The sequence below is a fragment of the Ovis canadensis genome, chromosome 20 (genome assembly GCF_042477335.2).
Source record: "Ovis canadensis isolate MfBH-ARS-UI-01 breed Bighorn chromosome 20, ARS-UI_OviCan_v2, whole genome shotgun sequence".
Lineage (NCBI taxonomy): Eukaryota > Metazoa > Chordata > Mammalia > Artiodactyla > Bovidae > Ovis > Ovis canadensis.
Genome location: NC_091264.1, coordinates 39,435,683 through 39,507,406, shown reverse-complemented (window position 1 = coordinate 39,507,406; position 71,724 = coordinate 39,435,683). Strand labels below are relative to the sequence as shown.

Below are 71,724 nucleotides of genomic sequence, written 5' to 3'. Positions count from 1 at the left end.
CTGGGAGCTGAGAGATGGACAGGCTGAAATGCAAGCCTTTGAATGAGGTCAGGTTTGGAAAAGGAAGGTAAGAATGCAGCAATTGTCTGAGTCTGTTCGGACTGTTTCAGAACAAAGTATACAGACTGAGACTTAACAGACTGAGAATTAATCAACAGACATTTATTTCTCACAATCTAAAGACTAGGAACTCCAAGATCAAGGTGTTAGCAAAGGTGGGCTTCATTCTGAGGCAGGCTTCCTTTCTTGATTTTTGACTTGTAGGTGACCACCATCTTGCTGAGTGCTCACAGAACCTTTTCTTTGTGTGCGTGGGATGGGGGCAAGGATGAGGGAGGTGGGGAGGGCTCTTTTGTGCCTTTCCTTTTTCTTACAATGATTTTTAAAAATGTTTATTTTATTTATTTGGCTGAATTGAGTCTTGGTTGTAGCACTTCTGATCTTTGTTGTGGCATCCAGAATCTTTAGTTGCAGTATGTGGGATCAAATTCTCTGACCCAGGTTCCTTGCATTGGGAGTTTGGAATCTTAGCCGCTGGACCACCAGGGAAGTCTTCTTATAAGGGTGCTAATCTTACTGTGAAGGGCCTCACTCTCATGACTTCATCTAAACCTAAATACCTCCTGAAGGCCCATCCTCAAATACTATCATATTGGAGGTTAAAGCTTCAACATACAAATTTTGGGACGGCATCATTCAGTCCATAGCAAAAGTTATACAGAAAAGGGGGACAAGACTTGAAAAAAATAAACACTTTTTTTTAAAGTAGTGAAATAGTGTAGAAAAGAGAAAGGACTTCAGATTCAGACAGAATTGGGCTGAATCCCATTTACTAACTGTGTGACCTTGGACAAGTTACTTAACATCTCTAAGCCTCAGTTTTCACAGCTGTAAAATGAAGATAAATGGGCATTCATTACAGAAATGTAGTAAGAATTAATGAGATAGAGGTTTAAAGTACCTGGACCAAAGAAAAGGGCTTTTCCAAGTTTTGACAGAGCATAGCAGGGACAGGTATGTTGCTTATGTGCAGAAGTTGTGATGGTAATGGGTGATGGAGTTTAATGCTGAAATCTGCTGTTCCATGAACACTGGTCTCATTAAGTGGGAGGGAGGACGGGACAACTTCTCCAGGACCTTCCAATTCTGAAATCCCATGAATTCACATGTATTCACACATTGATGAGGAAGCAGATATATTCATCTCATCTGTTTTGTTGTTACTATCGATTTGTGCTCAGTTCAGTTCAGTTTAGTTGCTCAGTCGTGTCCAACTCTTTGCGACCCCATGAATCACAGCATGCCAGTCCTCCCTGTCCATCACCAACTCCCGGAGTTCACTCAGACTCACGTCCATCGAGTCCATGATGCCATCCAGCCATATCATCCTCGGTCGTCCCCTTCTCCTCCTGCCCCCAATCCCTCCCAACATCAGAGTCTTTTCCAATGAGTCAACTCTTCGAATGAGGTGGCCAAAGTACTGCAGTTTCAGCTTTAGCATCATTCCTTCCAAAGAACACCCAGGGCTGATCTCCTTCAGAATGGACTGGTTGGATCTCCTTGCAGTCCAAGGGACTCTCTAGAGTCTTCTCCAACACCACAGTTCCAAAGCATCAATTCTTCGGCACTCAGCCTTCTTCACAGTCCAACTCTCACATCCATACATGACCACTGGAAAAACCATAGCCTTGACTAGATGGACCTTTGTTGGCAAAGTAATGTCTCTGCTTTTGAATATGCTATCTAGGTTGGTCATAACTTTTCTTCCAAGGAGTAAGCGTCTTTTAATTTCATGGCTCAGCACTCTTACAAATACCATCTCATTTATTTTTCACTATTATCTTACCACCTAACAATAATGGTAGCTATACTAGTCCTATTGGTTCTATTTTGCAGATGGGCAAACTGAAGCTCAGAGAATTGGATCAATTAGCCCAAGATCATATTTCTAGAAAATCATGGGATGTGGATTTGCATTCAGGACCTCCTGGCTCCCACCTCAGAACACCTTACCTGCTCTAACTTTCATGATGTTGGATACACATCATACAAATATCAGTATGAAGATACCAAAGCACAAAATGTGTGTGGTACTATAAGGGAAGGCATGCTTGCCTTTAAATGAGCTGTGTCTCCAAGCCTGGACCAATTCCAGCTGGGATACCAATAGAATTTATATATGAGAAGGTCATTGGCAGGTTTCCAGGGACTATGGAGCCAGGGAGGGGTGCCAGAGGACTGTCGATCGGCACACACTGTTCCAACTTGGGAAAGGGGGAAGAAAGTTGATTCTTCCAATGGTAGGAGCCAGTCCTGGGCAAAGTTCTTGAAGGGCATTTCGTGAACATCAAAAAGGGGAAGGAAATCATTAGTAGGTGCCAGCATGTTTTCCCTGCAGCTGCTGCTAAGTCGCTTCAGTCGTGTCCGACTCTGTGCGACCCCATAGACGGCAGCCCATCAGGCTCCTCCGTCCCTGGGATTTTCCAGGCAAGAACACTGGAGTGGGTTGCCATTTCCTTCTCCAATGCATGAAAGTGAAAAGTGAAAGTGAAGTCGTTCAGTCGTTTCCAACTCTTTGCAACCCCATGGTTTGCAGCCCACCAGGCTCCTCCATCCCTGGGATTCTCCAGGCAAGAGTACTGGAGTGGGGTGCCATTGCCTTCTCCCTGAGAAGACATTATTCCAGATGAATCTCATTGGGATTTTTTTATAGGGCAAAAGACTTGTATGTTTTTTATTTAGACACTGTCTTTTGCTTATTATAATGAGCATTTATGGATTCAAAGCAAGTTGGAATTTTTTTCAAATTAATAAAGAATTTAAAATTTCCTTGTTTTCAGGAAAAAATGTAAATTTTTTGGTTGTTTACTTAAAATAATTGAGATACTTGTAGATTTACATGCCATTGTAAGAAATAAAACAGAGAGCTCTTCTGTACACTATCCAGTTTATCCCAGTAGTTATAGTTTGCAAAACTACAGTACTATTTTACAATCAAATTAAAGATATAACCTGCTGATCTTATTCTGATTCTCCAGTTTTACTTGTACTCATCTGTATGTGTATATTAAATTCTATACAATTTCATCACCTATGAAATATTGCTCATCTACCATTGTAGTCTACCACACCACCTTACCTGCCTCCTGAGAAAAGTGTATGCAGATCAAGAAGCAACAGTCAGAACTGGACAGGGAACAACAGACTAGTTTCAAATCAGGAAAGGAGTATGTCAAGGCTGTATATTGTCACCCTGCTGATTTAATTTATATGCCGAAGACATCATGTGAAATGCCAGGTTGGATGAAGCACAAGCTGGAATCAAGATTGCTGGGAGAAATATCAATAATATGCAGATGACACCACCCTTATGGCAGAAAGCAAAGAGGAACTAAAGAGCCTCTTGATGAAAATGAAAGAGGAGAGTGAAAGAGTTGGCTTAAAACTCAACATTCAGAAAACTAAGATCATGGCATCCAGTCCCATCAATTCATGGCAAATAGACAGGGAAACAATGGAAACAGTGAGAAACTTTATTCCTAGGCTCCAAAATCACTGCAGATGGTGACTGCAGCCATGAAATTAAAAGACTCTTGCTCCTTGGAAGAAAAGCTATGCCCAACCTAGAAAGCTTATTAAAAAGCAGAGACATTACTTTGCCAACAAAGGTCTGTCTAGTCAAAGCTACGGTTTTTCCAGTAGTCACGTATGGATGTGAGAGCTGGACCATAAAGCAAGCTGAGCACCGAATAATTAATGCTTTTGAACCATGGTGTTGGAGAAGACTCTTGAGAGTCCCCTGGACTGCAAGGACATCAAACCAGTCAATCCTAAAGGAAATCAGTCCTGAATAGTCATTGGAAGGACTGATGCTGAAGTTGAAGCTCCAATACTTTGGCCACCTGATGCAAAGAACTGATTCACTGGAAAAGACCCTGATGCTGGGAAAGATTGAAGGCAGGAGGAAAAGGGGACAATAGAAGATGAGATGGTTTGATGGCATCACTGATTGGATGTACACAAGTTTGAGCAAGTTCTGGGAGTTGATGATGGACAGGGAAGCCTGGTGTGCTGCAGTACATGGGGTCACAAAGAGTTGGACACAACTGAGCGACTGAACTGAAGTGAACTGAATCATACACAAGGAACAGTGAAGTTAGTTTCCTGATTTGAAACCATCCTGTTATTCCATGTCCAGTTCTAACTGCTTCTTGACCTGCATACAGATTTCTCAGGAGGCAGGTCAGGTGGTCTGGTATTCCCATCTCTTGAAGAATTTTCCACAGTTTGTTGTGATCCAGACAGTCAAAGGCTTTAGCATAGTCAATGAAGCAGATGTTTTCCTGGAATTCTCTTGCTTTTTCTATGATCCAATGGATGTTGGCGATTTGATATCTGGTTCCTCTGCCTTTTCTAAATCTAGCTTGAACATCTGGAAGTTCTCAGTCCACATACTGGGAAGCTTGGACAATATTGAACATTACTTTGCTATTGTGTGAGATGAGTGAAATTGTGCAGTAGTTTGAACATTCTTTGAAATTGCCTTTTTTTGGGATTAGAATAAAAACTGACCTTCTCCAGTCTTGTGGCCATTACAAAGTTTTCCAAATTTGCTGGCATATTGAGTGCAGCACTTTCACAACATTGTCTTTTAGGATTTGAAATAGGTCAGCTGGAATTCTATCACTTCCACTAGCTTGGTTCATAGTGATGCTTCCCAAAGTCCACTTGACTTTGTCTGGCTCTGGGTGAGTGATCACACCATCATGGCTATCTGGGTCATGAAGATCTTTTTTGTATAGTTCTTCTGTATATTCTTGCCACCTCTTCTTAGTATCTTTTGCTTCTGTTAGGTCCATACCGTCCCTGCCCTTTATTGTGCCCATCTTTGTATGAAATGTTACCTTGGCATCTCTAATTTTCTTGAAGAAATCTCTAGTCTTTTCCATTCTACTCTCTTCCTCTATTTCTTTGCATTGATCACTTAGGAACACAGTCTTATCCTTGCTATTCTTTGGAACTCTGAATTTACATGGGTATATCTTTCCTTTTCTCCTTTGCTTTTCACCTCTCTTCTTTTCATAGCTATTTGTAAGGCTCCTCAGACAACCATTTTGCCCTTTTGCATTTCTCTTTCTTGGGGATGGTTTTGATCATGGCCTTCTGTACAATGTTACAGACCTCCATCCACAGTTCTTCACACACTCTGTCTATCAGATCTAATCCCTTAAAACTATCTGTCACTTCCACTGTATAATCATAAGGGATTTGATTTAGGTCATACCTGAATGGTCTAGTAGTTTTTTCCATTTTCTTCCATTTAAGTCTGAATTTTGCAATAAAGAGATCATGATCTGAGCCACAGTCAGCTCCCAGTCTAGTTTTTGCTGACTGTATAGAGCTTCTCCATCTTTGGCTATAAAGAATATAATCAATCTGATTCTGGTATTGACTATCTATGATGTCCATATGTAGAGTAGTCATCTCTCACGTTGTTGGAAGAGGGTGTTTGCTATGATCAGTGCATTCTCTTGGGCACCTACCGACCTGGGGAGTTAGGGTTAGCATCTTTTGTGTATGGTAAATATTCAGTAAAGAGAACTGTTATTATTTTCAACAAACTATTAAGTCATGGGACTAGATGAGGGAAAGAATGAAGCACAGGATACCAATGTTAGTAATAACCATATCCTTTCATAGGTCTTCTAATAGTCTTTTATCAACTCCTTTTTATTTATGTTGATGAAGTAAATTTTGTTTAACTGTCATCTATGACCATATTCATTTTGTTTTCCCTTCAGTTTCCTTTGGTTTTATATCAATTGATGGCTTTAACTTGACTTCCTAAAATATTTTCTCAAGACTTGGGAGAGGCAGGGCAAGGCTCCAAAGAGTTCCTGGGAGGTATGAGAGTAAGCTAAGTGCAGAAGATGAGAGTCAGCCTTCTGGGGAGGAGAGCTCCCAGGGGGCAGAGAGCTAGGGCAGGGGCCCACACTCAAATTCCCACAGGGACTGGACAGGAAGCAACATGTGCATCTGGGGTGGTAAAGACAGCATCTAATGTATCTAATAACTGTCTTCTGCTAAAATGTGAGGAAATAAAGGTCCAGGGTTGATGGAAAGAATGAATCTTTTTTTCCCCCAAAGCTGGAAATCCAGATTTGATAACAAGTCTCCTAGTATTTTAGTATTAGCAATTAACTTTTAAAAATTAAAAGAACATAAGACCACAGACAGGTCTGACACAGGAGGGAAGGGGGCAGGGCACAACACAGCCATTGAGGATATGACATAAACTGGTTAGAACCAAATAGACTGATTAGGCCCAAGATGGTAGACTTTGAGCTTCAGTATACACTCATTGTAATTCATCAGCATACGCTAACTGACACGCCCACAGGTGCCATGACAGTTCTGAGGCTGACCATAAGAGGTCCCAAGTGGGTGGTGGCCCAATTTCTAGAAATCTCCACCTCTTTACCCCAAGATAGTTGGAATAATCCTCCCACTGTTTAGCCTGTGAAATTATCCAGCTCATAAAAGCTAACTACCTCATATTTTGGGGACCATTCTAACTTTCTAAGACAGACCTCATTCTGCCTATGGACTGTGTATCTATGCTTTCACTTTTCTATGGCTCTGCTCTTGAATTCTTTCCTACCCAAAGCTAAAGACCCTCACGTGCTAGCCTATTTCATAACTCTCCTGAGACCTGGGACATGACCATCCTCTAGAGCCCCATTTTCCTGCAACCGCTTTACAAAGGCTATTAATAAATCTACTTCTTACCTATCACTTTGCTGAGTTCTTTCTGGCCCAGACAAAAAGAACCTGGGCTTCATTAAGTCCTAAGACAGACTGTGTGGTTTCAGTTAGAAGACTGTGGGTTTGAGTTACGTCTGAATTGTGCAGTTTCAGGTTGAGCCCACTGGACCAAGAGCCTGGCCTCAGAATGTTCAATGTTTCAGGTGCAAACAGCCCCCCAGTCATCTACATGGGACTCTGGAAGCTACACAGCTGGTTGTAGATGCACGCTGACAAAGCCTGAGCAATTTCACTGTCAAGGGTGGTATTTAAGTGTAAATTTCTCTAGGTTCCTTAGCGGCCAACGTCTTACACCAAGAACTATCACTTCTGAATTTTGTTTTGTAGTTGCTCAGGAAAACCTTTACTGCAAACAGAGGAAGTGGGAAGCCAGAAAGTGTAGGTTTTGTTTTGTTTGGGGTTGTTTGTTCTTTCACTGGAGTACTTTTTTCTTTCTTCTTTCCCTTTTCTCTCTCTTTTTCATTCTAGCTCTCCCTTGGTGAGCGCCAAGTTCCCAAACTGCAGAATCCAACTCAGACGGTCCTGGACGGGGACACCCTCGCTCTGGGCCTGTCTCTGAGGACCTACTTTCCTTTGCTCTCAGCCAAGAATCTGACTGGAATAAGGCCAGTAAACTCCCTCACTTCAAGAGTGAATAGCAGTCAGGTCAGCGGCCCAGGGATTCCTTCTCCCCACCCCGCCCCGAGGTCTGAGAAGGTACTCAAGGTCGCCTGTTTCCTCCTGAGGAAGGTTTTGCAGTACTTTAACTCTTTAACATCACAGTCGGCTTCCCATCCCTGGAACTGCAGGCCCTCAGTGGGTGGCAGCGAGACCCTCGGATGGCCTGGGGAGGGAGAGAGGACCCCTCCTACTGACGGAGGGCAAATGCGGCAAAAGAAGACTGGCGACTTTAGATAAATGGCGGAAGGGGATTCCACTGACCCTTTTTTAAACTTTCTCATAAACTGGAAATTTTTTTTTTTTAAGTACTTTTAAAAAGTGACTAAGTTCTGTCTGGAGGAAGCCAGGAGGAGGAAAGGAAGAATGTAAAGTGGAAGAGCAGAGGGTCTGAGAGGGGGTCGGAGACTACGTTGGGGGCAGGAGGAGCGAGGGGCGGAGCCGAGGGCGGGGCGAGAGAGGGGGCGGGGCGGTGGGCCGTCGGGACTGCAAGGTGGGTGCTGGCTGCGAATGCACAGTTCGTGGACCACGGGCTTCCAGTGTGCTCCGGGGAAAAGGGTGCTATGGGCGGGCCGGGGACGGCGGTTCTCACCTGCCTCTGCTTGGAGCCTGAAGTTCAAATTCAGTGAACAGAAGCCCCTCTCGAAGTGAACCGGGAAGGCGGGAGAGCGAGGCTTTCGGTCTTTGTTAATCGGTGGCTTCTGCACTGCAAGGACCTGTTTTCATGTTTAACAGAACACCTTTTCCTTTAGAAACTGCGGGTGGCGCGGGTTGGGGGGCGGCTTGGAGGGAGAGAAACTTTTGGGAGAACGGAGTGATTTGAGCAATTAGTAAAGGGGACCTGGGGATCAGCTTCTGTGAGAGAAGCTTTGAACCTGAATGGGAACATAAAGTTCTTAAACCTTCCAAATGCATTTCTTTTTTTTCCCAGCTGTGGGGCGGGGCCAGGTAGGAACCTTAATTTCCCTCTCTTTTCACCAACGAATTAATAGAAAGCGGCTTATTAGCAGCAGAAGCAGTTGTTTCTTATGTAGCGGTGGGATGGGAGAAAATCAGCAGGAGACGCCCCTTCATCTCCATCTCTCTGCATTCGGTCCAGTGAGATCAGCTTAGGACTGTTCGGAGGAACTTTAAATGATTTGTGAGAAGCCCTAAGATGGTAATGAGTTAGTAGTAACTAAGGAGGAAGCCCAGAGTTGTGAAGATCTTAGGAGGAGTTATTGCTGAAGACCGGTCATGAAGAGGGCTTACGTCAAAGGAAATCATAAGGCCGAGAAAGCAGAAGAGAAACTTAACATTTCCTCTAGTTCAGCGGGGGTTGGCTACATTGCTATTTCCAAGTGAAAGATGATAAAAGTTTAGTGAGATAATTTTCCAGACAGGTGGGCAGGGAATATGCTATCGCAATGAAACTGCAGTCAGCCCCAAGATTGTGACCGTGACTAATAAACTCTACCCCGGATAGGGTTTTAGGAAATATGTTTAATTACTTCATAAAGGGAAAAATCTTAATCTTTAAAGGCTTAAGTGTCAGAAGATTCAGTCCGTCCAAGTAAAAAATCAGCCATCAATAACAAGCAGACTTTCCAGTTATTAACAACTACTTAGAAGGGGATGACCACTGTATATTCCTTCTCCAAGATGCTGGTCCAATAACCGACATGAAATTTGGTTGGTTTCTATATCTATGAGGGTTATTTCACTTTACACTCTGTGCCTATTACAATCCCTAGAACATAGTAAGGCTCAATAAATATTTGTGGAATGAACTGTTGATTTCATGTTTACCCCATTATATTTATTAAACTACCTTGGAGACAAACCCTGAGATATAGCGTTTCAGCCATCTTCTCAGCTGACATCCTGTGGGATCTGGTCTTTTAAAATAACCTGAGGATGTTAGTGGGCTTCCCAGGTGGCTCAGTGGGTGAAGAATCCCCCTGCAATGCAGAAGATGCCATTTCTATCCCTGGGTCTAGAAGATTCCCTGGAGTAGGAAATGGCAACCCACTCTAGTATTTTTACCTGGAGAATTCCATGGACAGAGGAGCCTGGTGGGCTATAGTCTATAGGGTTGCAAAGAGTTGGACATGACTGAAGTGACTGAGCACACAGGCATAACGATGTTAGTGCAGCAAGGGACTTCAGGGTTAGGCGAGCTAACCTGTTTGTTCTACAAGAAACACTTGAAAACCAGAGAGGGATGGTAACTTTTCTAAGGTCACACAGCCAATAGAGCTAGGATACAAATGAATTATCTCTGACTTCTAATTCTGTCTAGGATGGATGCTAGCTCTTAGAGAAGGAGGAACCTAAAGGACACATAATATTATTGAAGTGGATTTTCATTAGGAGGAAAAGCATCAGGAAAGGCACTGCAGTGGTGTGAGCAGAAGTCCTCTGCAGCTTCTTAGTTCCAGCTCTAGGCAGTTCGTAGGGCTTTCCACCTGAGTTGGCAACGCCAGAACTCTCATGTTAAAGTCTACTCTTCCTTGTGGTTTTCATCCTGAAAATGTTAAGGAATAACGTATCTGTCCTTTTTCTGCACTCCTGTGAAGCAGATCCTTCTTCATAATAATAAAGTCAAAATCCAGAGTTAAAATTTTAACTAAAAGCCAGAACTCTGACATTGAAAAGGATCTTGTCTTTTTTGTCCCCCCCCCGCAAAATACTATCTCTTCATGTGTTTCTTTGTGGGGGAACTGCATGATCAGGACAAGTAAAATCTGTGAAGTAGTTTGGTTTTTCAAGGCATTTTTTGATTTTAGTGCATGGGAGGGGACTTTCCACTGAATTTCACTAATATGTTAGCTTGGAGAAGATAGTCAGAAGGCCTGGAGAAATTAAAAGTCCTTTAGCAGAAATCATCTGTGAAGAAAAGAAGACAATCTTAAATCCCCACTAAGAACCTAGTCTTATTTGTTCTGGGCCATTCTATCACAAGAGTCAGACAGGATTTAGTGACTAAATCACCACCATTTTGTCCTGGCTACTGTCCTGCTGAGTCTGTAAGAAAATGGGCAGAGGAAGCCGACGTGTGGTTTACACAGATGTAATGACATTCACACCCTTAACCGGTTCATAATAGCAGGGCTGATATTCATCAGCTAATTCAACCTTGAGCTTCCTGGTGGGTGCCCACACCTACCTGGGGGAGAAACATTTCACTGACCATCATGAGGAAAAGCATACACACCCACACATCACTCTGGCCAGCTCAGCTCAGTGTTGCCCACAAGCCCCCAGGCATGCTTTGTGGATCCAGCTGGGGAAGCGCTGCATGGCTGCCATGCTGTGGCTGGGAGTGGGGAGGCTGAGCGGTGGCTGCCCTGGCCCAGGCCGTGCAGGTCCAACTGAATCAAGCCATCCTCCATCTGTGGTCATCCACTTTGCTTATAGAGACACTTTGTCCCCCCGACCTTGGAAGATGAGCCCCCAGGACCAGGGTGCTCCCCACGCTGCTTCACATTTGTTGGCAGGACCTCTGAGTGTGTAGACTAAGCCCCCACAGATGGAGGCCAGCCTTTCAGATGTCTCAGGAGACATTTTATTATATCTGCAAAAAGCTGGCCTGCATCTTCAAAGGGAGGCCACCCACTTGAAACTGCTTCTCTCTGTGCCTCAGAAAGCAGCTGTTAGACCGTATTGGCTGGCCTCCCTGCTGCCTCTGACCTTGAGTGTTGATCTAGAGCTGGGCACGCCTTTCGAGACATTGGAGATGCCATCTGTGCTATCTTTCAGGACCTCCAGAAAAGGCAGCCTGACCTACAGGAGGTCGTGGAAAGATCCCAATGTGAGGTGGGGCTACTGGAGGCATACATAGAAAACTATCTTAACAGCTGTCAGTGTCTTTCATGTCCTGCTGGTCTCGACCTTTATTTCAGCCAAGTGTTTGTCAGTTGCCTTGGATCCAGCCATAATTCACATGTGTTGGAAGCAAGTCAGCTTTGCCATAGGGGAGATGCAGCCACTCTCTTACCCGCTGTCCAGAAATAAATAGAGGGGTGTCACAGGGCTTGTCCCAGTGGGTGGTGGAACGTACCCTCTGTTTCAGTGGCGTACAGCTCAGTACCACCAATCTGTCACCCCTGAGGAGCTGTGTTTCAACAGGTGATCTGGGCTATCTGGGGTGCTGTGGAGCAGGCCTTCAGGCAGCTGACAGGCCAGCAGCAGTGTAGCCACTGGGAAGTGGAATGTATCGGTGAGGTGGTCACTGGCTGTTGCTGGCTCCATAATCTGCATTGTGGTTGTTGCTGTTCAGTTGCTCAGCTGTGTCCAACTCTTTGTGACCCCATGGGCTGCAGCACACCAGGCTTTCCTGTCCTTCACCATCTCTCAGAGCTTGCTCAAAGTCATAGCCATTGAACTGGTGATGCCATCCAACCATCTCATCCTCTGTTGTCCCCTTCTTCTCCTGCCTTCCATCTTTTCCAGCATCAGGGTCTTTTCCAGTGACTTGGCTCTTCGTATCAGGTGGCCAAAGTATTGGCGCTTCAGCATCAGTCCTTCCAATGAATATTCAGGGTTGTTTGAGGAAAGGTCTAATGCCCAGAGTTGGACCACAGCCTCCACCCTCACTACACACAGCAGAACCTCAAAGGATGAGGCACAAAGGCTGCTGAGGTTCCAGGTGCGTCAAGCCAACAGCCGGCACCTGGCATTTTTGGCCGGGCCAACCCAAGGAGATAATTATCCATCCTGCTTTTTCATTTGACTTTCCCCTTCAGGTCCTTTTCCTTCTTTCCACATTAACCCTCCTTTTTCCATTCCTGAGAATAAAGTACTGTTGCTGATGTTTGTATTAATAAGGCTCCAAGGTGTTGTATCTTCTTATAAAGTGCCGAGAGGGCATGCACGCTGGTCATCCCAGCCATAGGAGAACAAATTGTTTTCACTGTCAAAGGAGCCTATAAACACTTGGTTATAGGTGCGTGGCTGCTTTATAGCCCAAGCAGTTGATAGTGGCTGACATAAACATCTGTTGGTTCTACTTTAAATTTCTTGAGTCCCACTTTGATCACTCATAAAGGCATAAACATTTATCTACCTCCCTTTACACCAGTACACACACAAATGTGCCCTTCTCTTCACCAACTCTGTTCAAATAATAATCTCTATTAGTTTCCTACTGTTGCTGTATCAGTTCCAGGTGGCACTATTGGTAAAGAACCCGCCTGTCAATGCAGGGGACATGAGACATGGGTTTGATCCCTGGGTCAGGAAGATCCCCTAGAGGGCATGGCAACCCACTCCAGCGTCCTTGCGTGGAGAAACCTATGGATAGAGGAGCTTGGCAGGCTACAGTCCACAGGGTTGAAAAAAGTCAAACACAACTGAAGTGACTTAGCATGCAAACATGCAAAGCACATATGTTGTAACAAATTGCCACAAAATTAGCAACGTAACACAAGTGGGACTTGCCGAAGGCACAGGGGTGACACACTGTGGTCCCTTGGGAGAACTGCGGTTAGTTCTGCAGGGTGGGGTGAGGGGGAATTGTGGGGCTGCAGAGGTTCCAAGCTAAGGAGCTTGAACATTTTCCTAAGAGCCAAAGAAAAGCACTGATGGAAATCACCCAGAGACGTGACATGATCACTTTGGCCTTTAAAAAAAGATAACCCTTTAGGAGTAAAGAGGGATGAACTGGAGGGGGAAGGAGAGGGAGCTGGGGACAGGAGGACCAGCTAGGAGGTGAGCAGGAGTTATACGGGGAGGGTGGAGAGTGAACTGTACAGTTGTGTGTGTGTGTGTGTGTGTGTGTGTGGTAGTTAATTAGACTATGTGTGTGTGTGTGTAGGCTAATCAACTTGACTACATAAGAACTTCTTCGTTGTTAAGCACCTGCCTTTTTCCAGTTGTGATTGGCCATTGTAGGACTGCAGCCCAGTAGCTCATTGGATGATGGGGCTGTTCGTTCTCCGGGTTGAGTTAACCAGAGGGATTCCTGAAAGAGGTAGTTTCTGCTCCGACCCTTACAGTTTTCAGAAGGTGAGACCATTTCCTTGGTCTCTCTCAGTCCTTCTTCCAGCCTACCCTCACCCACCTAGCTGAGGCTACAACTGTCAGAGGAAAATGGTGGGCTGGAGTTGTGCAGAGCTGGAAAGGAGCCTTGGTTTCCCCATCTTTTGAAGCGGAGCCAGACAACCCCTAGATCCAGCTGCGATTTGATTTAGCTGTGTTTACCTGGTGTCCTGCCCCTTTTTAAGTTTTCTCTCCTTCCCTCACAGTGTCCTAGAAGTGAAAAAACTCACTGGTGAACGTGTTGTGTGTGGAGGGAGGGTGGGGAGGTGGGCGGGGGCTGTGGGGACGACTTCAGGGTGAAAACTACACCACAATGAGAAAGCTCTACTAGTTTAAAAAGTGTAATTTAATAAAAGTTTTTGTTACTCTTTCCCCCTCCTTTAAGGTTTACGGGTGGGGGCGGTGGCGGTGGGGTAATAGGTGGTTTTTAATGTTAATGATGAAAACAAAGTACAGGAGGAAGACTTTATTTTGCTCAGGGGACACAGTTGACATGGGACAGGAGTTTATTTGCTAATTTGGAGGTGAGACGGAGAAGGCAATGGCAACCCACTCCAGTACTCTTGCCTGGAAAACCCCAGGGACGGAGGAGCCTGGTAGGCTGCAGTCCATGGGGTCACTAAGAGTCAGACACAACTCAGCGTCTTCACTTTGGAGGTGAGAAAGAAGAGGAACGAGCCTTGTCTTGAGCTGTATCAAGCTTGAGGCAAGAGGAAGGCTGGTCCTGCGGCACCAAGGACCCTAAGCAGCTGGAATCAGTGACCATGGAGGAGTGGCACTCAGTCCTTGGATCCGGAGGGTCAAAGCACAGTCCAGGCTCATGTTTCACTTGCGCCTGCACTCTGCCAAGAGAAAACTTCTGGGGAGAGAGCTGAGGGGGTGTGTTAAGGTAAGCTTTGGGTGGATCCTAAACTTGGACAAGTTCTGAACTGGGAAGCCCATCTCCTAGGACCCCAAGGTCCTGGAATCTCTTCAGGTCTCAGCTTGTCTCTCTGTAACACGAGCAAGCCCGACTGAGACCGGGGTGCTCTAGGATCACTCGGCTTCTCGTGTGAAAACGTTGTCACTGCACTCACTCACTGTAGACCCGGCAGCATTCTCTGGGGCATCGGTCAAGTTTGGCTGCTGATCAGAGTCAGTCCCAGTTCCTGGGTGGAGCTGGGTGGCAGTGGAAAGGGAGAGGAAGGGACCCTGCTTCTCCTGTTCCTGCCATTCTCAACCTTCTGGAACCACAGAAGGAGGTCTGATTATGGCCTCAGTGAGGCCGGGCTAAGAGGGGGAAGCTGAACAATAGAACAGAGGTTGAGAAAGTCAAAAGCACCGAGGGAGAAGTCTTTCCCACAGATTTAGCATCATTTGGTGAAAGCATCACAGGTTTGAAAATATCCACTAACACACCTCCCCCTGAGGATGAGAGCTGGAGGTGATCATTATGAGTTATCTGTGTATTTACTCTCTACTGTGGGAATTCGTGCTCAGTTGTGTATGATTCTTTGAGACCCCACGGACTGTAGTCCACCAGGCTCCTCTATTCATGAGGTTTCCCAGGCAAGAATACCTGAGTGGGTTTCCATTTCCTTCTCCAGGGGATCTTCCCAACCCAGGGATTGAACCCATGTCTCTTGCATTAGCAGGTGGATTTTTTTTACCACTGCACCACCTGGGAAGCCCCCTACTCTCTACTACATGACCCTAAATAAGACACCAAGGATGCTTTGAGACCCTAAGGCCCCAAATGGGCAGTATCTATGCTTACAAAGACTAAAACCATTTGTACACAAAACACCTACCATAATACCACACAAGAATGTTCCAGTGTCAGGTCAGGCAGTCAGTTGTCACTCTCAGCCCACACTGTCCTGGAGAATGGCTCTGCCTCCTAGAGCCTGGTGTAGGAGTCTTGGACCAGGACTGCCATGTGGGAACTGTACTGGTCTCGGCGGCCCAGCAGCTGATTCCCAGGCCACTTTGCTGACCAGGTGCCTGTTCTCTACTGTATCAGAGGCAATCATGGCAGCAACAGTCAGGTGGCACCTGACACTGTGGCTCTGGGCTGGAGCTGGTGCACTTGCTCACTTGTGTTGTAGGGGGCACTGTAGACACCCTGGAAGGCGCTGGGGCTTATGGGAGGGTCAGGGTGGAGCTAAACCTAGCTTAACCTAGGCCAGCTTAACACAAAAGGCTCTGCACTCTGTTCCTACCTCTATTTCAGAGAGCGGCTGGAATGGCAGTAGGTGAAGGACGATGTTATTGAGAAAAGGACTCCCAGAGAAGCCCCACTGCTGCAGAATTTGTTGTGGCTGCTGCCTTTGGGGTTCCTTTAGCAGCTGGAGATAATTAGGGATGTGCCTGGGACAACAGATGACACTGTGGAGGGTCCAAGATAGGAGAGCTTCCCAATGTCCCAGGCCCTTAGGCTAGACCCCTGCTTCATTCCAGCTGGAGCCTGTGGAGGGAGGGACAGAACCAGAGAGCTGGTCTCCTGGCTTTCATCCATCCAGGCTGACCTAGACCTGCCCAGGACCCAACAAGGGGTTTCCTACCCACCACAGCCACCCCAATCTGTCAACAGGGAGAAGTAAGTATGGGCCTATTGTCTTGTCCCCTCTTGACGCAAACAGCAGGCTTCCTCCAAATGAGCCACTGCTCTGCCCTCGTGTGTCTGCTTCACTGTATTGTGCAGGGGGCTTCACTCGGCCCCCTGCTTACTTGCTTCCACTTCAACAGGGCCCCTGCACTGCTTATTGCTGAAGGCCAGCAGATCTTTCAGTGAGGAAGCCGGCTCAAGGCAGGGCCAGTCACCCTCCATCATACCATCTACATAAACATCTTTGTTGGAAAATCCCTGCAATGGAAACCAAACAGAACAGATCAGTTCGCACAGCACGGCTGACAGAAATATCTTGCTGGGCCAGACTGCTGTCTCTGTTAAGATACCACCCACAGCTGTAAGCACCAGCTGACTCCTCTTGAAAAGAGAGGACTGTTACAAAGACCAGGGCTGGCTTTGGAAGGCCAAGGCTGGGTGTGAGAAGGCTGTTGGGGGTTCCACACTTCAGCTGGGGACACAGGGTAGGAACAGCATGAACACTAGGTGTCAGCAACTGTCACGTCCCTCTCCACTACCCTCCTGACCACGGCTCCCTGCTGCAGCTCCCACAAGGTAAGACAAGGCAGATGTAAGATTCTGTGCTGCTTCTGGGACCCCCAGAAAGTTCCCATTTCCAGACACTGCCCCTAGTCTGTCTCCCTTGGCTTCCTGACAAAGCACCCTGGGGGAGCCCCACAAGCTGGTTTGAGTGTCCTAGCTTAGAGCTGGAGAGAGAAAAGACTTCAAGGTTTAAAATTCTAAACGTCTCAAAGAGGACGTATGAAGGTAGTGAAGCAAATGAGAAAGGCTTGGAGGACTTCAATGAGAGGCCAGGAGAGTGTTCATATAAAAGGGACTGTACGTATCTTTGGCTACCTGATTTTTTCACGTGGCAGTCTCCTGATTAAACTTCTACATTCCATTATAAGAATAACCAATTCACTCCTTATTTATTTTATAGCAGTTCTCATGCTATTCACTCAGCTTTTCTTTGATTTTTCCCTCACCTCTTTTACTGTCTTCTATGGATCAATAGTGTTTTATTTCTCTTTTCCCTTTATTGCTTTGGCAGTGATAAATTTTTTTTAGTCTTTATCCTTAAATTTTAAAAAGATGTATTTATTTATATGGCTGCACTGGGTCTTAGTTGCAGCACATGAACTTCTTAGTCACAGCATGTGGGATCTAGTTTCCCCATCAGGTACCGAACCTGGGAGTGTGGAGTCCTAGCCACTGGACTACCAGGGACGCCCCTATCCTTAAATTTCTAACATGTGTGTATGTGAAAGTAGCTCAGTCATGTCCACTTCTTTGTAACCCTAGGGACTATACAGTCCATGGAATTCTTCAGGCCAGAACACCTGAGAGGGTAGCCGTTCCCTTCTCCAGGGGATCTTCCAAACCCAAGGATTGATCCCAGGTCTCCCACACTGCAGGCAGATTCTTTACCAGCTCAGCCACCTGGGAAGCCCTAAAAAATTTTAACATAAACTTTTAACATAACTGCCTTCAAAATGTCATTCTCCTTCCATATGAATAAAGATTTTTAAAACATTTAATTTTGCCATGTTACTGTTACCTAAAGTTGTGTTATTTAAGGCAGTAACCACAAGTCACCTGTAGCTACTTAGGTTTAAACTAATTAATGTTAAGTAAATTCATTTCCTTGGTTGCATGGCCACATTTTAAGTGCTAAGGAAGACAATAGCAACCCACTCCAGTACTCTCACCTGGAGAATCCCATGGACAGAGGAGCCTGGTGGACTGCAGTCCATGGGGTCACGAAGAGTCGGACACAACTGAGCGACTTCACTTTCACGCATTGGAGAAGGAAATGGCAACCCACTCCAGTGTTCTTGCCTGGAGAATCCCAGGGACGGGGGAGCCTGGTGGGCTGCTGTCTCTGGGGTCACACAGAGTCAGACATGACTGAAGGGACTTAGCAGCAGCAGCAGCAGCAGCCACAAGTGGCTAACAGTTACCATACTGAACTAAGCAGATATAGAATACTATCATTCTGGAAGGTACTATCAGGCAACGCTAGTTATTTCCATCTAGTTTTTAACCTCATTCCAAATTAGTCATTATCAGTATTGTTTTTTAGAGTCAATACTTCTTTAGATTTACTTTTATGTTTACCAATTTCTTTGCTCACCAATGTTTTTACACCCTATTCCTTACTTTCATATTCAATTTCTTTCTTTCTGAAATGTTTCCTTTGGGAGCTGGCCGTGGGCAGAACTGTGTCCTTACAAAATTCATAAATTCTCCAAGCCAGGCTTCAGCAATATGTGAACCGTGAAATTCCATATATTCAAGCTGGTTTTAGAAGAGGCAGAGGAACCAGAGATCAAATTGCCAACATCCGCTGGATCATTGAAAAAGCAAGACAGTTCCAGAAAAACATCTATTTCTGCTTTATTGACTATGCCAAAGCCTTTGACTGTGTGGATCACAATAAACTGTGGAAAATTCTGAAAGAGATGGGAATATCAGACCACCTGACTTGCCTCTTGAGAAACCTATATGCAGGTCAGGAAACAACAGTTAGAACTGGACATGGAACAACAGACTGGTTCCAAATAGGAAAAGGAGTACGTCAAGGCTGCATATTGTCACCCTGCTTATTTAACTTATATGCAGAGTACATCATGAGACATGCTGGGCTGGAAGAAGCACAAGCTGGAATCAAGATTGCTGGGAGAAATATCAATAACCTCAGATATGCAGATGACACCACCTTTATGGCAGAAAGTGAAGAACTAAAGTGCCTCTTGATGAAAGTGAAAGAGGAGAGTGAAAAAGTTGGCTTAAAGCTCAACATTCAGAAAACTAAGATCATGGCATCCGGTCCCATCACTTCATGGCAAATAGATGGGAAAACAGTGTCAGACTTTATTTTTCTGGGCTCCAAAATCACTGCAGATGGTCATTGCAGCCATGAAATTAAAAGACACTTGCTCCTTGGAAGGAAAGTTATGACCAACCTAGATAGCATATTAAAAAGCAGAGACATTACTTTGTCAACAAACGTCCGTCTAGTCAAGGCTATGGGTTTTCCAGTGGCCACGTATGGATTGAGAGTTGGACTATAAAGAAAGCTGAGCACCAAAGAATTGATGCTTTTGAACTGTGGTTTTGGAGAAGACTCATGAGAGTCCCTTGGACTGCAAGGAGATTCAACCAGTCCATCCTAAAGGAGATCAGTCCTGGGAGTTCATTGGAAAGACTGATGCTGAAGCTGAAACTCCAATACTTTGGCCACCTGATGTGAAGAGCTGACTCATTTGAAAAGACCCTGATGCTGGGAAAGATTGAGGGCAGGAGGAGAAGGGGACAACAGAGGATGAGATGGTTGGATGGCATCACCGACTCAGTGGATATGGGTTTGGGTGTACTCCGGGAATTGGTGATGGACAGGGATGCCTGGCATGCTGTGGTTCATGGGGTTGCAAAGAGTCGGACATGACTGAGCGACTGTACTAAACTGAGGCCCTAACCCACAATTTGACTGTATTTGGAGATAGGGTCCTTAGGAGATAATTATGGTTAGATGAGATCATAAGGGTGAGGCCCTAATCCACTAGGACTGGTTGCCTTACTACAAGTGTAAGAGAGCTTTTTCATTCTGTGCACATGCTCAAAGGAAGGGCTATGTGAGGACTCCGTAAGAAGGTGGACATGTGCAAGCCAGGAAAAGAGCTCTCATCAGAAACCAAACCCTTCCAGATCTTGATCTGGGACTTCCAGCCTCCACACATGTTGTTTAAGTCATCCAGCCTATGATATTTTGTTATGGCAGCCCTAGAGACAAATATAGAGTCCATTCAACAAAGGTCCAGAGTGTTACTCTGAAAATATTTTACCCCTTTAATAAGTTTAACAAGGTATAAAATTATAGGTTGTTAGGCTTTTTGTGTTTTTTTTTGACCTTTAAACTATTATTCCATTCCTTCTGGCCTTTGATATTACATTGAGAAATCTGTTATCATTCAGGACGTTCCTCTTTTCTTTGGGATTGCTTTTAATAGTTTCCCCATATGTCTGGGCTTCATTACAGTGAGTCTAAGTGAAGGTTTAATATTCCTTGCCTAGGATTCATTGTGATTCTTTAGTCTGAGGATTCTAGGATACTTGTCTTTGATCAATGTTGGAAAATTTTCAGCTATTATTCCCTCTGTTTTTCTCCATCTAAACTTCCCACTGGATATATTTTGAACCTTTTCATTCCATCATTTAATTCTTTTAATTTCTCTTTAGTTTTCATTTTCCCCACTCTGCTGCATTATGGCAATTTCCTCAGCTCCATCTTCTAGTTTAAAATGTTTCTATTCTGCTTTTGACTACCTTAATTTATTCTTTCAATAACTATTTAACTGTAAAAGTTTGATTTGCTCAAATCTACCCTTCCTTCAGGGTCTTGTTGTCTCCTGAATATTTCTTTACCTTAAAAAAAATCTGGTTTAAATATATTGATTTCAGAATCAAATTGGACTTCAGTTGTCTAGATTATAAAATGAGGCTTTAGACTAAATGGCTTCTAAGGTGACTTCCAGTTCTGCAATTCTGATATTCATTTATTTTTAATAAACATTGTTGGCACACTTTGCATTTACATTAATGAAGGCAGAGCTGGAACATGGCAGTGAATAAAGGATAATTATTTTAAAAGCCACCTTCCCCAGACCTCTAGGGCTCCGAGCCAACACCTTCCATTTTCTCATATCCCCTTCCTGTATTAGCACAGAGAGAAACAGGTGGTTAACCAGATGAATGCAGGCCAGGAAAAATATCCCCATCTGGGTTTGGTTTCAGATCTGAGATATTTCTGGAGGCTCATCAAAGAATCCAGTGAAAGGCTGGGGAAAGAGGTGAACACTAAAACTCTCTGCTTGTCAGAGATTTTTGTTTTGGTAAATGGCAACCCACTCCAGCGTTCTTGCCTGGAGAATCCCAGGGATGGGGGAGCCTGGTGGACTGCTGTCTATGGGATCGCATAGAGTCGGACATGACTGACGCGACTTAGCAGCAGCAGCAGCAGCACTTAACACATAAAATTAGAGAGTTAAAGGTTTTTCTACACTCTTAAAAAAAAAAAAACAGAATAGTGCAGGGCTGGAAGAACGATAACAAAGGCTTGTATTAGTTTTTATCTAAAGATTTCTACAATTGAGCTAGAAGAATGTAGTAAGGTCCTAGAAGTGAACTGTGGGTATGAGATGGAGGGTGGGGCATAGAGGAGGTGATCTGAGTATATCTCTGTAAAGACAGATGAGTGATCAGTACAACCATTTTTAAAGCTTGTATACCAAGGTGCTTCACAAATATATCTTTCAAAATCTGCTCCTATGTTGTCAAATGTTTAGTGAATAGAGAATAGGAAGAGATTCAGTCTTTCCAAACCCTGGCCTCTGATCTATCAAACTGTAAATGCTATGGACTAGAACTGTAGGTTTTTAGATAAATGGCACAGTACCAACTAGAATAAATATTCAGCTTACTTCAAAGAGCACTGGCTCTTCCTCCCCATCATGGATGAGCTGACCACATAGTCCCCACTATGTGGACAAGCTGACCACACACATAGTGCTTTTATGATTTATTTTCTTAGCTTACATTTTTAGAATAAACTTGTCTGAGGCATAATTTATACATACTTCACTTTATGGAGGTATAGTTTACATATACCTTGTTTTAAAATTCAACAAAATATAAATTTCCTTCCTTTTCCATACTGCCTGAGATAAAGTTGTGAAACGCTAGAGTTGTATTCCTCTCCCAACTACTGGTGTTTTAAGAGACTTGCTTGTGTCTTAAGTTTCTTTTTCTGTGTCTTAATTGCAAAATAATTATTGATTCTAACTAAAGATCATTTACCAACTATATGCTTTTTGTAAGTCCTTGAGGCACTGTGTGTGAGAATGTATTTATTCTACATATAGGTAATTTTTATCTCCTTCTCCCCCTCATTCTCACTTCATCCAAACAGCTTTTGGATCTGCCCAATTTTTACTCTGGAATATCTCACTCTCATCCTCTTCTTTCTGTCTCTTCTTTGAGTACCTTACTCAGGTCTCCTTTCTTTTTATCTGATTAAAACAATCCATTTTGCACATGATCTGTCTATATTAGTCTTCCTGATGCACAAATTTAATATTGTCTCTCTTTTGCTCAAAAGCTATCTATGGCTCCCTCTTGCCTACTAACTGAAGCACAGTCTCCTTTCCCTGCTGGTCAGTGTCTGCTACAGTGTCTGCACCTGATTGCTGCCAGTTCTACCCTGCTCCCGCCTGTCCCAGGACCCTTCATTCCAGCCACCTCAGCCTCTCCCAGTCAATGCTGCCTTTACGTTTTGCTTAGAATGTCACTGCTGTCACATCTCCCTAGAGGAACTACTGCCCACCTTTTGATCCTCAAACCAAATACTAGCCTCCTTCTTTTGCTTCCCCTCATCACACCTTTGCAAATTTGTATCTGCAGCTTGTACTGTAAGGTGCCTCAAAAACATATGCATCAAAATCTGCCTCTTTTAATGCATATGACACCCTGCACCGTGCTAGAACACATGTGCCTTTTCTCATGGTTATTTATGCTTGTGCCTTATTTTAGATACTGGATTGTACACGTTTCATCTTACCTTTGTATCCCCCTAAATATCTTGCATATAATAAATACCAGTAGTATTATTTACAGTATGAATAAATACCAGCATTTCAAAGCTGAATTCATCTCAAAGCTGAATAAAGACAGGTATTTTAAATATTTTGCAACTTCAAATAATGATGTATGGTATACTTGAAAGATAGAATAAAAACTGATTATAAATTATATATAATTTACTGTCTCATACATAGCTTACATGCAATTGGTTAAATGAATGAATAAGCAAATGTTACAAAACACAGACAGATGCTACTCCAACTTTTTTAAAATTGAAGTATAATTGACCTATAAGGTTGTATGATGCTACTCCATCTTAAACTATCCATCATGTTCAGAGAAAGGTCCCTATATACCTTTGACAGTAAAATGGATAAGCAAAACTATAATATACTAATGTAAAAATACAATATACTGTGTTTTTAATGCAAGTATTTTAAAATACAAAATACCTGTTTGCTTAATATTTAAGTAAATTCTATTGAATTTTATGAGTTAGATTTTGTATTTGGATCTTAACATACTCATTTGTTCTTAAATGCTATTTGATAAAGTCATATAGACTGGGGCCAAATCCTACCTCTGTTCTTTACTGGTATGGGATTCTGGGATCTTTTATGCTGTCTCCTCACCTGTAAAATGAGGATTAAAAATAACCATATCACAGGACTTCCCTGGTGGTCCCATGGCTAAGACTTCTCACTCCCAATGCAGGGGGCCTGGGTTCCACCCCTGATCCCCACATGCAGTAAACTAAGAGTTCCTATACTGCACATAAAGATTCTGCATGCTGCAACTAAGTTTTGCAACTAAGACCCGGTGCAGACAAATAAATATTTTTTAAAAACCGTGTAACAAGGCATTGAAAAGATTAGATGAGATTACACAATACTTAGCAGAATGTCTGGTCTTAAGTACATGTTCAGTAAATAGTTGCTTTTATTTCAAGCTAAGGCGTGGCTGCAGAGTCATGTGCAACTCTTTGCAACCCCGTGGACTGTAGACTGCCAGGCTCCTTTGTCCATGGGATTTCCCAGGCAAGAATATTGGAGTAGGTTACCACTGCCTTCTCCAAGGGATTGTCCTGACCCAGGGATTGAACCTACGTCTCCTGTGCCTCCCATATTGCACAGCAAATAGCCCTATAGGCTATTTCAGGAGATCACTAGACAGCACAGGCTAAGGCTGTGCTGTCTAATATGGTGGCCATTAGCTACATGTGATGACTGAGCACTTGAGATGTAGTCAGTCTGAACTGGGTTGTGGGGAAGTATAAAAATCACAGCAGATTTTAAAAACTCATTATAAATAAAATGCAAAATACCTCATTAATATTTTTTAAACATTGATTACATGTTCCCTGGCGTCTCAGCGGTAAAGAATCCACCTGCAATGCAGGAGCTGCAGGAGACATGGGTTCGATCCCTGGGTTGGGAAGATCCCCTAGAAAAGGGAATGGCAACTACTCCAGTATTCTTGCCTGGAGAATCCCATGGACAGAGGAGCTACAGCCTGGTGGGCTACAGTCCATAGGGTCACAAAGAGTTGGATATGACTGAAGCAACTGAGCACACACATAGGTTAAAATGCTATTTTAGATATATTGTGTTAAATAACATATTGTCAAATTAATCTCACTTGTTTTTCTGTTAGTATTCAAAAGTTTTCCTTTTTAAAAAGCTTTTATGTTGGAGTACAGTTGATTAACAATGTTGTGTTAGTTTCAAGTGTACAGCAAAGTGATTCAGTTATACACATACAACATGTTTCTTTTTACTTTTTAAAATGTAGGTACTAGAAAATTTTTATGTATCTGTGTTCCATTCTATTTCTGTTGGGCAGTGCTGACCTAAAGTCTCTGGTCAAGAACAAAAATATATAGATGCTAAACTAATATTTGATTGGTTGATTGATACAGCTAAATCTCTTCATCATTTCATTGCATTGGCAGTTAAAAGCATAAAGGACTATTTTTTAAATGCACATAAATCTAGACACAATTTACAGAGTAGGGTTATTAATAGCAAATTTCATAGATTAGGATTATTAATAGCAAATTTCATATACTATATTCACTCAAGTTTTTTGTAATTTGTCTCTGGAAGTCTTTAAGGAATGAAGTAAAATTCTTCAAACACAGCTTCTGTGAAATCTGTGCAAATTAAGAATGGGGATGACCCTTTATTTGTCACTTTTACTACAAGAAAGCCGAAAAAAAAAAAAAACCCAAAAGAATGATTACTTTTCAGGGACTAAGAAACCTGGCTACTGAAATTAACCTTGGCAAATGACAATGAACCACAAGTGTTGGCAGGTCAACTATGTTGTCAAATCTAATGGGCGAATTAGGATCACTGAAGCTCTCTGGCTCCTGGATTTTTCTGCTCTTTGTAACACAACTAATTCAAAGGACTGCAGGAAGCAAAAGATGGAGCAGAGGCTGTGCAGCCCTCCTGTCTTTACAAGACACTCTGGCTAACTCCAAGGACCTTGTGATCTTCTTCCATAATGTTCTTTAAGCATGAAGTAAACGCCTCTGATGGCTTTCCACACTGGCAGGGCCTGAGCCAAACAATACCTCCTTTAGCCAATTTGCAGCAAAGAAGGTCTCACTCAACGAAGTGTCTGGACTGGTTCCAGACAATATTCAGACCATTCTTTGAACTAGATACCGCTTCTAATTTTGGAGGAAAGAAAACCGAGGTACAGAGTGGTTAAGTTGGCTACCACAGTCACATAGTAGAGCAGCCCCAAAGAAAAATGAGTCTGCTTGTCTTGGTGCTCTTGACCCTGTTGTTGTTTAGTCACTAAGTCATGTCTGACTCTTCTGCAACCCCCACAGACTATAGCCTGCCAGGCTCCTCTGTCCATGGATTTCCCAGGCAAGAATATTGAAGTGGGTTGCCATTTCTGTCTCCAGGGAATCTTTCTGACCCAGGGATTGGACCTGCATCTCCTTCTTGGTAGGCAGATTCTTTACCACTGAGCCCAAGGAAGCCCCCTCCTGACCCTAGACTCCAGCACTGGGAGAAGGTTCTGATACAGAAGAGAATAGATCTGCTTCATCAGGGAAAGTCTGGACTCCTAGGTTTTTCTTTAAGCTGCTCTGACACCTAGAGGTGCAGAGTTTTTGACCTCCAAAATTTTGTGGTCTTTGAGGTAATGCCAAAAAACTGTAATGGATTCTAGCACTTTCCTGAGTGCCTAAAGCTAGGGTTTTGTGTGTTCCAAATATTTCTTTTACTTTTACTTATTTATTTAAAAAATTGAAGTATAATTGACTTACAACATTAAGTTCTTGGGTACAACACAGTGATCTATTTTATAAATTACAAAATGATCCCCAGGATAAGTCTAGTTACCATTTGTCACCGTACAAAGTTATTACAGTATTATTGACTATATTCCCTGTGCTGTTAAAACTAGTTATTAATCATGAGTGTTGTTTAAAAAGTTCTGCAACTTATAATATTGTTCATCAGTTTGAACAAAGACATATATCATTTAGTATATTTACTATGAGTTTGTTTTGTGCCTACGGGTACCTTTTGTTCCTAGGAGACAAGGGAAAATTTAAGTATTACCTATACTTTGCAATCTGTTTTTCACTGGCTTCCTGCATAGTTTTGCTCTACAAGGAGCCCCCTAGTGTTTCTTCAGCTTAGGAGACTAGTTTAGGTCTACCAAGGCCTAGGGTGGAGAGAAAAAAGATGCAGAGAGAAAGCAAGAATCTGAGCAAAAATGGAAACCACAAACGCTGGGCTTCATCAGGTGACACCTGTTTTCTCATTATCAATAAGTAGAGGAGGGCCATTGGCTGTCCTGGTCTCTATATGGCATCATACAAATGCCCCTAACTTTTTTTTTTAAGCAACACGTGATTGATTGTCCCTTCTGAACAGTTTGGAGAAGCAGAGCATAATGAAGGAAATACACTTTCTTAGCTCAAAGATCTCACTCCTTAATTAAAGGAAGATAATACAGACTAAGTATCTGAATGTCACTGACAAGGACTTACTGTAGAGCACAGGGAACTCTGTAGTATTCTGTAATAACCTAAATAGGAAAGCAATAGAAACACATGTATGTATAACTGAATCATTTTGCAGTACATCTAAAACTTATATAACATTGTTAATCAACTATACTCCAATACAAAATGAAAACTTAAAAACATCTGAATGTCTTTTACAGCTGAGGATGATGACATTAAAGTAAATCCAGGCTTTATCCAAAACCATGGCAGGATGGTTCTATGTGCAGAATTCCACAACTCTGAATGAAATTGTTGGGAATTCCCTGGTGGTTCAGTGCTTAGGACTCCACGATTTCACTGCCTGGGTTCAATCCCTGGTCAAGGGAGTAAGATCCCACAAGTCCCACAGTAGGGCCAAGAAAAATAAAAGGAAAGGTAAGATTTGTTTTTCATATTTCTACTCTTTTGAACTTTACATTGCAAATAACTTGATTTTTTTTTTTTTTTTTTGCTTATTTGAACTAAGCTTCCTGGTTCTTTTAGTGTTAATTTCAAGTTGATTTCAGAGCAGAGGACATTGTCAGTATCGCCTTCAATATAGTCATAAACTGATAGTTAAGATCAAGTGATAAAGGCATTCTCAAGTTAATGAATAATTATCTCTTACTACATACTTGCAAACAGAATCCTCATCTAGAATTCCGTTTTTTTTTTTTTTTTCCTTTATAAACAAAAGCAGGTAGCCAGATGACAGCCATTTTCCTTTGACTAAGGATCAAAGTATCTGCCCGCTAGGATGACACAAAAAATATGCTAACTATAAACTGTGTAATAACTAAGAATATACACATATAACTAGATGGCATATACATTTTGCTTGGGCAGATTATATTTAAGTGTACAGTGAGTCCTGGAGACTTTCAAACATAATTTAATAATTATTGGTTGAAATTTCAGATATAGTTACCAAATGTCTAGTCCTGTTCATTAAATTAAAAACACATGCAGGGAGGATGCTCCTTACTGTGCACTGAGTGGTTACAGGGGTGTATACATAATAAAAATTCATTGAGCTGTACATGTAAGATTTGTGCATTTTATTGTAATTTACAAATTACACCTCAAAAATGGAACTAAATATATAAACAAATATGCAATTGGTCTTTTAATTATTTATAATTTCAAATTTGCTATATTTTAACTACTAATCGATACTTAAGAGGCTTGAAACACCTTTTTAAATTTCTCCTAGTTACAGGACTTCCCTGGTGGCTCAGACGGTAAAGCGTCTGCCTACTATGCGGGAGACCTGGGTTCAATCCCTGGGTTGGGAAGATATTCTGGAGAAGGAAATGGCAACCCATTCCAGTATTCTTGCCTGGAAAATCCCATGGATGGAGGAGCCTGGTAGGCTACTACAAGTCCATGGGGTTGCAAAGAGTCGGACACAACTGAGCAAATTCACTCACTCACTCAATTATCTTATAGTTTCAATAAACTAAGCTTTAAAAAGAACTTGTGACCTTTTCTCGGCCGCCACCTCTGACCTTGGGTGCCAGGCTGCTATAGCACAGGAGCAGCCAAGAGGAGCTACCCCCGCCTGAGGCCAGGGGCGGTGGCTGGGAGCAACCCCACGTCCAAGGAGAGGTGGCTGCACGGGTGCCAGAGGGCCTAGAGGAGCTATTCCACGTTCAAGGTCGCGAGGGACGGCAGTGAGGAGATATCCCTCGTCCAAGGTAAGGAGCAGCGGCTGCGCTTTGCTGGAGCAGCCATGTAGAGATACCCCACATCCAGGGTAAGAGAAACCCAAGTAAGACAGTAGGTGTTGCAAGAGGGCATCAGAGGGCAGACACACTGAAACCATCATCACAGAAAACTAGTCAATCTAATCACACTAGGACTACAGCCTTGTCTAACTCAATGAAACTAAGCCATGCCCGTGGGGCCACCCAAGACAGGCGGGTCATAGTGGAGAGGTCTGACACAATGTGGTCCACTGGAGAAGGGAGTGGCAAACCACTTCAGTATTCTTGCCTTGAGAACCCATTGAACAGTATGAAAAGGCAAAATGATAGGATACTGAAAGAGGAACTCCCCAGGTCAGTAGGTGCCCAATATGCCACTGGAGATCAGTGGAGAAATAACTCCAGAAAGAATGAAGGGATGGAGCCAAAGCAAAAACAAGGCCCAGTTGTGGATGTGACTGCTGATAGAAGCAAGGTCCGATGCTGTAAAGAGCAATATTGCATAGGAACCTGGAATGTCAGGTCCATGAATCAAGGCAAATTGGAAGTGGTCAAACAGGAGATGGCAAGAGTGAATGTCGACATTCTAGGAATCAGCGAACTAAAATGGACTGGAATGGGTGAATTTAACTCAGATGACCATTATATCTACTACTGATGACAGGAATCCCTCAGAAGAAATGGAGTAGCCATCATGGCCAATAAGAGTCCGAAATGCAGTACTTGGATGCAATCTCAAAAACGACAGGGTGATCTTTGTTCGTTTCCAAGGCAAACCATTCAATATCACAGTAATCCAAGTCTATGCCCCAACCAATACTGCTGAAGAAGCTGAAGTGGAACAGTTCTATGAAGACCTACAAGACCTTTTAGAACTAACACCCCAAAAAGATATCCTTTTCATTATAGGGGACTGGAATGCAAAAGTAGGAGGTCAAGAAACACCTGGAGTAACAGGCAAATTTGGCCTTGGAATGCAGAATGAAGCAGGGCAAAGACTAATAGAGTTTTGCCAAGAAAATGCACTGGTCACAGCAAACACCCTCTTCCAACAACACTAAAGAAGACTCTACACATGGACATCACCAGATGGTCAACACCGAAATCAGATTGATTATATTCTTTGCAGCCAAAGATGGAGAAGCTCTATACAGTCAACAAAAACAAGACCAGGAGCTGGCTGTGGCTCAGATCATGAACTCCTTATTGCCAAATTTAGACTGAAATTGAAGAAAGTAGGGAAAACCACTAGACCATTCAGGTATGACCTAAATCAAATCCCTTATGAGTTTACAGTGGAAGTGAAAAATAGATTTAAGGGACTAGACCTGATCGATAAAGTGCCTGATGAACTATGGAATGAGGTTTGTGACATTGTACAGGAGACAGGGATCAAGACCATCCCCATGGAAAAGAAATGCAAAAAAGTAAAATGGCTGTCTGAGGAGGCCTTACCAATAGCTGTGAAAAGAAGATAAGTGAAAAGCAAAGGAGAAAAGGAAAGATATAAGCATCTGAATGCAGAGTTCCAAAGAATAGCAAGAAGAGATAAGAAAGCCTTCCTCAGCGATCAATGCAAAGAAGTAGAGGAAAAGAACAGAATGGGAAAGACTAGAGATCTCTTCAAGAAAATTAGAGATACCAAGGGAACATTTCATGCAAAGATGGGCTCGATAAAGGACAGAAATGGTATGGACCTAACAGAAGCAGCAGATATTAAGAAGAGGTGGCAAGAATACACAGAAGAACTGTACAAAAAAGATCTTTATGACCAAGATAATCACGATGGTGTGATCACTCACCTAGAGCCAGACATCCTGGAATGTGAAGTCAAGTGGGCCTTAGAAAGCATCACTACAAACAAAGCTAGTGGAGGTGATCGAATTCCAGTGGAGCTATTTCAAATCCTGAAAGATAATGCTGTGAAAGTGCTGCACTCAATATGCCAGCAAATTTGGAAAACTCACAGTAGCCACAGGACTGGAAAAGGTCAGTGTTCATTCCAATCCCAAAGAAAGGCAATGCCAAAGAATGCTCAAACTACCGCACAATTGCACTCATCTCACATGCTAGTAAAGTAATGCTCAAAATTCTCCAAGACAGGCTTCAGCAGTAGGTGAACCATGAACTTCCAGATGTTCAAGCTGGTTTTAGAAAAGGCAGAGGAACCAGAGATCAAATTGCCAACATCCGTTGGATCATCAAAAAAGCAAGAGAGTTCCAGAAAAATATCTCTTTCTGCTTTATTGACTATGCCAAAGCCTTTGACTGTGTGGATCACAATAACTGTGGAAAATTCTGAAAGAGATGGGAATATCAGACCACCTGACCTGCCTCTTGAGAAACCTCTATGCAGGTCACGAAGCAACAGTTAGAACTGGACATGGAACAACAAACTGGTTCCAAATAGGAAAAGGAGTATGTCAAGGCTGTATATTGTCAGCCTGCTTATTTAACTTATATGCAGAGTACATCATGAGAAACCCTGGACTGGAAGAAGCACAAGCTGGAATCAAGATTGCCAGAAGAAATATCAATAACCTCAGATATGCAGATGACACCACCCTTATGGCAGAAAGTGAAGAAGAACTTAAGTGCCTCTTGATGACAGTGAAAGAGGAGAGTGAAAAAGCTGGCTTAAAGCTCAACATTCAGAAAACGAAGATCATGTTATCTGGTCCCATCACTTCATGGCAAATAGATGGGGAAACAGTGGAAACAGTGTCAGACTTTATTTTGGGGGGCTCCAAAATCTCTGCAGATGGTGATTGCAGCCATGAAATTAAATGACGCTTACTCCTTGGAAGGAAAGTTATGACCAACCTAGATAGCATATTCAAAAGTAGAGACATTACTTTGCCAACAAAGGTCCATCTAGTCGAGGCTATGGTTTTTCCAGTGGTCATGTATGGATGTGAGAGTTGGATGGCAAAGAAAGCTGAACGCCGAAGAATCGATGCTTTTGAACTGTGGTGTTGGAGAAGACTCTTGAGAGTCCCTTGAACTGCAAGGACATCCAACCAGTCTATTCTGGAGATCAGCCCTGGGATTTCTTTGGAGGGAATGATGCTGAAGCTGAAACTCCAGTACTTTGGCCACCTCATGCGAAGAGTTGACTCACTGGAAGACTGATGCTGGGAGGGATTGAGGGCAGGAGGAGAATGGGACGACAGAGGATGAGATGGCTGGATGGCATCACTGGCTTGATGGACGTGAGTCTGAGTGAACTCCGGGGGTTGGTGATGGACAGGGAGGCCTGGTGTGCTGCGATTCATGGGGTCGCAAAGAGTCGGACGCGACTGAACTGAACTGTGACTTGCTAATAAGGGGAGAAAGCCTTTAACTTACCCGCTTGCAAGTAGGATGGTGTAGTAATTACGTCCACAATTTCGTGTAACATATATAAGGCCATCTCGGCGGGCAGCGGGAAGTGGGGGTGAGAGTGGGTAACATCCCGACAATTTTTCTCTCATTTTTCCCTCCTCTCCGGCTTGGTATTTTTATGAGGTACTTCAGGCCCCAGTATTCTGTTAGCAAACGAGTCACTGAACTACAGAACCTCTCCAAAGATGTTATGAGTCTATTTCCCCCTCTGATTCTCGAAATTCACTTCTCCCCCGGCATACCACTAGAGACTGGTTGACTGCAAAACATATCCATACACAACTGATTTGAATATATTTTTTAAACGACTTGCCTTTATGTTTTTATCGCCCTGCGTTCTAAACCTCTGCTTTCCGACGTCTAAGCTACTTTCAGTCCAATAGCGGAGCTGAGTTTCTTCACTCTTTAGCGGGGCAGGTAACCACAACTTGAGATTAAAAAACCACCAACGTTTGTAAAATTACAGGGGAAAAGGGGGACCACTACAATTCCCAGAATGCAGCTCCTGGGTCTCGCGGGCTCTCCAATGACCAGGTTTCGCGAGCATTCTCTCGTCCAATTGGCCCGCTTTCCTGTCAGTAAGGGCGGAGAAGGGAGGGCGCCGGATGGAACATTTCCCGCCACCGCGAGACGCGGCGCGGAAAACCCGGAAAAGAAGCAGCTCTCGATTGGATGCTCGCTATTGTAGCGTAAGAAAACCAGCCAATCGGAATGTACATACGCTCCACGCTACCCCGCCCCCTTGCTTGAGGTTACTTTTCTTGGCGGGAAAAGTTGGGAAGTTTTCGCGCCGGGGCTTGCCAGCCAAACGCCCTCTGCGCAGAAATTCCCGGGCCGCGAGCATGGCGGGGACGGTGGTGCTGGACGATGTGGAGCTGCGAGAGGCGCAGAGAGACTACCTGGACTTCCTGGACGATGAGGTGAGAGAGGCGCCGAGTCACGAAATTAGGGTGCTCGGAGGCCCAGGGGCCGCGCAGGAGCCGAGGAAGGCCGCGGAGACACTAGGGGCCAAGGGAGACCGCCGGACTCCAGGCTGCGGCGGAGGGGCTGCTGCTTGGGACCTTCCGCCTCGATCTGGTAGCTTTCCTGGCGGCGGAGTCAGTGGTTAAGAGCGATTCTGTAATTTTTCTCTCGAGTACAAATGGTGGCTAGGTCTCGCGAAAGTCAACAGGTTTTCTCCAAGTGCAAACCAAGTGTAAAGCCCACGTTGACCTTTTGGAGATCGTTCCCTACTCTCTTAATCTGGGGGGAGAGTGGGGGAAGGACCGCGGGAAAACGATAGTGACCCGCCGCGTTATAGGCCTTCAGGCTTTAGTGACTGACTTCCTACCCGGAGAAAAGGACTTTCTAATTTTGCCGCATTCTTTTTCCATACCTGATGGGAAGCGGAGAAAGGGTTGGTACGCAAATAAAGGGGATTTTATAGGCAATTTAGGATTGACAGCCATGGAATATTGGTAAAGCATCTTGGATTGATAGTGCTGTGTTTGTAAATGTAACTAAGGCTCCCAACTCTTAGGTCCCTTATATGAGAACTCCTTTTCTGTCATGCAGATGATAGGGAAATAAAATATTTTAATTAAATACAAGATTCTGCAACGGAAAGTTACTTTGATATATTAAAAGTCCCTTTAATTTACATTTTGACAAGGTTTTTACTTGTCTTTTTAGACTTCTTAGAAGCTCATTTTAATTCCCCGTTAAAAGTTAAGAAGTGATGCGTGGGCACAGAAGAGCTGTTGGTGATAATAGGAATAATAACCGTGAAGAAGTCGTTATAATTTATACACTGGCTTTTTAGGGTCCATTTGGAATCGGAAGCTAATGAGTGAAAATGTGGGTGAAATGGGGGCTCAGGTCTGCCACAGAGATTGATATATTTATCTTGCTTTGAGAGCTGCCTCTCTTTAAAAACATCCAGTTTTTGAACTTGTGAGCTGCTGTAGCATGTGGTGGTTATTTTGCAGGAAGACCAGGGAATTTATCAGAGCAAAGTTCGGGAGCTGATTAGTGACAACCAGTACCGGTTGATTGTCAACGTGAATGACCTGCGTAGGAAGAACGAGAAGAGGGCTAACCGGTGAGTTTCCAAGAGCGCATCCCTAGTTCTGAGTGAGAATGGCTCCTTCTCTTCCCCAGGTTGGAGCAAGCTTCCCAGGGGAGGACCTGGATGAACTATATTTGACCAGGAAGCCCTTAGTACATCACCCTCCCCTGCTTCTGTGTTTTTTACTTCTTCGCTGAGTATCATTTCCCCATCACTGAGTTATAACTGGCCCGCAGCTCTGATGTACTTTACTGGGCCTTGTAGAATGGCAGGAGAAAGTAGAAGATTTTTCACTCCTAAGCTTTGATCAAGTAAGAATGTCCACTTCTGTTTTGTGGGTCAAGTTTTTTGAAATCTGTGGTCTCTGCCTGATGATTCTTTGCAGCCTTCTGAGCAATGCCTTTGAGGAGCTGGTTGCCTTCCAGCGGGCCTTGAAGGATTTCGTGGCCTCCATCGATGCTACGTATGCCAAGCAGTACGAGGAGTTCTACATAGGCTTGGAGGGCAGCTTCGGCTCCAAGCATGTCTCTCCTCGGACCCTTACCTCCTGCTTCCTGAGCTGTGTCGTCTGTGTGGAGGGCATTGTTACTAAATGTAAGTGGGCTACAGTTGGAGACCCACGGAATGGAGGTGGGGTAGACTTGGGGGTATGGAAGGCAGGAGAGGCGGAATAGGTTGGGGAGCTTGCTGCTGCTGCTAAGTCGCTTCAGTCGTGTCCGACTCTGTGCGACCCCATAGACGGCAGCCCACCAGGCTCCCCCATCCCTGGGATTCTCCAGGCAAGAACACTGGAGTGGATTGCCATTTCCTTCTCCAATGCATGAAAGTGAAAAGTGAAAGTGAAGTCGCTCAGTCGTGTCCGACTCTTAGCGACCTCATGGACTGCAGCCTACCAGGCTCCTCCGTCCATGGGATTTTCCAGGCAAGAGTACTGGAGTGGGGCGCCATTGCCTTCTCCGAGCTTGGGGAGCTTATGGCTTGAAAAAGGTGGAGCGCTGAAATTACCAGGTGAAACTTGAAGAAACGCAAGTTTTGCACAATAACTAGGGGAGCTTTGAGTGGCCGCCTGTGCCAGCGGAATGGTGAATCTGCCGAGAATGGAGGAGTCTTGGCTCTTGGCAATGAGTCTCCTCATTCTGACCCTGAATTCCTCCTGCTGCTTGGTCGGGATCAGCGGTACTTTAAGGTTTTACCTGGATATGGTGTTATTCTGTGTGTAAATATAAAAATGAATTAACAGTTAGTATTGGGATAGCCCCACTAGTTGGAAGAACGTAATTTGGAGTCATCATGGACTTGCCTGGGTCAGATCCCCTTCTTGCTGTTTAGTTGGGTGACTTTCTATTCCTAGGCTCTCTAGTTCGTCCCAAAGTCGTCCGCAGTGTCCACTATTGTCCTGCTACCAAGAAGACCATAGAGCGACGTTACTCTGATCTCACCAACCTGGTGGCCTTTCCTTCCAGCTCTGTCTATCCCACCAAGGTGAGGGGAATGAATTAGTCGGACCTCTTCAGAGGTTGGGTTCAAAGTTGTTTTTTAATTCAAGTAATTAGGTAATATCTAAAGTCTTCCTCTAGATGTAAATAGGGTGAAAAGTAAGGATTAATTTGAAGGAAGATTGCTAGCCATAGTTTAATATGAAAGGCCACAATTTTTCTTTTAAGGAAAATATTCTCTTAGGAAATTTGGAAAATTAGAGAAGAGTTGAAGGAAGGAAAAAGGTCACCTAATGTACATTTATCTTTTAGCAAAGTTAAAGTATCATGATTTCATAATCTACTTAGAGTAATATGGAAAAATACTTAATGCAGTCACGTTACTCTGAAATCTTTGAGAATATTTTACTCTGGGTTTGAGAGAAGGTTGACGTAGACCATGATTTTAGTCTTGGTGTTCAGATTGATTTGACTTGAGGATGGTGTAAGGCCTTCTTACATAATGAGACAAAAGAAGATGATTAATATTGATTATTTGATGTCTGAACTCATTCTGTCCCTGCCATCAGATTTTTTCAAGTAATGTTTTTATTGCCAGTATATGCACAACAGTAAGCAAAGAACTATAAATATACAATGTAATTAACAGTAGAAAACAAAATTGATACAGGTGAAGGAGGGGGATATAAGGAAATTATTTTCCTGCTGTTAGAACAAAAAGGTAAAAGCCAGTGCTAATCATCCAGTCAGTACTCTTGTCTTAAATTCTTTACCTCCATTTCTAGTTTTTCAGTTAAACAAAGAATGTACGGATAACTGTAACAGTAGCAAATTGCTTCCCAGTAGCCGTTTCCCTTTCCAGTCAAATTCATTTTATGTTAGAATTGGGAAAAAAAATAGTCAAGATGAGACTCTGATCTGGCTGACTCTGTGGCCAAACTTCTTAGCTCAGGACCTGAAATACACCAGACAAGGTGTTCTGGGGACCATCCAGCATGATTCTTAAGAGCATGGTCTTTGGTGATCACCGTGGGGGAACTTCTTTAACCTCTCCCAGCTTCAGTTTCCTTACTTGTAAAATGTGAAAAACGCCTGCTTTGGGAACTGAGTTGTGGTGATGATCCCACGAGATAATTTTGTGAAGTTAGACCACAGTGCCTTGCACATAGTAGGCACTCTGTTATATGATAGCTGTTGTGTTTTTAGAAAATGTAAATGGCAAGGAAGTAAAACTTTAAAAGGTTTTTTATTCAAGTTTAATATACAGAACCCTGGAGAAGGTAATGGCAACCCACTCCAGTATCCTTGCCTGGAAAATCCCGTGGACAGAGGAGCCTGGTGGTCCACAGTCCAGGGGGTCAGAAAGAGTCGGGCATGACTGAGCACAGCGTGTACCACACACAATGAACAGAAAAGCTTACACTGAGTGTACAGCTCAGGGAAATTTCACAAGATGAATATACTGTAAAATCAACCATCCAGACCAGGAAGCAGCGTCTTAATAGCCTTCAGAAGAAGTCCCCCTTGAGGCCACTCTGCCCTTGAGATCCTGACATCTACCGCAGTTGCAAGTAGTTTTCTCTGTTTTTATGTTTAACGTCTGTTGTTGTCAGGCTTTTTTTGTTCCGTGTATGTTTTTGAGATTCATCCACGTGTATAGGTGCACTCCATACATTCATTGCTGCGTCGTGTTCACTTGTATGGATGTAACACACTTACTTAACCATCCTGCTGATGGCATTTGGATTTTTCCTAGTTGGGCGCTATAACGAGTAGTGCTGCTATGAACATTGTAATATGTGGCTTTGGGTGAACATTTGTGTTGGGTATTAATCTAGGAGTGGAAATAACGAGTCCTAGCACAGAGGAAGTGACAATCTTAAATGTACGGGTTAATATAACCGTGGTCCCTTCTGGCTGTATGTAGATCATCCCTTCCATTTGATGGTTTGTTACTAGGACAGGATTGTGAAGAACTGGAGAAGGTACTTGGGGCTTTACGTTCCTAGATACTAATCTTGTGAGGGTATCTGAATTACATTTGTTGCTAATAAAAAACGGGTGTGTGGCGTTTCTAAGATAGGGCTGAGGTGACCACTATTCCATGTGCCTTTTCCAGGATGAGGAAAACAATCCCCTTGAGACAGAATACGGCCTTTCTGTCTACAAGGACCACCAGATCATCACCATCCAGGAAATGCCGGAGAAGGCCCCCGCCGGCCAGCTTCCCCGTTCTGTGGACGTCATCCTGGATGATGACTTGGTGGACAGAGTGAAGCCTGGTGACCGGGTGCAGGTGGTGGGGACCTACCGCTGCCTTCCTGGAAAGAAGGGAGGCTACACCTCAGGCACCTTCAGGTACATGGTCCGTCCTGAGGTGCCTGGAATGCAGCTGGCAGGGTGCATTCTGGTAGCAGTCTTTCCCATTTGCCATCGTCCTGAGAGTTACATTAGATGGACAGCACACTGCCTGCCTGCAAGATGAACTGTCTTTTGCTAAGAGCTGAAATTACTGGTCTCATGGTTAACAGCCTCCTGGCTTGCCTTGGGGTTTCTTGCATATTTCCACCTCTTTCCAGTACACTCATTTCTGTAGGTCATCAGGGGCTAGGTTCACAAGGTGAGGCGCCATGAGCATATTTATGCCATGCATCCCAAGTCGTTTCAGTCATGTCCAACTCTGCGACCCTTTGGACTGTAGCCCACCAGGCTCGTCTGTCCGTGGGATTCTTCAGGCAAGAATACTGGAGTGGGTTGCCATTTCCTTCTCCGGGGGATCTTCCCAATGCAGGGATTGAACCCACGTCTCTTATGTCTCCTGCATTAGCAGGCGGGTTCTTTACCACTAGTGTAGCTGAAGAGAATCAGTGATTGAATTCAGAACAGCTCTTCTTTTCTTTTTTTCTTCCTTACCCCCTCTTTCCTCCCACCTCTCCCTCCCCTTTACTTCCTTTCTTTCTTGATTTGCCATTCTAGGTTAGGAGCCTAAGAAGGTCTTGGTATTAGCAATTGAAAATAGCCTCATGCTTTCCTCTCTGTCCTAGGACTGTCCTGATTGCCTGTAACGTGAAACAGATGAGCAAGGACGTTCAGCCTTCCTTCTCCGCTGAGGACATAGCCAAGATCAAGAAGTTCAGTAAAACCCGTTCCAAGGTGTGGCGTCCTCTGGGGATCTGAGGGTGGGGATAGATTTGTTAGGGTCTTATTTAGGCATGGCCATCTTTGTCCTGGATCAGGAGGAAGGTCAAGGCTTTTTCTCTGAAGTATTTGGTGGCAGCTTCTAGTTTTGAGTCAGTAAGCAAAAGGGTATTTTTCTTTAATATTTCTGTTGTGCTCCATATATTAAGTGAACCTAATATAAATATTAGAATAGGAGTTAGAATATTAGTGTACAAAGTCTATATGGGATGTATCAGTGATACATTGATTACTATTTAAATGTGAAATATGTTATTTTTGTTTTAGTTCCCTTGTTTTTCTTTAAAAAATTTCTATCTTTAAAGACAGAATGCCCATATTTAGAACTGAACAGAATATGTACATGTGTGGCAAAGGTTACTGCTGAAGCGCAGTACACATTCTTATTAAACCCAAAATGTTTTGGGCCTGGAAACACTTTTTTTGTTTTCCTTAAAAATTAAAGCTCCAAGCAGGAGTTGGAATCCAGGCTTTCTCTGTGTCTGTCTTGATAATGCTGCAATCAGTGTGGAAGTCTTGGAGAAGAAGCTTTTATAATTAGAAACAGAATATTTCTTCAAGCATCTTCTGTGGCCTGAAGTATGAAGCCGGTTCATCTGACCCCAGGGTGTTTCCTCAGGCTGTTCACGCTGTGGTTGTCCCTCCTCTAGGATATCTTTGACCAGCTGGCCCGGTCGCTGGCGCCCAGTATCCATGGGCACGACTATGTCAAGAAGGCGATCCTCTGCCTGCTGTTGGGTGGGGTGGAGCGAGACCTCGAGAACGGCAGCCACATCCGTGGGGACATCAATATCCTTCTCATAGGTATGGTGTGGGGACTTGTGTAGCCGCCTGGTCTTCCCCTGTGGAGTGTGGTTGCGGGATATCTGGCATCTGTTAATGTGTGTGTCTGTACCTGGCTGTGTCTCAGTTCCTTTAAAGGGCAGAAGTCTGAAATGAATTTTTAAAGTTATGTCTTTATTATTTCTGGGTTCTCTGAATTTTTAATGTCTATTTTTCCAGGAATGGTAAAGGAAAAATTGAAAAAAATAACACGAATAACCTGTTACTATATATTTCTGTTGTGTCAAGATCTGTGCTAGAAAAGCAGCACTGGCTGGGGGCGCTGGAGGTGGGGGTGGGGGGTTCCGAGAGTCACCACTGCCCCGTCCCATTACAGGAGACCCGTCGGTTGCCAAGTCCCAGCTGCTGCGATATGTACTGTGTACGGCACCGCGGGCCATCCCCACCACCGGCCGGGGCTCCTCGGGTGTGGGTCTCACAGCCGCTGTCACCACAGACCAGGAAACAGGTAAGCGTGGAAGGGTCCTTGGCAGAGGTCCGGCGGTGAGATGAGCATAGATGCTTTGAGCTTGCTCCGGGCCCTGGCTGGTTGTTGGGAAGATACACCTGAGAGGTTAGAGTAGGCCTGCCTGGAGGGGACTGAGTATCTGGCAACAGTGAGTGAACGATGTAAATGGTTTGGGGGGCCCTCTAGTGACAAGAATGTCTCCTGGAAGGCTGTCAGAGTTCTGAAGGAGAAAGCTTCTGACATTTGAAGAGAGATAAAAATGAAGATTGTTACTACTGTATACATTAGAGGAAAGGTTTTGAAGGCCAGTGAAAAGAGAACAGAGATCTAGTTGGGAAATGGCTTGAAGAAGATGAGGCTCAAAGAGGAAATCTGTGAAGGAAGGCCTTTGGAGGCTGGCTGCTTAGGTATCAAAGTGGGACAAGTAATACTGTCCAGATCGGAGCTTAGACGACCCCAGGGTCTGCTCCGAGTCTTAGAAGCTGACGTGTCTTCACTGCAGTCCCCCTCTCAAGTGATGGTGCAGGATGCTTAGGAAGTAGGTTGGCATCTCCCCCTGTCCCCCACAACCTGGATGGCAGTGTGTGTTTCCCTCCCCACCTCCCAGGTGAGCGCCGTCTGGAGGCCGGGGCCATGGTGCTGGCTGACCGGGGCGTAGTTTGCATCGATGAATTTGACAAGATGTCTGACATGGACCGCACGGCCATTCACGAGGTGATGGAGCAGGGCCGAGTCACCATCGCCAAGGCCGGTATCCACGCCCGCCTCAACGCCCGCTGCAGTGTTTTGGCAGCTGCCAACCCCGTCTACGGCAGGGTGAGTAGAGTCGGGCACTCACCTGCTGTCCTCACCTTCATCTGGTTTTGCCGAGTAACTGGGCTGTGGAGTTTACTCCAGGTGACCCAGACCACAGACTACAGTAAGTTCATCATCTTGCTACTGCCCTTGGTTTAGGACAGTGGTTCCTCGCCCATTCATCCACATCAGAATCCCCTGGAAAGTTATTTAAAACACATTTTTAAAATTACAAGGAAGAAAACCAAAGTGACCTGCAGCATCACAACCCAGGTAACTGATATTGACATTGAAATGAGAGTACTGTACGCAGGTGGTGGAAGGGTTTATGAACAGAGCAGAGAGATATAATAAGGAAATTAATAGCCCGCCTTCTCTCTCCTGTTTGTTTCCCAAGAGAAAACCACTGACAGCTTTGAGTGCTTCAGAAAACCAAAACTTTAAGCTCGTGCCAGTAAATACATTATCTCCTTGTTAAGAATTAATCTATTTGTCTTTGTTTCTTGGTATGACTATGATGTGCTTAGGTGTAATCTTTTATATTTATGCAGCTTGGGGTTTGCTTAGTTTGGGGGGTTGATTTTTTTTTTTTTTTAAAGCAGCTGTCTACTATTCCATTGTATGGACGTATGATATAGATGTTTAGCGAGTCTCCACCTGCTAGACATTCCGTGTTTTCCCTTTTTCCTGCCTGCTCTTAGGACTGAAGCTGCAGTGAATACCCCTTAATGTGCATTGTGTTAAACATTTAGGGATGAATACTTGGCAATGGGATTACTGGATTAACAGTTACATGCATTTTTATGGTAGAGATTGCCAACTTACCCCCTTTAAAGACTATACCGTTGTTATACTGTTAACTAATATTTACAGACGCTTTACATTATTTCCTTTCATTCACTAACTGTGTGAGGGAGGGGAGGTATTATCTTCATTTTACAGATGAGAAAATAAAAGCACAAAAGGTTAAGTAACTTGGTTGAGTCACAAACCAGAAAATGACAGAGAGGGTTTGAAGCCAGAGCCCGTGCTGTGCGCTGACAGTTTATGATCCCACAGTGCATGGAAACACCTGTTTTGGTGGCATATTTAAATAAACAGGTACACAGTCCCCAGCCCAGAGTCTCTGAATCCAGATCTCTGGATTGGGGTTCCTGGGGGCTATGGTTTAGGAAGGCTCCGTAGGTTGGTTCTAATGGGTTAGTGTGGGCTGAGAAGCGTATGATTTTTAGATTAATGGTAACATGTGATATGTCATTCTGAATGATTTATTTGGCAAATGTAGGGAGAAAATGGCAGGTCCTAAAATGTGAACGCATTCAGGGTCATTAATGTTACCTGAGAGGTTGTCAGGCCTCTGACTGTGGGGAGCCATCGGCTGGTAGGCCTGGAGTTGAAGGATAAGAGTATGGGCATTCTTGAATCCCAGGAAACCTCCCTGGGTCCTTAAGATACTGTGGCTTATAGATTATCACCCATTTTTGTTGAGACTTTATCCAGTACCTTCTGAGTAAGGAGGCCCAAGGTTTCAGGTGTTTCTGGCTTAGCCAGCTCATCATGTCTTCATCACAGGTAGAAAGAGGGACTCATCTTCCAGAGCTGATCTGCCTGGGAGTGAGAGCAGAGTAAAGCTTGAGAAGGAGGAGGCTGGCTCTGAGACCTACACTGGGACTTTTAGAGGCACTGGAGCTGGGAGGTTGGGGCTCTGGTCACAGAGTGTAGATGAGGGAAGGGCTGCACGCAGAGGAGATGAGTTCTGTTTCCTAGAAGCTTTGAGATGCTCTACTTCTTCGCTGCTTGTTCGGTTTGTATTCGAGGGTCTGGTCTTCTGTTCTCACTCCCATGGCTGATCTGGCCTTCTTGTTCTTTCTTGTGATTGACATTGTCTCCCCGCTCGTTTTCTTTGGTATTCCCCCTACAGTACGATCAGTACAAGACCCCCATGGAGAACATCGGGCTGCAGGACTCTCTGCTCTCCCGATTCGACCTCCTCTTCATCATGCTGGACCAGATGGATCCCGAGCAGGACCGGGAGATCTCAGACCACGTCCTCCGAATGCACCGCTACAGGGCACCTGGAGAGCAAGATGGTGACGGTGAGGCGGGGGAGACGGACTACTGGGGGGGAGCCCAGACACAGGCCGCGGCCCAGGCTTAGCCTGGGGCGGTGGGCGTGGCGGCATCTGGGATGATGTGGAAGGTGCTCTCACCTCCCTGGTTCCTACGGTGTGTCTCTTGTCCATTTTGGGGTCTGGGAGCACCTCTGAGCATCTCCTGTGGACCAAATAGCCTCTTTATTTGTGGGGCCCATGTGTCTGCTTCCTTCTGGGTCCTTCCCGAGTCTCACCTGTCTTCAGAAGAAGCGATTTTTCTCTTGGGTTCAGCTCTTTCTTACTTTCCATTCTCCCAACTTGGGCTTTTCAGCTATGCCTCTAGGCAGTGCTGTGGATATCCTGGCCACGGACGATCCCAACTTCACCCCTGACGACCAGCAGGACACCCAGATCTACGAGAAGCATGACAACCTTCTGCATGGCGTCAAGAAGAAGAAGTAAGCATTCTCCACACCACCTCCTGGAGGGAACCTGACATCTGTGTCATGTTAGAGCTGCCCAGGCCAAGATCATGCTTGGAGTCATCATCATGGGAACCTGTTTTCTTTTCTGGATTTGCAGAATTTTACATGGTCACTCGCCTTGTGAGTGTTTGTGGGTGATCAAGCTTAGGTTCTGGTCTTTTCCTAAAATGGAAGGCTTTGACGACCCGCCTAACCTGTGGTGGGTGTGTCTTGTTACTCATGATGTGAAGTGTTGCACAAATCACACGGCCCTTTGAGCGCATGTTGAGGGGATGGTAGATCACAAACACAGGAAAGTCTGCAGGTAGGTTTGGATAAAGGAGACTTGTGCTCAAGTGCTCAGAGCCTGCAGGTGTGCTATGCTCGGTTGCTTCAGTTGTGTCCGACTCTTTGTGACCCTGTGGTCTATAGCCCACCAGGCTCCTCTGTCCATAAAATCCTCCAGGCAAGAATATTGGAGTGCGTAGCCATGGCATTCCTCTATATTTGTCTGTGGTGCAGTAGGAAACACTGTAATCTTGAAACATACTGGTTTAAGAATGTAGAATTTGGAGTCAGAAAATGAAATTTGAGTCCACATAAAATTCTCTGAGCCATACTTCTCCCACTGTTAGAGTAGGACAGATAACACCTAAACTACCTTCATCACAAGTAATGCCTAAGTAATACTATAGAATTGAATAAAAACCCGTGAGAGAGTTTTGTATACGTCCTGTATAAAAGGGGTTTGTGACCCTGGGTTCCAGGCCATGTCTGCCCTGTCACATGACCGTGACTTCCCCAAGGAGGGGCAAGGCCACGACCCCAGGCAGGTGACTGGGCTAGGGCAGGAGAGTGACATTCACCGCGTGTGTGTGGGGGGGTGGTTCCAGGGAGAAGATGGTGAGTGCGGCGTTCATGCGGAAGTACATCCACGTGGCCAAAATCATCAAGCCGGTGCTGACGCAGGAGTCGGCTGCCTATATCGCGGAGGAGTACTCACGCCTGCGCAGTCAAGACAGCATGAGCTCGGACACCGCCAGGGTGAGCCCGCCTGGGGGGACGGTAACGCGGAGAGTGGGGCCCGGAGCCCCTCAGGATGAGGCTGGGGACGGAGTGCCTGCTCGCCAGGAGCGCTGGAATCATTTTAGTGTCGTGATTCCTTCCCTTTTCCTCTCTGGCCTGAAGGGCTTCCTATTATACCATTGCCCGTCGTCTGGGCCTCAGTGGGTTCACCCAGCTTTAGAAACAGTGTCCTCAGGTGACCCCTCTCATAACCGCCCCCCTCCCCCACATGTGGGTGTGACTCTGGACAAAGTATTGAAGCTCTTCGAGTCCCCTTTTCCTCATCGCTAAAGCTGCTCCGGGTTATTAATGGCTGACACTGAACATAACAGCGGGGTCCTGGCGTGTGGCAGGCCTGGTCTCTGGCCAGGAGACACCTGGTTGAATTCTTCCCTGTTCAGCTCGTCCCCCCTCCCTCAACCCTCTGTCATGTTTCCCCAGTTACTTTTCTTTGGGAATTTTATGTAGTTTCTCTGGCTAGGTGGCTTGGACTTCCCTCCCGGTGCAGGTGGGTTTGACGGGCACGCTGCAGGGTTTCTGGAGGATGGTCTCACCTGTTCTCTCCCCCCAGACGTCCCCAGTGACAGCCCGGACCCTGGAAACCCTGATTCGCTTGGCCACGGCCCACGCCAAGGCCCGCATGAGCAAGACCGTGGACCTGCAGGATGCAGAGGAGGCTGTGGAGCTTGTCCAGTACGCCTACTTCAAGAAGGTGAGTGTCCAGATGTAGTGCCCGCAGCTCCTCTGAGTGGGTCATCTGTGCTCCGGCCTCCCAGCCACGCATGGCTGACCCTGGCATCTGGAACATTGGCAGAGAACAGCAGCCTTTCCAGTGCCCTCCCTCTCCAGTGATTCTCAGCCCTGGTGCATGTCATAACCAGTTGGAAGGCTTTAAAATACTGAAGTCAGAGCCCCTGGAGGTCTCAAAGATTCTGGTTTCGTTGATGAGTGGCACCTCAGCTGACTGCTCCTCTGTCTGCTCCTTCTTTTGCCTCTTGAAGAAGCAAGTGTTTCCAGAGTCTCAGCCTTCCTCTTGGCAGCTTCTTCAGGTGTCCTTCACACCTTCCGCTCCTCCTGGAAGTTCCCGCATGTCTGCTGCTGTGACACAGTGTGTGTCTGTCTTGTGACACAGTGGGCCTGGAGGCCTTGACTCCCTTCTCCACCTTGTCCTCCCCACCCACCAGTTGGATGGATTGTAGCCCTTGGGGTTTCAACTGTGGGTCTGATGGTTTTCTTGACAATCTCTTTGTTCACGTGGGAGTTGTCTTAAATTTAAATACCTAATCTACAAAGAAATGGTTTGTTTTTTCACTTAAGCATTATGGGATAGACTTTTTCTCATTCACTTCAGTATTCAGTGGACACTCCTGGAGGGCACACTCTGAGAAGGGTGTGGCACATGGCTCCCAGCAGTTTTAAAGATGGGTCACAGCCGACCCCCTGCACCCGGTCCTGGGCTCGGGGATGAGTGAGGCCAGGGCATCAGACCCAGGGGGGCTCTCTGCTGCTGCTGGTGGTCGGGCAGGTGGGACTGTTCTTCATTTAGTCTCCAGCATCCATGACCCTCCCACCCACCCACACGTGGCTTGGTCCTAGGTTCTCGAGAAGGAGAAGAAACGTAAGAAGCCAAGTGAGGATGAATCGGATGCGGAAGATGAAGTGGAGAAGAGCCAGGAGGACCAGGAGCAGAAGACGAAGAGGTTCGATGGGGCGCAAAGGAAGGAGATGAAAGACTGGTTGGGACTGGGGAGGGTGTGGGTGAGGGGGCAAGGCTGCAGGAAGGGTCGCCCAGACCAGTGCTGCAGCGGGTTGGAGGGTGGAGGTGACTTGGACAGAGAGGATTACAGCCCCCTTTGTCCTCTGTGTGAGGATTTGGGCTTCTTTGCTGCTAGAGAAGCTCTGGGAGACTGCTGGGTTCACATGTCAGAAGTCTTTCCTCCGGATTCTCGTTTCAGGCCTGAGACTGAATTTCTGAGGGTGGGCGACAGGCAGAGAGCCTTGGGAAGCAGGGTCTGCTTGTGCTCTAGACCGTGGACCTTTGGTCTCTTTGAGAAAAGGCAGCGGTTTGTACAGGCCGGGCCCAGCATTCCATTTGGACTATTGGTGTTTTAGGAGGAGGACCAGTCCCTCGGATGCCAAGGAAGGGGACTCCTATGACCCCTATGACTTCACCAACACAGAGGAGGAAATGCCTCAGGGTGAGTGAGCAGCCTCCACTGGTAACAAGGTGGTCTAGGTCTCCTGGCTTTTTAAAGCTCTGTGTTACGCATTTGCTCGTGGGTTCCCACTCGGCTCCCTGCTTGGGACCCTGTGTCCAAGAATCGAGGAAACTCAGAACTTTGGAAATAAGCTTTGCCCCCTCGTCTGCCTCGTTGGTGCACCATGCTCTTTGCCAAGCCTGGTGCGAGCGTGCCAGATCCCGTGGGCTCGGGAGCTCCTGCCTGACCGGAGCCTTTCTTGAAGCTGCTTTGGCTGGCCCCACGTGAGCCCCAGGGTTGCAGGCTCAGGAAGTGGAGAGGGGCCTCGGGTCGTGGACATGGCTTCACCTTGTCCTCTGCTCTCTGTAACCTTTTCCCCTCAAGTGCACACTCCAAAGGCGACAGACTCACAGGAGACCAAGGAGTCCCAGAAGGTGGAGCTGAGTGAATCCAGGTGAGCAGGGAAGGACCTCTTCCCTGGAGGTAGGAAACAAGCTGTTATCAGCAGAGCTCCAAACTAGAGGCCCAAGGGTTTCTAGAATGTTTTCTGTTCTGATGACAATTTCAAGCTTGAAAAAAATTATGAAAATTGTGTAAAGAACTCATACATTCTTAGAATCTCCGGTTGTTTAGGTTTTACCATTTGCTCTTGATTCTCTGTGAGAATTTAAAACCTGGTATCCTTGTGCCATTAGGAAGAGGAGTCTTAGAGCAAGGATAGAATTTGTATCTCACTGAAACCTTGGAGTCTTCTCAGTAGGTTATGTATGTATACTTTTAAAATATGTGTATTTTTTCTTCTCTCTGGATGGTTGTCATTTGTTTTGAGATAATCAGTTTTTACCAGTAGAGGTTCAGAAACAGTTTTATCTAAAAACCTTTTATTTACTGGATACCAGAGGAGCTCCATGGCTAAGGTTTGCTTTTTTGTTTTAATACCTTAACATACACAGTGTCTTCACTGAAAAAAGTTGAAACGCATCATAAAGTATTTAGGAGGAAACATTAAGATCAAGTGTCACTCCAGCCCCCAGGACAGCGAATGAACTGTATCTGAAAGCACTCTCTGAATCTTGGAGGTCTCACTTCAATGACTGCGGGGTTTCCATAGTATGAGTGTGTATGTTCTTGGCGTTTTCTAATGAGGGATGGCTGACTTCCTTAAGACTGCTGTTTGCAGTAAAACACAATCTTAATACATGTCATTGCTTCGGTGAGGATGGAGCTGTGGGGTCAGTTTCTAGGAATGGATTCCCAGAGTCAGAGGAGATGCACCTCAGAATTATAGCACATGTGGCTAACTTGCGTCCCAGAGATGTCATCCCAGTTTGTGTTTCTACCGACAGTGTGCAGACGCCAGTTTCCCTCATCCTCAGTGGCCTTTGGTTTTTAAAATGCTGTTATTTCTCTATGAGCAGGAAGCTCTATAACACAACCGCTTAGCTTTGAGGGGGGAAGCTTGGGTGCAGAGTGGCCATCAGGGGCAGTCTGTAGGGGACACCGAGGCTCATGGGCTCTGACGTCGTCTTGGCGGCTTCCTCTTCCATCACCCTCTCTCTCCCGTCCTGGGCAGGTTAAAGGCCTTCAAGGCGGCCCTCTTAGAGGTGTTCCGGGAAGCTCATGCACAATCGGTTGGCATGAATCGCCTCACGGAATCCGTCAACCGAGACAACGAAGAGCCCTTCTCTGCTGCAGAGATCCAGGCTGCGCTGAGCAGGATGCAGGACGACAACCAGGTCATGGTCTCCGAGGGCATCGTCTTCCTCATCTGAGGACTCTCGTCTTTGGACTGTGGGGTCCAGCCAAGAAAGTTCCTTCCAGTTTCCTCTTTGCCCTCCCCCCAGCCCAGCCTTCGCTTTCATTCCCTGAATGTCAGTGTTGAATTGAACTGAAATGGAGGACAGGTGACAAGCAGAGTCAGGACTTGGTGGAAGCCTGAGGACGGGTCAGGAAAACTGCCGTGGGGTCAAGAGAAGGTGGACGGGACCAACGTGATGCGTCTTCACTGCACAAGACTTAACCACAAGGGTCCCTCCCCACCCCCACTGCCCGCCCCAAACAAGCCACACCATTCTTCACTGTAGACGGCACAACTTCTGAGTATGTTAGGGGGTCACAGCTGGTTTCTGTCATCCTTTCAGTGTTGGCTTCCACTCCTGAGCACTTAGGTCTAGAACAGACTGGTGGTTCTGTGCTGATGGAGAAAGACTCTGAGGCAAGTCCTCAGGCCTGGAAAGCTTGCTTTGCCGTAGCACCAGTTAAGACTCATATGGAGTTTTGACCCAAACATCCAAGACATTAAATAAACACTCATTCTTTATACTCTGCACGTGGCCTTAATACTGTGATTTTTTTGGACACATTTCATTGTATTTTCCTCCAATGTTCCACCCTGTGCGATGGGCTGACTGCGTTTGCACCGCGTCACCAATAGGTGGCAGCAGGCTGCCGTGCTCTCTGGGGATTAGGCCTTCTCAGGGCTGATTTCTTCCCCAAGGACATCAGCATTTATCTGTTAAAACTGCAAACCAAACATTGCCAACTCAGAACAGCTTAGCAGCCACAGAAGGCCAGTGTGTGAATGTCCAGGAGAATTGACCCTTTGCATGGCTTTTCTGAATAGGAATCAAAGCCCCTTCATGCAAAAATAATACCCAGTATGTCAGACCCTCAAAACTGGTGAATTCTTGCCCATTAAGAGATCTCCTTACAGGATTCTTGTGAAACCTAACTCCTGGTGTCCAGCCCTTGGGGTCTGTTTGCACAGAAGTCAGTGGAGGGTCCAGGGCAAGACTTCTATCCTCTGTATAGTTTTGGTAGCTTCTGAGGAACTTTTGAGGTTATTTAAATTTAAAAAAAAAAATTGTGGCTCGATGGGGGGCCTAGGTTGCATGGATTGGAGGCTGCCCCGAGAAGAGGTGGTGTGGGTTCCCAGCTGTGAGATCTGGGAGTTGCTTCCTTACCCCTGTTGCTGAGGGGCCCTGTCACCCTGAGGCCGTGAAGCAGTAGTGAAGAGTTCAGTTTTATCTTCATGTTTTTTTCACAGATGTGAAGTATCAAATTCTGTTTGCAGAGCCCCAGAGAGTATAGTCCAGGGAGTGAGCAGTGATAGCAGAGGAGGACCGGCAGCAAGTCTCGTATTGTGCCGGGTGAAAATAGAAGACCTGATGCTCTGGAGGACTCCAGGTTGGGGATATACACACATGTCTAATGTGTCAGTGAAGAGGTGAAAACTACAAGATATATGCAAATGAGAGCTGAAGGAACTGAGGGGCCAGGAGAGTTAGGACGAGGTGGGAGCTTCTGATGTGGCGCTGTAGGGAGAAGAGCTAAGGTCTCAGGGGAGCATTTCTTAGAAGGCCAAATGCTTTGTCAGTGGACTTTTGTCCTCTCTCCTTCACACCTGATGAAACAGGCATGCACGGGGTGGGAGAGTAATTATGTGAATGAGGTGATTCGGCAACAGCTGTAATACCACATTTAGCCATAAGAACGGAAGGTAGAAGAGTATCAGCTGTCAAAATAGATGTTACCTGTATTAAAATAACCTGACTCAGGTACTCAGTGAATCTCTGCGTTGAGTTTCTAAAAATGTGTGTGTGTTGTTTCCCAACTTGTAGCAACAGAAGAGCATTGCTGAGTATTTAAAGGAACAATTCTTCTTGCCCAGAGACCCCCCTCTTCCAGCTACAAGGACCTGAATGAGGCTGCTGGGCAGAGGGGATCTGGTCTGTGAGTCAGTGTCCTCTGAGGGCATTGCTATGGCCACAGAGATGGCAGAGGTGGCCCAAATTTACCAGGGGAAAAAACACTTCTTTCCAAAAGAGAAGTTTGTTTCCATTTATGTGTGCCGTCTAAAAGAGGTCAAATACTTCGGGGGTCTTTGAGAAATCAGTTACATCTTGAAAGATTTTATGTTATCTTATTCCTGAACCCTCCTAGATAAACAACATGTCAGTGTGAGAGGAGAGTTGTCAAAGCAGACAGTTGGTCAATGTGGATGGAATTCAGTCCTCTGCCACTTACCAAGTAACTTCAAGTATTGAGCTGCTAATTCATCTGTAAAATGGGGCTAACTTCTGCCTTTGCAGGGTGCACCTCACCTTTGTGAGGTGACTGAGGGCAGCTGTTAGTTGCTAGCCGGCAGGGAAATATTCCATGGTTCTGCCCTTATCACCGCAAATTCCAAATTTCACTAAAACAAAGTGAGTCATTTTGATGTGTGAAAAAGACTCTCTATCCTTGGATTGAAATCGTTGAAAACGATTTCGCCATGTGGAGTCCCAGAGCTCTGTCCTCTTTCCTGCCTTTCCAGGCTTTTCCTTTCTTTAAAAAAAATTTTTTTTGTTTGTTTTCATGTGGACCACTTAAAAAATCTTTTTTGAATTTGTTACAGTATTGCTTCCATTTTTATGTTTTAGTTTTCTGGCCAGGAGGCATGTGGGATCCTAGCTCCCTGACCCGGTATCAAACCCGCACCCCCTACATTGGAAGATGAAGTCTTAACCACTGGGCCCCCAGGGAGGTCCTTCCAAGCTTTCCTTGATGGTTCCTGTCCTCAAGTCCATATAGCTCTGACCCAGGTCCATCTCACAGGGAGGACCCCTGCCTTGGTGTATGACAATGGGCTCTTGGCTGTCTCTCAGAGACAAAGCCTGCTTAAGGTGGACAGTGTCACCTCGGGCCTCACAAGAGCCCTGCAAGGTGGGATCATCAGAACAACATGGATGAGGAAGGAAAGGAGGGGAAAGACTCTCTGAAACCAAGAATCCATAGGTTGTACCCTTCTCATTTTCCCTGAGTTTTCAGCCCACCCATTGTCCTAATGACTTCAGACTTTTTCTGGGGTGAGGTTTCCCCAGAGGCTGTAGTCGGTGGAATCAGGCAGGTGCTGGGGTAACCTGTAGGTCAGCTCCCCAGCTACTCCATCCTCATACCGACTAAGTCCTTCCCTCCCCGAGCATCCCCCTTCTCTCCCCAGGAGCCAAATGCCACCACTTCCACTCAACGGGAGGGGAGTTGAAAGATGGGGCATCGTGCCCTGGTTCTGGATGGTCAGGTGATTTCCCCCAAGAGCCTAAAGCTGGCAGAGGAAGTGAGACACATACACCCTGCCCCGCACTGGGCAGCAGGGACCCTGAGCTTGAGTTCCTTTCCGGCAGTAAGTGGCTGAGTTCATGTGCCAGGCTGGCTGAGCCACTTCCTTACAGGGAAGTGCTTGGTTTCTTGATCTGGAAGAGGAGGTGGTTGAAGTAGGTGATGATCTCTGAGGTCCCTTCCAGTAATGCATGAGACACTGGGGTCAGTTCTACCCAGAAGACACATTAGCACTGGTACCACTTGGAGGCAGGTCAGAATGAGTCTACCATCCTGTTAAACACATTTTTTAAGGTTAGTGATATTTGTGCTTCTCAATTTTGTGACTGGAACTCCAGGATGTTTCCCACTATCTCAGGGAATTGTATTTAATTCCTAGAAAAAAAAATTAGAATAAAATTAATTTTTATTTAACTTCACTTTAATTGGTTTTAATAAATTCTTTTTCTTTTTTTTCTGGTCTGCTGCCTCGGTGATGAATGCTGGTTTCTGCCTGGTTCTTTACTTACTAGAATGAACTCCTACCTCATTCTCTTCGGTTTTCCCTCAAGGGAGAGAATTAAGATTCTAAATTCTTTTCATATCATACCTTCAGTAACACTAGCAATTTAGAGTTAGTAATTGGTAAGTTATTCCTATCATTACACATAACAAATGCAGAAAAGGCAACTGTCTACCACTTTACAATCTTTGAGAACCAGAGGTGATAAGTTGGTAGAGTGAGACATCTTAAGAGCTGTCACTGAAACCATCTGATTGCATGTTCATTTATCTTGGTATTCCAATAAATGTGTGTAAGATTACGTGCAAAGGCTAAAAAGTATTTAAAATTAAAAAAAGATGAAAGACTGGCTTCATTTCCCATCTTCAGAGAGCAGGCAGAGTGTCTCAGATGTCCTGACTTCAGGGCAGACATGGCTTAGACGATTCTGCTCATCCTGCAAGTCTGATCCTCTGACAACCCCTCACTCTCCACCAGGCCCTGGGAGCCGGGTTTTGCATGTTCTCCAGCCTGCAACTGGAGGAAGTTATTTTTCCTTCTCTTGACTCAGAATCATGAGCCTTGGGTTTGAATTTCTGCTCTGCTATTTAAAAACTGTGACTTTTGACTGGAGAAGGGAATGGCTACCCACACCAGTATTCTTCCCTGGAGAATTCCATGGACAGAGGAGCCTAGTGGTCTACAATCCATGGGATTGCAAAGAGTCAGACATGACTGCTTCCTTGCAGTCTTAACCTGTGAAGTGGAGAGATTTATGGGTTTGTTGTGGGCTTCAAATACAGTGGTATATTTGAAAAGAACTTTGTGAGCTGTATGGCTTTATCTACAATGTAAGGCTACTAATATTATAATCATTTTCCTCCTCCCCGTAGCTTTTTGTTAAAGAGGAAAACAGCCCTGGAAGAGCTGGAGAGAGAGATCCCTTCATTTGTAGGTGGAAACTAGTGGGAAGCCTGGATCCAGGCAAGGCTCACTTGCTGGGTCCATCTGTAGGAAAACCATCCAACACCCTCGTTAGTCAGAGGGTTGAGTCAGATTACTCCTGAAAGTCACAATAGAGGCAGAAAGCCAAGGTATAATCTAACCTGGGTGCTAGGTGAAGGGGTGCTCAGGACACCTGTGGGTGTGATAGGATCACAGGATAGGAAATCTGGCAATGAGGTCCCCTCTGGTTTCTTGGTTGGCATAAAACCTGCGTAATGCACATGGTCATGTGCAATTTACAGGCAGCTTCCTCTCCAGTTTAGGTAAGTGCTCAGGTCTGTGTGGCCAAGAACCTTCTCAAGAGTCCTCATTTTCCCTCCATGTCCCCACCACCTTCCTCTGATCTCCTGCTGGACGAGTACAATGGAGCAGATCTGGGAGGAGCTCTGCCCACTGGAAGCACTTCCTCTCTGTTTCGCCCCTTCCACTGTCCTTCTTCCCTCCCTCCCCTCTTCTCTCTTGATTTCGTTCTCCTCCACCCTCTTCTTCAAGCATCCTTCATCCTCTCGCCTCAGCAAAGATGAAGAAACTGTCTCTCATGGGAAACCCATTTCATCTTGTGGTTCTACAGCATTTCTAGGAACACTAGGATAACCTGAGATTCGTTTGTCATTCTGAGTCAGTCCACACAGGAGTGAAAGTGACACATTTCTCCGAAATGTGCTGGTTTCAGTGGCTTTCTCTCTGGTCCTCCCCCACTCCATTTTTTTCTCTTCTTAATCTGTATTTTCATGGAAAACATGAAGTGATGGCACTTAGAATGATTCAAATTGCTTTTCAGAAAAAGGAAAAAACTGAAGATACCTTACTCCTCACCCCCCACAGATATGCACACACTCACAAAAATGTGTGCACTCACACACCTCTACTCCCAAGACTGAGACAGATTCCAAAATTGGAAGAGAACATGGAGATGGTCCAGTTCAAACAGAGCTCCCGGTGCAACATCCCTCTCTGGAATGTCACTACAGATGTTTATCAAGCTTTAGTATGGTCTAGTGACTGTCTGATCCCTCTCCCTTTCAAGAAATTTTCTAAATACTTGAAACCAATGTTGTGTGCCTGTAAGCTTTTTTTTTCCGCCGAAGTATCCCTCTTTAAGATTTTTTGAAGTTTAATTATTTTTGGCTGTGCTGGGTCTTCATTGCTTTGTGTGGGCTTTCTCTAGTTGTGGTGAGCAGGGTCTACTCTTCCTTGCCATGCGTGGTCTTCTCTTGTTGCAGAGCATAGACTAGGGCTCAGGCTTCAGGAGCTGCGGTGTGTGGGTTCATTAGTTGTGAAGCAGGGGCTTAGTTGCTCTGTAGCACCTGGAATCTTCCTGGACCAGGGATCGAACCTATGTTCTGTCCCCTGCATTAGCAGGTGGATTCTTATCACCAGGAAAGTCCTAATTAAGACTTTTCATAAGTTACTGGTCTACTAGAAGTTGAAAATAATGAAGGAGAGGAAAAACTTTGTCCTTTACCCTCTTGGATTCAGTACCTTGGGTCCTGCAAATTAAACAGACAAAAACAGATTTCCAGAGAAAGGATTTATTATGTGTGTATACAGAGGCTTTTGCAGAAAAGACGTGAACACTCAAAGATGCAATTAGACTCAGTGGCTTAGATACCATTTTAACAAAGAGTCATAAATGTAGAGACATAACTAGACAAAGGAAGGAGGGAGTGTTGAATTTTTAGGGCAAGTAGATAGTGGGAGGGTGAGTATATGGGGAAAGCTGAAGAACTATACAAAAAAGATCTTCACGACCAAGATAATCACAATGCTGTAATCACTCACCTAGAGCCAGACATCCTGGAATGTGAACTCAAGTAGGCCTTAGAAAGCATCACTGCAAAAAAAGCTAGTGGAGGTGATGGAATTCCAGTGGAGCTATTTCAAATCCTGAAAGATGATGCTGTGAAAGTGCTGCACTCAATATGCCAGGAAATTTGGAAAACTCAGCAGTAGCCACAGGACTGGAAAAGGTCCGTTTTCATTCCAATCCCAAAGAAAGGCAATGCCAAAGAATGCTCAAACTGCTGCACAATTGCACTCATCTCCCACGCTAGTAAAGTAATGCTCAAAATTCTCCAAGCCAGGCTTCAGCAATACGTGAACCATGAACTTCTAGATGTTCAAGCTGGTTTTAGAAAAGGCAGAGGAACCAGAGATCAAATTGCCAGCATCCATTGGATCATGGAAAAAACAAGAGAGTTCCAGAAAAACATCTATTTCTGCTTTATTGACTATGCCAAAGCCTTTGACTGTGTGGATCACAATAAACTGTGGAAAATTCTGAAAGAGATGTGAATACCAGAGCACCTGACCTGCCTCTTGAGAAACCTCTATGCAGGTCAGGAAACAACAGTTAGAACTGGACATGGAACAACAGACTGGTTCCAAATAGGAAAAGGAGCACGTCAAGGCTATATATTGTCAGCCTGCTTATTTAACTTCTATGCAGAGTACATCATGAGAAATGCTGGGCTGGAAGAAGCACAAGCTGGAATCAAGATTGCCGGAAGAAATATCAATAACCTCAGATATACAGATGACACCACACTTATGGCAGAAAGTGAAGAAGAACTAAAAAGTCTCTTGATGAAAGTGAAAGAGGAGAGTGAAAAAGTTGGCTTAAAGCTCAACATTCAGAAAATGAAGATCATGGCATCTGGTCCCATCACTTCATGGCAAATAGATGGGGAAACAGTGGAAACAGTGTCAGACTTTATTTTGGGGGGCTCCAAAATCACTGCAGATGGTGATTGCAGCCATGAAATTAAATGATGCTTACTCCTTGGAAGAAAAGTTATGACCAACCTAGATAGCATGTTCAAAAGCAGAGACATTACTTTGCCAGCTAAGGTCCGTCTACTGGTTTTTCCAGTAGTCATGTATGGATGTGAGAGTTGAACTGTGAAGAAAGCTGAGCGCCAAAGAATTGATGTTTTTGACCTATGGTGTTGGAGAAGACTCTTGAGAGTCCCTTGGACTACAAGGAGATCAACCCTGGGATTTGTTTGGAAGGAATGGTGCTAAAGCTGAAACTCCAGTACTCTGGCCACCTCATGGGAAGAGTTGACTCATTGGAAAAGACTCTGATGCTGGGAGGGATTGGGGGCAGGAGGAGAAGGGGACGACCGAGGATGAGATGGCTGGATAGCATCACCGATTCGATGGATGTGAGTCTGAGTGAACTCTGGGAGTTGGTGATGGACAGGGAGGCCTGGTGTGCTGCGATTCATGGGGTCACAAAGAGTCGGACACAACTGAGCGACTGAACTGAACTGAAGATGGAACTGCCAGTACCTCGGATCAGTCCCTTATACAGGCAGTCCCCAAGTGGTGACACCTAAACTAAGAGGCAGGGTTCTTTGGTGGCACAGGTGTGTAAATCAACATAGTATGATGGGACTGAAGTGAACTGAACTGAAGTGAATTAAAGATAAGGGTAATTTAGTAGGCTTTGTTATGCCGACTCAAGTTGGTGTCTTTTCCATCAGTAAGAGCTGTCCCCCTCTTTGTAATATGTGAATTTCCTTTACAAATAGAGATCTATGTTACCTTTACAAAGGGAAATTAATGCCTGATGTTTAGACAGAAGCCTTCCCAGATGGTGCAGTGGTAAAGAATACACCTGCCAAAGCAGGAGATGCAAGAGACTCTGGTTTGATCTCTGGGTTGGGAAGATCCCCTGGAATAGGAAATGGCAATCTACTCCATATTCTTGTCTGGAAAATTGCCTGGAAAATTCCTTGGACACAGGAGCCTGGTGGGCTACAGTCCATAGGATCACACAGAGTCGAGCACGTTTAGACAGAAACAGGGAAAGGCAGAGAGTTTCTCCTGAGTCTGCTGTTTCTCAGTTTGCCTTCAGTTCAAATTAATCTTTTTGCCAAAGTGGCATCTTTTGTGTGGCATATTCTAATCCTCCTCAGTTAGTAAGAAACTGGGTGGAAGAAGAAGCTCACTAGTATGACCATCAAGTTAAGCCAAGTGAGTAAGTATGCACTGAGCATCAGCCATGGCTGATGTCTTTGTTGGCATGTGGGTGTGCAGAAGTCATGGGTGTCTCTTCTAAAGAGTTTTAGATTCAGAGAGCAGATTAGGAACAAACACTTAAGCTTTTCAGTTTAAAAAGCCAAAGTACATAAAAATAGCCATTCAAGGGGACAATAGAAAAGTTTTCTCCAGAAATTGCTGAATGAAATGCCACGAGAGCAAGCAGAGAGGCCAGAAGAGAGACAGATAGAAGTGGGTTTTGCATCAGAGGAGATGGATTTTGTGGAAGAGTCCAGGAGTTTGGGTGGATCCTAAATCTCCTGGTGGCTCAGACGGTAGAGAATCTGCCTGCAGCGCTGGAGACCCGGGTTCCATCCCTGGGTTGGGAAGATCCCCTGAAGAAGGCAATGGTTACCCACTACAGTATTCTTGCCTGGAGAATTCCATGGGCAGCAGAGCCTGACAGGCTACAGTCCATTACAGTCCATGGGGTGCAGAGTCAGACACAATTGAGAGATTAAATCAGCAGAAGAACTGATATGATCTTCAGAGGAGAAGGGCTCAGAAATACAAAACATTTTGTGGAGCAGAATCTGGAAAATGAGTTTCTTGCATGTGGATGGTTTGGGAAGGTGATTTCCTTTAACAAACTAGGTTGGGACCATGCATCAGATTTAGGCCACTGTCTCAGGGGTTGGTCATCCCTACCTAGAGGCAAGTGTGGAGTGCAAGGGCATCTTTCTGGGGCAAGCTCCTTCATCCCCACTCACCACCCCCAAAACTCTGTGGGTTGTCTGCATGGGACTGGGGGAAAGTCCAGGAGCAAACATTGCTGATCCCTGGTTAATGAACGACCCTCGTAGAAACAGCTGGGGAGAAATTATGGTGGGAGGAAGCCAGGAACATTTGACAAACACTCACTTGGGCTTTCCCCGAGCATGGCACTCCGGTAGTCAGTTGACTAATACCATTCACCTCAATGCAGGAAACTAGCTTGTTTTGCTGAGTAAGTGAAAGCCTGCACGAAACCCTGAGTTGCGGGCAGCTTGCTTATGAGTGGCTTGGTCAGGTCAACCCAAAGCAGCGGCTGCTGAGTTTTGACCTGAAAGGACCTCACTTTCCTGGTCTGTCTATCCCTAGCCTTGCCAAGAGACCCTCCAGAGCAGGAGATGAGGTGCACAGTTCTTAGCTTCAAGGGAGTGCAGCTCTGAGATTTAAGGCTCTGATCTTATCCCAATCACTTCTCAAGGGTACTTGATTGAATTTCTTAGCTTTAGAAAATGGAATGTGTCCAGTGAGCCCCGCTGTGATTTCATGAGAAATTTCTCATGTCCCACACTTTCTATAATGTTCCTTAAAGCAGTACACCACAGACTTTCATGTGAGGAGAATCACTTGGAAATTTTATAAAAAGGAAGACTCTGATTCAATAGATTTGCCATGAGGGCCCAAGATTCTGCATTTGTTTTTTGCATATATTTTCAGGCTTTTCTCCAAGTATACATTAATATACATATACACAAATATATACAGGCATGTATATAGTATGTTTCTATCTACATCAAAGGAATATTCTGCTTTATATGAAGAACTGTACCTTAACATTTTCAAAATTTGTTATGAAAAAGATATTTTTAGTTATTAAATTTTCTTGGAAAATAATTTCTAGTGGCTACGTAGGTTTTATCATAAATACATGCTAACAGGTACTTAACTATTACTCTACTGTTAGCAATCCAGTATATTTTCAATTTTCCCACACTGAATATTCTTGTACGTGGATCTTTGAGTACTTCTCTATTTCTTTAGAACAATTCCCAGGGGTTGAACATTTTTTTAGGTTTTTGCTTTACATTATCAAATACCCTACAAAAGTTGTACCAATATACTCCTGGCTAAAATACCTGAAAATGCCCCTTTTTACTATTCTCCTGTTAATATTTCACATTTAAAAATCTATGCCAATTTCATAGCCTAAATATGGAATTCTGTTCTAATTTACATTACTTTGTTTTTGAGGCTAACCTGTTTCTTCATATATTCATTATCTATTTTCTTCTAATTTAAACATTTTTACTTTTTCTTTTTTATATATATAATTGAGATATAATTGACCTGGTATATTAGTTTCAGGTATAAAACAATGATTCCATCTTTGCATATATAGCTAAATGATCACCATACTAAGTCTGATTAACATCCATCAACTGAGATTCTGCCTTTTTAACAAGTTCCCAGCTTCTAGTTTTCTAGATGGGGGTTGGGGGGATTGTGCTTACTTTCTCATTCCAAATTCTTCTTCTTTTTAAAAATTTATTTTTTGGCTGTGCTGGGTCTTAGCTGTTGCATGTGGAAACTTAGTTTCCCAACCAGGGATCGAACCTGGGCCCGCCGCCTTAGGAGCACAGGAATCTCAGCCCCTGGACCACCAGGAAAGTACTTTTCATTCCAAATACTTGTTGACCCATTTCTGCTGGCTCCTTTCCTGAGGCTGCCTTGTCTTTCTTTCTGCGTCACTTGGCTGCTATGTGGCCCTCATAGGACTGTTTTGCACATAAAGAATTTTATTCCAGGCGTGGAAATCATGGAAGAGAATTAAAGCACAATGTAGACGTGGAAACAGTTTGAATACTAGACTCAGGAGTCTGTAAAGTTCCCTTGTTATGTCAGCTTCTGAAGTTTCTAACTGGCATCTCTCTCCATTTCTCTTCTCTGGAGTGATAACTCAAGTTCCTGTTAATTGTATATGTAACAATTTTCTTCTCTGTTTCACCCTCTAAGAATAGAACTTCCCTCTCTGTGTTTACCCTGGAGAGAGATGGCTTTTTCTTTGCACTTCCAAAAAGGCCCAAGGTGAGTTCTCTCCAAAACAGAAGTACTATCTGGTCTGACAGAAAGTTCACAGCACTCCTGGGTGGAGGAAACTGTAATGTTGATTTTCTTTTTTGGATAGTACTTTTATTTTTCTTCTTGTTATCTGTGTCAAGTACTCAGCACAGTGACTGACACAGAATGAGCATTTAATAAATGGTGTTTCTGTTAACAAGGAGATACAATTCTGGTGCAAATAGCTCCATGGTTCATAGAATAGATTCAGAATTAAGTAGTCCTGCATGCAGTCTGGAACTTTTCTCCAGTAACCTCAACTCTATTCCATCCAGGGTTCTCATGCAGCACTCTGGGAAAATGCTTTCCTAAGTCTCCCCGCATCATATGTTACTTTTCTCCTTTTTAGCCTTTGCTTCCAATCCTCTTCCTTCATTTCTGTCCCCTTTGAATTCTATCCCCTGTAATTCTTTCATAGGTTCTTCACCTTTTCATCAGAAGATCAGGAATTGTACTGATTTTTTGGGCAATAGACAGATACACACATCCTCACACCCATGGAGGGAAAGACAGGAAGAGGAAGGGAGAGAGAGGGAGAAGGAGAGGGAAAGGAAAAGTGAGAGGGAAGAAGGTTTCTGTGTTTAAGCCCCAAGTAACTCCTATGCCCACAGACATCAGCATATGAAGACCCTGGCAGTATTTGCACCCGACAAACAGTCACTGTAATGAATTCTGATTTTAAACTGAAAGTAGAGCCGTTTTGTTCTTGAAAATCTTTTCACAGTGGAAATAAACTGACCTTAAAAAAAAAAAAAAAGAACTGGTTGCTATGGAGTGTCACTTTTCAGAGGTTCTATTAAATATTGGGTTGGCCAAAAGGATTCATCTGAGTTTCTCTGTAACATCTTATATCTTTGGCTAACCCAACACATAGTGGGTTTGAATATTTGACTCAAATAGGTAAACATGAATTGGATACAAAGAAGGCTGAAACTAGAAACAATCTTTTGCATTGAAAGGGAGAAAAAACGATCATGTGGAGTTTGTAGGGTCTCTGACTTTATAGTTGTAAGAATGATCCGTGTTTTTTGTCCAGTAGGGGATGGAGAAGATGGTTTATGAAAGGGAATGGGACATGGACTTTCAAAATGATCTCCAGACTGAAAAGGCAAATAAAACATATACTTAATTCATTTGAATGGACCAAGAGGAGGAAGAATTTTTGTGCTTGAGGAGAAGAGCTGCAAGAAAACTTGAAGGTTGGGAATAAAACCATAATGCTTTGAGGCCATTCTGACATAATGTTTTAGCCCATATTCAGGGAGTCTAACTCTAATATAAATCAGTGCTTCAGGGAAATTAGAGAGAGTATTTTAATATCATTTGAAAAAAAAGAGTGGAGTTAAATTAAATTATATGCTAATAGTTTTTGTTTGGTGAATAAGATAGTGAATGATATGATAATAAGATAGTGATAATTTATTTTTTGCATTTAATTCTTTATTTATTTATTTATATTTTTATTTTTTTTAGTTTTTTATTTTTTAAATTTTAAAATCTTTAATTCTTACATGCGTCCCCAAACATGAACCCCCCTCCCACCTCCCTCCCCACAACATCTCTCTGGGTCATCCCCATGCACCAGCCCCAAGCATGCTGCACCCTGCGTCAGACATAGACTGGCGATTCAATTCTTACATGATAGTATACATGTTAGAATGCCATTCTCCCAAATCATTCCACCCTCTCCCTCTGCCTCTGAGTCCAAAAGTCCGTTATACACATCTGTGTCTTTTTTCCTGTCTTGCATACAGGGTCGTCATTGCCATCTTCCTAAATTCAATATATATGTGTTAGTATACTGTATTGGTGTTTTTCTTTCTGGCTTACTTAACTCTGTATAATTGGCTCCAGTTTCATCCATCTCATCAGAACTGATTCAAATGAATTCTTTTTAATGGCTGAGTAATACTCCATTGTGTATACATACCACAGCTTTCTTATCCATTCATCTGCCATTTAATTCTTTATAAATATTCTTTAAACCTGTTATATAACAACATTGTTTAACTGGCTGTTAATAATGAGTCAGAGCTCTGATGAAAAGTGAAAATAAGCAGAAAACCCTATAAAATTATTTACTATCTCTCTCTTGGTCAGTTTAGATTAGGGTAAAACTCTTCCATTTAGACAGAGAAAGAATGGGAAATGTATGCAGTAGTTTTGATCTGTTACAACCTTGAAATCCTGCTTGGCTGACACTGTGGGGATCCAATGGCCAGAGCATGTGGAATGTTCTTTGATCATACCCCAATTCTGCTTTTCGAGGGGGGCTTACCTCCTCAATACTTTTTGAGGTCATTGCCTCCACCTCCTACCTGGGAGGTTTTCTCCCCCAATGATCTCTTTGGCCACATCTGAAATAGTCATGGCAAGTGTAGCTCCCTTGGTGCCCTGTCCCAGCTACTAGATGGTTACGGGACTGAGGTTTGGTTCATGATTAATTTTGAGAACTCAAAAATTTGCTGAACTTCTTACTTAAGTCAGTTCTCTTTGTCGCTTAATTCCTAGAACATCTCTACTTCTTTGCTTTTTCATTCCTATAACTCCCCCCTCTCTTGATTTAATGGTAGATTACTAGAATTCTACCCTTAGACCATTTTTCTCTGAGTGCTTTTACCTATGTTAAGAAATTTCCAAATGCTTCATTTTGATTCATGCCTTTAGGAAACTTATTTGGATGAAAGGTTTTTTACCAGGGATTCCTGTCTCAAAGGCTTTTCCAATTGTATCTTTTGCTTTGGGGGAGGGATAGAAATAGTTGGGATTTTTTCCATCTTGAAAGGCCCTGAATTTCTAGACTCTCTTCATTTTCTTTTCTTTTTTTTCTCAGACCTGCCAACTCTTTCCTGAGCTGTCTTCCTTGTGTTACCTTGCTAAATACAGGTGATGGCTTCCAACACACATAGCTGATATTCTATTTTCCAGGGCCCTCCAGGTGGCTCAGATGATAAAGTATCTGCCTCCAATGCAGGAGACCCCAGTTCAATCCCTGGGTCAGGAAAATCCCCTGGAGAAGGAAATGGCAACTCACTCCAGTATTCTTCCCTGGAGAATTGCATGGACAGAGGAGCCTGGCAGGCCACAGTCCATGGAATCGCAAAGAGTCGAATACGACTGAGCGACTAACACTTTCACTTTCCTCTGGAGGTATTATTGGATCTCTAAGTACAATGTCTGCCTCTGAAGTTCTTGCACGCAATCATTTACCAAATGTTTTGCCATTCATAACATTAAAGTGAAGTGAAGTCTCTCAGTAGTGTCCGACTCTTTGCGACCCCACGGATTGTAGCCTTCCAGGCTCCTCCATCCATACAATTTTCCAGGCAAGAATACTGGAGTGGGTTGCCATTTCCTTCTCCAGGGGATCTTCCCAGCTGAGGGAATGAACCTGTGTCTCCCGCATTGCAGGCAGACTCTTTACCATCTGAGCCACCAACATTGGTCATCATTTTTTAGCCTCCGATTTCATTGTCTTCATGGTCTACCACCTGACCACCATGGACAATGCCATAATTTCAGCCTTCTGCTATGGAAGCCCTTCACTTCTAGGCATTAATTTCTGTATCCACATGTATACTGCTAGCTTGTACCAGTATTTCTGATTGGATTCCCCTTTCTTTTTTAAATTTTTTATGTTAAAAAATTGTTTTTAATTGAAGGATAATTGCTTTCTAGTATTGCTCTGGTTTCTACCAAACATCAACATGAATCAGTTATAGGTTTGCCTATGTCCCCTCCCACATGAACATCTCTCCCACCTCCCTCCTCATCCCACCCTTCTAGGTTGTTACTGAGTCCTGGTTTGAGTTCCCTGAGTCATACAGCAGATTCCCATTGGCTATCTATTTTATATAAGGTAGTGTATGTTTCCATGCTACTCTCTCCATATCTCCTGCCTTCTCCTTCCTCACCCCACTCCCTGTGCCATAAGTCTGTTCTCAATGTCTGTGTCTCCATTACTGCTCTGCAAATAGGTTCATCAGTACCATATTTCTAGATTTCATATATATATGTTCAGTCAGTTCAGTTCAGTTCAGTCGCTCAGTTGTGTCCGACTCTTTGTGACCCCATGAATCGCAGCACGCCAGGCCTCCCTGTCCATCACCAACTCCCGGAGTTCACTCAGACTCACGTACATCGAGTCAGTGATGCCATCCAGCCATATCATCCTCGGTCGTCCCCTTCTCCTCCTGTCCCCAATCCGTCCCAGCATCAGAGTCTTTTCCAATGAGTTAGTTCTTCGCATGAGGTGGTCAAAGTACTGGAGTTTCAGCTTTAGCATCATTCCTTCCAAAGAAATCCCAGGGCTGATCTCCTTCAGAATGGACTGGTTGGATCTCCTTGCAGTCCAAGGGACTCTCAAGAGTCTTCAGTACCACAGTTCAAAGCATCAGTTCTTCGGTGCTCAGCTTTCTTCACAGTCCAACTCTCACATCCATACATGACCACTGGAAAAACCATAGCCTTAACTAGACGGACCTTTGCTGGCAAAGTAATGTCTCTGCTCTTGAATATGCTATCTAGGTTGGTCATACCTTACTTCCAAGGAGTAAGTATCTTTTAATTTCATGGCTGCAATCACCATCTGCAGTGATTTTGGAGCCCCCAAAAATAAAGTCTGACACTGTTTCCACTGTTTCCCCATCTATTTGCCATGAAGTGATGGGACCAGATGCTATGATCTTCGTTTTCTGAATGTTGAGCTTTAAGCCAACTTTTTCACTCTCCTCTTTCACTTTTATCAAGAGGCTTTTTAGTTCCTCTTCACTTTCTGCCATAAGGGTGGTGTCATTTTTCACTCTCCTCTTTCACTTTCATCAAGAGGCTTTTTAGTTCCTCTTTACTTTCTGCCATAAGGGTGGTGTCATCTGCATTGATATTTCTCCCGGCAATCTTGATTCTAGCTTATATGTTAGTATACAATAATTGTTTTTCTGTTTCTGACTCCCTTAACTCTGTATAATAAGCTCTAGATACATCCGTTTCATTAGGACTTACTCAAATGGCTTACTGTTTATGGCTGAGTAATATCCCATTGTATACATGTACCACAGCTTCCTTAACCATTGATCTATTGCTGGACATCTAGATTGCTTCCACATCCTAGTTATTGTAAATAGAGCTGGAATGAACATTGGGTTACATATGTCTTTTTCAATTTAGGTTTCCTCAGGATATATGTCTGGTAGTGGGATTGCTGTTTCATATGGTGGTTTTATTCCTAGTGTTTTAAAGAATCTCCATACTGTTCTCCATAGTGACTGTATCAATTTGTATTCCCACCAACAGTGCTAAAGTGTTCCCTTTTCTCCACACCCTCTCCAGCATTTATTGTTTGTATTTTTTTTGATGATGGTCATTCTGACCAGTATGAGGTAATATCTCAATGTAGTTTTGACTTGCATTTCTCTAATAAGGAGTGATGTTGAGTGTCTTTTCATGTGTTTATCAGCCATTTGTACGTCTTCTTTCGAGAAGTGTCTAAGTCTTTTGCTCATTTTTTGGTTGGGTTGTTTGTTTTTCTGGTATTGATTTGTATGAGCTGCTTGTATATTTTTGAAATTAATCCTTTGTCAGTTGTTTCATTACCTATTATTTTTTCCCATTCTAAGGGTTACCTTTCCACCTTGTTTATAGTTTCCTTTGTTGTGCAAAAGTTTTAAGTTTAATAAGGTAACACTTGTGTATTTTCTCTTTATTTCCATTACTCTAGGAGGTTGGTCATAGAGGATCTTGCTGTGGGTTATATCATAGAGTGTTCTGCTTATGTTTTTCTATAAGAGTTTTATAGTTTCTGGTCTTACATTTAGATCTTTAATCCATTTTGAGTTTATCTTTGTGTATGGTGTTAAGAAGTAAACATTTCATTCTTTTATAATTTCATTCTTTTACACATAGCTGTCCAGTTTTCCCAGCAGCACTTTTTGAAGAGACTATCTTTGCCCCATTGTATATTCTTGCCTCTTTTGTCAAACATAAGATATCCATAGGTGCATGGGTTTATCTCTGGGCTTTCTATCTTGTTCCATTGGTCTATATTTCTGTTTTGTACCAGTACCATACTATCTTGATGACTGTATCTTTGTAATACAGTCTGAAGACAGGAAGGTTGATCCCTCCAACTCCATTCTTCTTTCTCCAGATTGCTTCAGCTATTCGAGGTCTTTTGTGTTTACATATGAATTGTTAGATTTTTTGTTCTAATTCTGTGAAAAATGCCATTGGTAATTTGATAGGGATTGCACTGAATCTGTAGATTACATTTAATAGTATAGTAATTTTTACAATATTGATTCTTCCAACCCAGGAACATGGAATATCTCTCCATCTGTTTATGTTGTCTTTGATTTCTTTCATCAGTGTATCATAGTTTTCTGTATACTGTTCTTTTGTCTCCTCAGGTAGATTTATTCCTAGGTGTTTGATTCTTTTCATTGCAGTGCTAAATGGGATTGATTGCTTAGTTTCTTTTTCTGATATTTCATTGTTAGTGTATAGGAATGCTAGTGATTTCTGTGTATTGATTTTATATTCTGCCACTTTGCTAAATTCACTGATTAGCTCTAGCAATTTTTTGATGGTATCTTTAGGGTTTCCTATGTATAGTATCATGTCATCTACAAATGACATTGAGAGTTTTACTTCTTTTTTTCCAATCTGGACTCCTTTTATTTCTTTTTCTTCTCTGATTGCCATAGCTAGGACTTCCAAAACTATGCTGAATAATAGTGGTGAGAGTGGGCACCCTTGTATTGTTCCTGATCTTAGAGGGAATACTTACAGTTTTTCACCATTGAGAGTAATGTTTGCTGAGGGTTTATCATATACGGCCTTCATTATGCTGAGGTAGGTTCCTTCTATGCCCATTTTTTGAAGAATTTTAAAAAAAATCATAAATGGGTGTTACATTTTGTTGAAAGCTTTTTCTGTATCTATTGAGATTATCATATGGTTTTTATATTTCAATTTGTTGATATGGTGTATCACACTAATGAATTTGTGTATATTGAAGAATCCTTGCATCCCTGGGATAAACCCGACTTGATCATGGTATATGATCTTTTTAAAGTGTTGTTGAATTCTGTTTGCTAGAATTTTGTTGAGGATTTTTGCATCTATGTTCATCAGTGATATTGGCCTGTAATTTTCTTTTTCTGTGTTTTCTTTGTTTGGTGTATGTATCAGGATGATGGTGGTCTTATAGAAAGAGTTTGGAAGTATTCCTTCCTCTGCAATTTTCTTGGAAGAGTTTTAGAAGGATAGGGATAAGCTCTTCTCTAAATGTTTGATAGAATTTACCTGTGAAGCCATCTGACCCTCGGTTTTGTTTTTTGGGGGTGGTGGGGTGAGGGGGAGGAGATTTTTTATCACAGTTTCGACTTTAGTGCTTATAATTGGCTTGTTCATAAGTTTTATTTCTTCCTGATTAAGTCTTGGAAATTGACCTTTTCTGAGAATCTGTCCATTTCTTTCAGATTGCCCATTTTATTGGCATATAGTTGCTCATAGTAGTCTTTTATGATCCTTTGTATTTCTGCATTGTCTGTTGTAACCTCTCCTTTTTCATTTCTAATTTTGTTGATTTGATTTTTCTCCTTTTTTCTCAATGAATCCAGCTAATGGTTTGTCGATTGTATCTTCTCAAAGGACCAGATTTTAATTTTATTAATCTTTACTATTGTTTACTTCATTCTTTTTCATTTATTTCTACTCTGATCTTTATGATTTCTTTCCTTCTACTAACTTTGGGTATTTTTTTATTCTTTCCCAGTTGTTGCTATTTTTCTTGTTTCTTAAGGTAGGATTGTCTTGCTATAAACTTCCCTCTTAGAACTGGTTTTGCTGCATCCCATAGGTTTTCAATTGTTGTGTTTTCATTGTCATTTGTTTCTAGGAATTTTTTGATTTCCCTTTGATTTCTTCAGTAACCTGTTTGTTATTTAGAAACATATTGTTTAATTCCATATGTTTGTGCTTTTTACAGTTTTTTTTCCCTATAATTGATATCTAGTCTTATAGCATTGTGGTCAGAAGAGATGCTTGATATGATTTCAATTTTTTTGAGTTTACTGGGGTTTGATTTGTGACCCAAGATGTGGTCTATCCTAGAGAATGTTCCATGTGCACTTGAGAAGAAAGAGTATTCTGTATTTGGGTGAAAAGTTCTGAAGATATCAATTAGGTCCATTTGATCTAATGTCTCATTTAAGGTTTGTGTTTCCTTATTAATTTTCTGTTTTGATGATCTGTCCATTGGTATAAGTGGGGTGTTAAAGTCCCCTGCTATTATTGTATTGCTGTCAATTTCTCCTTTTATGTCTGTTAGTATTTGCCTCATGTATTGAGGTGCCCTTATGTTGGGTGTATAGATATTTACAATTTTTATGTCTTCTTCTTGGATTGATCCATTGATCATTATGTGGTATCCTTCTTTATCTCGTGTAATAGTCTTTATTTTAAGGTCTATCTTGTCTAAAATGAGAATTACCACTCCAGCTTTCTTTTGATTTCCATTAGCATGGAATACCTTTTTCCATTCTTTTACTTTCAATCTGTATGTGTCTCTAGGTCTGAAGTGGGTCTCTTGTAGGCAGCACATGTATGAGTCTCATTTTTGTATCCATTGATTAGTATGTGTCTCGATGTGTTTCTCCTTGAGTTTACGCTGTATTGGACTCTCTTTGGTTCCTGGACTTGATCAACTATTTCCCTTCCCATGCTGGGGAAGTTTTCAGCAATAATCTCTTCAAAAATTTCTTCAGGGGTTTTCTTTTTTCTCTTTTTCCTCTAGGATTCCTATAACTTGAATGTTGTTGCATTTAATACTGCCCAGAGGTCTCTGAGGCTATCTTCAATTCTTTTCATTCTTTTTCCTTTTTTCGGCTCTTCAGCTGTTATTTCCACCACTCTGTCTTCCAGCTCACTCATCCATCCTTCTGGTTCCATTAATCTACTATTGGTTCCTTCTAGAGTATTTTTAACCCAGTAATTGTTTTATTCATCTCTGTTTATTTATTCTTTATTTCCTTTTAAAATATAAATTTATTTATTTTAATTGGAAGCTACTTACTTTACAATATTGTATTGGTTTTGCCATACACTGACGTGAATCCACCACGGGTGTACATGTGTTCCCTATCCGGAACCCCTCTCCCAGCTCCCTCCCCATCCCATCCCTCTGAGTCATCCCAGTGCACCAGCCCCAAGCATCCTGTATCATGCATCAAGCCTGGACTGGCGATTCGTTTCACATATGATAATGTACATGTTTCAATGCCATTCTCCCAAATCATCCCACCCTGTCCCTCTCCCTCAGAGTCCAAAACTCTGTTCTATACATCTGTGCCTCTTTTGCTGCCTCACATACATGGTTATCGTTACCATCTTTCTAAATTCCATATATATGTGTTAGTATACTGTATTGGTGTTTTTCTTTCTGGCTTACTTCACTCTGTATAATAGGCTCCAGTTTCATCCACCTCATTAGAACTGATTCAAATGTATTCTTTTTAATGGCTGAGTAATACTCCATTGTGTATATGTATCACAGCTTTCTTATCCATTCTTCTGCTGATGGACATCCAGTTTGCTTCCATGTTCTGGCTATTATAAATAGTGCTGTGATGAACACTGGGGTACATGTGTCTCTTTCAATTCTGGTTTCCTCAGTGTGTATGCCCAGCAGTGGGATTGCTGGGTCATATGGCAGTTCTATTTCCAGTATTTTCAGGAATCTCCACACTTTTCTCCATTAGTGGCTGTACTAGTTTGCATTCCCACCAACAGTGTAAGAGGGTTCCCTTTTCTCCACACCTTCTCCAGCATTTATTGCTTGTAGACTTTTGGATCGGAGAAGGCACTGGCAACCCACTCCAGTCAATACTCTTGCCTGGAAAATCCCCATGGACGGAGGAGCCTGGTAGGCTGCAGTCCATGGGGTCACGAAGAATTGGACACGACTGAGTGACTTCACTTTCACTTTCCACTTTCATGCATTGGAGAAGGAAATGGCAACCCACTCCAGTGTTCTTGCCTGGAGAATCCTGGGGATGGCGGAGCCTGGTGGGCTGCTATCTGTGGGGTTGCACAGAGTTGGACACAACTGAAGCGACTTAGCAGCAGCAACAGCAGCAGCAGCAGCAGCAGCAGCAAACTTTTGGATAGCAACCATTCTGACTGGCGTGAAATGGTACCTCATTGTGGTTTTGATTTATTTGCTCTGATAATGAATGATGTTGAGCATCTTTTCATGTGTTTGTTAGCCATCTGTATGTCTTCTTCGGAGAAATGTCTGTTTAGTTCTTTGGCCCATATTTTGATTGGGTCATTTATTTTTCTGGAATTGACCTGCAGGAGTTGCTTGTATATTTTTGAGATTAATTCTTTGTCAGTTGCTTAATTTGCTATTATTTTCTCTTATTCTGAAGGCTGTCTTTTCACCTTGCTTATAGTTTCCTTTGTTGTGTAGAAGCTTTTAATTTTAATTAGGCCCCATTTGTTTATTTTTGCTTTTATTTCCAATATTCTGGGAGGTGGGTCATAGAGGATCCTGCTGTGGTTTATGTCAGAGAGTGTTTTGCCTATGTTCTCCTCTAGGAGTTTTATAGTTTCTGGTCTTATGTTTAGATCTTTAATCCATTTTGAGTTTATTTTTGTGTATAGTGTTAGAAAGTTGTTCTAGTTTCACTCTTTTACAAGTGGTTGACTTGTAAAAGTTTTCCCAGCACCACTTTTTAAAGAGATTGTCTTTTCTCCATTGTATATTGTTGCCTCCTTTGTCAAAGATAAGGTGTCCATAGGTGTGTGGATTTATCTCTGGGCTTTCTATTTTGTTCCATTGAACTATATTTCTGTCTTTGTGCCAGTACCATACTGTCTTGATGACTGTGGCTTTGTAGTAGAGCCTAAAGTCAGGTAGGTTGATTCCTCCAGTTCCATTCTTCTTTCTCAAGATTGCTTTGGCTATTCGAGGTTTTTTGTATTTCCATACAAATTGTGAAATTATTTGTTCTAGTTCTCTGAAAAATACCGTTGGTAGCTTGATAGGGATTGCATTGAATCTATAGATTGCTTTGGGTAGTATACTCATTTTCACTATATTGATTCTTCCAATCCATGAATACAGTATAGTTCTCCATCTATTAGTGTCCTCTTTGATTTCTTTCACCAGTGTTTTATAGTTTTCTATATATAGGTCTTTTGTTTCTTTAGGTAGATATTTTCCTAAGTATTTTATTCTTTTCATTGCAATAATGACTGGAATTATTTCCTTAGTTTCTCTTTCTATTTTCTCATTATTAATGTATAGGAATGCAAGAGATTTCTGTGTGTTGATTTTATATCCTGCAACTTTACTATATTCATTGATTAGCTCTAGTGATTTTCTGGTGGAGTCTTTAGGGTTTTCTACGTAGAGGATCATGTCATCTGCAAACAGTGAGAGTTTTACTTCTTTTCCAATTTGGATTCCTTTTATTCCTTTTCTTTTCTTTCTTTTTTTCTTTTCTGATTGCTGTGGCTAAAACTTCCAAAACTATGTTGAATAGTAGTGGTGAGAGTGGGCACCCTTGTCTTGTTCCTGACTTTAGGGGAAATGCTTTCAATTTTTCACCATTGAGGATAATGTTTGCTGTGGGTTTGTCATATATAGCTTTTATTATGTTGAGGTATGTTCCTTCTATTCCTGCTTTCTGGAGGGTTTCTTTTAAATCATAAATGGATGTTGAATTTTGTCAAAGGCTTTCTCTACATCTATTGAGATAATCATATGGCTTTTATTTTTCAATTTGTTAATGTGTGTATTACATTGATTGATTTGTG

General features: G+C 43.6%; 1 protein-coding gene across 2 annotated transcripts; it reads left to right on the top strand.

Annotated features, from left to right (window-relative positions):
* The first annotated feature begins 32,440 nt into the window (after window positions 1–32,440).
* On the top strand, window positions 32,441–48,774 carry MCM3 (minichromosome maintenance complex component 3). Of its 2 annotated transcripts, XM_069562813.1 has the most exons (17): window positions 32,441–32,778; window positions 33,826–33,938; window positions 34,291–34,499; window positions 35,257–35,387; window positions 37,461–37,699; window positions 38,386–38,494; window positions 39,190–39,343; window positions 39,699–39,830; window positions 40,438–40,646; window positions 42,547–42,721; window positions 43,050–43,176; window positions 44,076–44,226; window positions 44,819–44,959; window positions 45,844–45,947; window positions 46,360–46,445; window positions 46,830–46,899; window positions 48,019–48,774. In XM_069562813.1, exons 1-17 carry the CDS (start codon window positions 32,464–32,466, stop codon window positions 48,215–48,217), a joined length of 2,664 nt encoding a protein of 887 aa, XP_069418914.1. In that variant the 5' UTR covers window positions 32,441–32,463; the 3' UTR covers window positions 48,218–48,774. The 2 variants fall into 2 exon arrangements, with proteins under 2 accessions (XP_069418914.1, XP_069418916.1); XM_069562815.1 differs by lacking the exon at window positions 33,826–33,938 and having other exon boundaries at window positions 32,628–32,778.
* The last annotated feature ends 22,950 nt before the right edge of the window (window positions 48,775–71,724 follow it).

What these genes read in the sequence shown, in the direction of transcription:
- MCM3 (XM_069562813.1), top strand. Translation starts at nt 32,464, where the DNA reads ATGGAACATTTCCCGCCACCGCGAGACGCGGCGCGGAAAACCCGGAAA. An exon ending in AACGAGAAGAGGGCTAACCG is followed by an intron (nt 33,939 to 34,290) that starts GTGAGTTTCCAA and finishes GATTCTTTGCAG; the next exon opens with CCTTCTGAGCAATGCCTTTG. An exon ending in TCAGTAAAACCCGTTCCAAG is followed by an intron (nt 38,495 to 39,189) that starts GTGTGGCGTCCT and finishes TCCCTCCTCTAG; the next exon opens with GATATCTTTGACCAGCTGGC.